This window comes from Lissotriton vulgaris, chromosome 7, assembly GCF_964263255.1.
Source record: "Lissotriton vulgaris chromosome 7, aLisVul1.2, whole genome shotgun sequence".
Classification (NCBI taxonomy): domain Eukaryota; kingdom Metazoa; phylum Chordata; class Amphibia; order Caudata; family Salamandridae; genus Lissotriton; species Lissotriton vulgaris.
In genome coordinates this window covers 550,183,911-550,255,999 of record NC_141695.1, presented here as the reverse complement: position 1 = coordinate 550,255,999, position 72,089 = coordinate 550,183,911, and positions in this window count along the sequence as shown.

The window sequence follows — 72,089 nt, the reverse complement described above, 5'->3', positions numbered from 1 at the left end:
ACAACAAGAATCTATTGATATTTTACGCAATTTTTTACGAGAATATAGTAAAAAAAGTGTTAAACAAAAAATTACGATATTGCAAGGACTAGTCCCTTGCAGAGTGAGAAAAAATGCTGGTTTGCAAGGTCATTCTCTGGTTTGTCTTTCTAGAAAAGTATGTCAAAGTGTTTTTCACCATTTCAGGATGTTAGCAGTACATCATTCTCAAATGCGGAAGTTAGTCAGAAGATTGTATTATGCAAATAGTCCAGCACTAATGTTAAATGAGTTGAATAGTGTTCCTTTGCGTGGATCAGTATCAGATGTGAAGAAGGTTTGTGATGAAATTGAGTTTTGTTACTTTGGTCTTGAACAAGAGTGCAGAAACTGACACATTAATAGAAGAAAATGTTGAAGAGAATGTGCAACATAGTACTTCAAAAATTTGATTTCAGGTGAAAGACCAAATTATTCTTGTATTTGTTGTCGGCGAACTCACTATAAAAATCAGACTAGGACTGTTGATCTGTATTTAAAAAGTGAAAGAGAAAAGAATGATAAGTGGAAGGAATTTGCAAGTTATTTGTTGGTAGAGAAATATATATATAATAAATTAGATGAGAATAAAATGCCCGCTAGAGCTGTGTATAATAATGTAGAGTTGGTAACTATTCCTCCAGAATTGATAGATTTAAATACCTATGAGTCTATTCCCATTCAATGTGTGCATCCATTTCAGGCTATTGTTTGCATGGAGCCTAAAACGGGTAAATTGCCTCCTTCAGATTTACAGAGAGGATTAAAAGGAAAAGTTGTATATATACCTCTAGATTTAAAGAAAAATATTGAAACTATTGGTGTAGAGAATGTAGAAAATGAAGCACTAGGTATTCTAGTTAATGGCGTTCCTACTAAGAGTAAGACAATCTGGCAAGAATTAGTGGATGTTAGGAAAGTGAAAAAGACAACATTAAGGGGCCGATTATGATCGCGGACGGACTTGCGTCCGTCCGCGATTATTGAGGAGGAGGGGACGTCCGCATGGGCTGCGGAGTTCCCTCCTGTGCGATTAGGATGTGACCGCCAGGGTGGCGGTCACATCCTCTATTTTTAACATTGCGGCGGGTGCAGCTTCAAGCTGCACCCGCAGCAATGTTAAAAATGCACGCATTGCATTTGCATTCAGAAAGAGGCAGGCACCATGCGGTGCCTGCCGCTTTTTGCATACAAATGCAGGGGGGTACCATAGGTACCCCCCATGTGCACCCCCCACCCCCCCTTCACCTAGGGGGCCCGCAACGGGCCCCCGCAGTGAAGTTACACATGCTTTTCCACGGCGGAAAAGCCGCCGCGGAAAAGCATGTTTGCAGGCACATACTAATCTGGCGGACGGTGTCTGAGAGACACCGTCACCAGATTAGTGCTTTTCCTCCGCGGTTGTAAGCCAACCGCGGAGGAAAAGCTGCGGACGGAAACCAGGACCCACCAGCCATCCTAATGTGGCGGTGGGTCTTTGGTGGGTCCGCTGCGGATTTTCCGCATCCTCCGGGCCGGCGGTGGCTTCCGCCGGCCCGGAGGATGCGGAAAATCCACAATCATAATGAGCCCCTATATCTGATAAAAAACAATGAGTACTATAAAAATGTGTATGTGGGAGAAGAAGAAATACTTTTAGCAGAAGATACTGAAATGTCAAGTGGACAAATTGAAAAAGTGCACATGTCCAGAAGTGGAGAAATCTATGAACATTACAGTGTACATCCACTTCATTCAAAAGAAGCGATTGGGAATACTATTGAGTTATTCCAAATGAAAAAAGCTAAGGGAAGTCCCATGAGTGCATGGGAAAAAAGCTTGGAAGCTCGATTTTTTCCGCAGTTGTTCCCAACAGGAAAAGATGGATGATATGATGAACGACCTGTGCAGATTCCTGCATCTGAATATTGTACAACAAGATTGTATGCAGAAGATCCAAGATTTCGACAATGTATCCCATATATATTTAATCTTTTGTTTGAGAGTATCTTGCCTGGACTTTCATATGCAGTCAATCACATATTGAAAATAGGAGTACATCTTCAAAATGTTTCTGCAAAGGAATTTATGGATGAAGTACATCAGAGAGATCATCATTTAGAATCTCAGCTGATTAATCTGATGGCATGTCAGCGTGGCACTAATGAGTATTGGTACCGTCGTCATGGAGAACTTAAATGTATGCTAAGGAACTTAGGAACTCCTACGTGGTTCCTTGCCCTAAGCTGAGCTGAATATGCTTGGGATGATTTACTTGAATTTCTTCGCGAGGCAAATTCGAATATAAAAAATATTGAATACAAGACACCTGGAGAATGGTGCTCTTTGGATCCTGTTAATGTATGCAGGTATTTCAATCATAGATTTGAAGCTAGGATGTCTTTTATCTGCAATAAAAAGAATCCTCCTCTTGGAGAAGTTGTGGATTTCTTTTGGAGAAAGGAGTATCAAGCTTGAGGTGCTCCTCATTTACATATGCTGTTATGGATAAAGGATGCCCCCAAATTCGGAACTGATTCCGATGACACTGTTTTGTCTTTCATTGAAGAATATGCCAAATGTGCCATACCCAAAAGCACAGAAGAAAACAACTTGAGACAACGAGTCTTACGATTCCAAAGCCATCGATGTGGAAAATACGGTCGACGAAAGTACAAGTCTAAGGAAAAGTTTTATACCAAATCTCGTTTTGTATTTCCATGTCCTGTAATATCCAAAGGAAGAGTAAACAGTTTTATGTCAGCTATGAGACATACCATCACTAGAAAGTCTCCAAAAAATACCTGCAATTTGAGAATATGTGAAGAATCAAAATACATAAATGATTACATTCCCGTTATTCTCTCTATGTGGAATGCTAACATGGATATTCAGTACGTAGCGGATTATTCCATTGCTGTAGCTCGGTATGTAACATCCTACATTACAAAATCAGTAAAGACGTAATTGAAAGAAATGTGGGAAGTGATTTTTCATGAGAAGAGTCTAAGTAAGAAATTATACAGTTTCAGTTTGAAGATGTTATCCCATCGAGAAATTGGAGCGAATGAATGCTCAGATCGGTTATCATCTGCAAGTTTATACTCCAAATCTAGAAGAATCATTTGGGTGAGTCTAGATCTTGCTGCAACGCAAAATCGAGTACTTAAATCTGTACAAGAAATCGAAAATGTAGCAGAAAAAGATCTGGAAAGTACAGATATTGTGAAAACAAATATGTTGGACACATATTATCCAAATAGAAGTCATCATCTTGAGAACATATGTCTCTATGAAGTGCTGCAAAACTACATTTAAATGGAATACTACAGAAAACATCAATGATGGTAAATATGCAGGAATTGGTTCCGAAGGATGTTTGGTGAAACAAAGGAAAGGAAATTTAATTAATCACAGGAAACTGAATTGCGACACTCCTGATAAAAGGGAATTTTACTATTTAGCACTTTTGCAACTGTTCAAACCGTGACGTTCAAAATTGGAATTACTTGGCGATTTTCAGAGCTATGAAGATTCCTTCAATGCTTATACAGATACCATAGAATGTACTGTTTTTGCAAATTAAGTGGAAATGTTGCACGATGAAAGTGATCAAGAAGCTACTATTGCAGCTGAGACTGCTAGAGACAGTTCTCAAGACAGTCAAAGTTCTGCTCCACTGAGTAAAGATCCACTAGGACAATCAATTGTTGAAAATGAAGCAGCAATCGCCATGAATGAGGTGGAAACAGCAATGCATCAAGCTCAAGGAGATATTATGGACTTAGCCAACTTGGAAGAACAACTAAATGTTGAACAGAAAGAAATATATCAGCAAGTGAGACAACAGATTGACCATGGATTTCTTCATGAAAGGAAAGAATGCACATGCACATAGTTTCAAACTATCCGAATGTATGTGAGTGGACAAGCTGGAACATGAAAAAGTTTCCTAATTAAAGTAATCACCAGTTATCTGCAGAAAACAACTGACTCACATTTGTCTTGTGTTGTAACTGCTCCAACTGGGTTGGCAGCACACAACATTAAAGGAATTACATTGCATTGTTTACTTATGCTACCTGTGGAGCATGAAAACAAATTGGAATATCACAAGCTATCTGGAGAAGCTTGTTATGAAGTTTCAAGAGTGCTAAAGAAAATGAAACTTCTGATTATTGATGAAGCATGGTCGCAAACTTAATGCTTGCTTTTGTGCTTTTAAGAATGCAGCAAATTCTTAAAACAGAGTACGGTGTCTTATTTGGAGGAAAACATGTCATAGTTTTTGGAGGTCTACTGCAACTCACTTCCGTAAAAGGACAACCAGTATTTAAAACACTTGCGCATGAAGACACCAGAAAGTATTTGGGTAGTGTTGAAAAGGTAATATTTGGTCATATTTTGAATACAAAGAACTCATTACAAATATGCGACAGGCAAATGATGTTGATTATGGAACTATTCTTCAAGATATAAGAATTGGAGTAATGACAGAACATGAAGGAATCACTATTATTTTGACAGAAAAATTGAAAACAAAATTGGATTCTTTAGAAAAATCGATATCTAAAACTGCTGGTTTAGAAAAGAATCTATATGCATGTATAAACTGTTGGGTAATTTTAAGGCGTAATTTGGATGTAGAAAAAGGTTTAGTTAATGGAGCAATGGGTAAAGTTGTGAATTTTGTTAATTATCAGAATAAGGATGGAATTGAATTTTTATAAATTCAATTTGATCAGATTGAAGAAGTAAACCAAATTGGTCGATGTTCAGTTAGTTTTTTGCTTGTTAAAGATTTATATGTCCGTAGAAAACAGTTTCCACTTTCTCTGGCATATGCAGTGACTATTCATAAATCTCAAGGTTTAAGTGTAGACAGTGCTTTGGTGAACATTGGAAGTACCGTGTTTAAAGAGGGTATGGCATATGTTGCTTTGTCCCGAGTCAGAACTTTATCTGGTGTGTTTTTGATTGATTTTGATGACACAAAGGTTACTGCAGATGCAAACTGTGTAAAAGAGTATAATAAGTTAAGAAGAGCGTATGCTCCCAATTTAATATCCTGTATTTGAAAAGCGTGTTGTAAGTCGAAAAAGAAGGTATGAGAACATTTGTAGTGAAGGTATAGAGAAAGAAAAACAACAAGATAATGTTGTGATTGCAAGCAAAAAGAAAAAGGACACTGTTATCAGTTTGAAAATAGTTCAGGTATCAACTGCTATGCTAATGTAGTGGTCAATGTTTTTTTCTTGAAAGTTTGCAACAGCAAATTATGGAGAATCGGGAAAAAAGATTTTGTTCCTTGTTGCATTCTGTTTATGAAAAATTGAGAACTGATAACAGTAAAATGCAAAGCGTTTCTGATATTCATAATCTTCTGGATATATGTTCTGGTTCTACACAATTTACGCAAAATATCCAACAAGATGCTCAGGAATTTCTAATGTATATGCTTACCGTGTTGGAAAATTAAGACATAGAAATTTAAAATCTTTTTGGCCTTTGTTATAAATGGGAACATCAATGTGAAAATTGTATGTTTACATGTAGCACTAACATAGACAATGAAAGATTTATATATTTGACATTACCAGTCTGTAAATCAGTGTCTTTCAGCAAACTAGTTAAAGCAGCAAATCAAAACATGGAGTGTAGCCAATGCAAATCAGAAATGTTATCAACATTATTTATAGAAAGATATGGACAATATATCATTTTAATGATGCAACGTTGTACAGCTGATGAAAGAAAATTGGAAACTTAAATAAAACATTTTGTAGCAAGTCAACTATAAATATCAGGAAGAACTTTTGTAGCAGTAGCAATAATTTTCCATGATGGTCCTTCTACAACATCTGGACATTATACTGCCTATTTAAAATGCGATAAAGGATGGACATATTGTAATGATGCTCAGTTGGTTTTTAAACAATGTTTGCCTAGCGAATTACCAAATTCCTACCTAACATTTTTAAAGCCAAAGTTTTAGGAACATAATTCGGCCTCTGAGGAATTTATTATTATGTATTAATATGATTACTATTGGACAATTTCAATATAAAGGATTTCAAGAATACTATTTGGCCTAGAGGAAAAGTATATATTTGAATTAATGACTCTTTCTTGCACATTCTGTCAGCATATACTTTTAAAGAACATTATTTACAGTGTATGAAAATTAAAAATAATTGTTCATCATATTATTATTTGAGTTTTTTCATATTCAAGTAAGACATTTCTCTTGGAAGAAAGCATTTTACATTTTGTGATTTGTATTATATGGTTTGTTATTGAGGATGTAGTTTTTGTGGAATGTTCAGAAATAGTTGGGTGTATGATAAATATGTTAGATGTAGTTTTGATTTTTTTAATAAAATCCTATTGATTGTTTTTTTTTGCCCGCTGTGATGTGATGAGTATGGTTTAAATCACTGTTTCTAGTGAAATTCAATATATTCTGAGAACAGCAAAAAAGGCAAAAAATTTTTTTTATAAAATGTTAAAATGAAGCTGTTTTGTAAAAAAAATATAATATTATATATTATAACTGTATTTTTTCTTCTTTTTCACTGATCTTAATTCTAAAAAATTAAACATTTAGAAATTTAAATTATAAAAAACAACTGAAAAAATGTGTAGCGTTTTTTATTTCTATTACTGTGAAGGTAAGATGAACTAAGTATTAATATGCACAATGGGCAGTGTATGCACAATGGTGCAGAAAGGGGGGATTGACGGAGTAGATATGTGTAGAAAGATGCTCTGTGGGCGTTTTAACCCCTTGCATGCTCATGACGAGCTCAGCTCATCATGAGCTACAGTGCTCCGGTGCTCATGACGAGCTGAGCTCGTCAGGGCCATTAGAATGCTCGCACACTGGGATAATTCCCCTGCTGTGCTGAACGTTCTATTGAAACGGGTGTGGCCGTGACGAGCTCAGCTCGTCATGAGCACAGGAGCATTATAGCTCATGACGAGCTGAGCTTGTCATGAGCACCGGCGTGCTGTGCGCGCCCCCCTGTCCCCCAGCACAGCAAGAAAATTACCCCAGCAGCCAAGGGGTTAAGTTATGGGATAAAGTTACCTTGAATACTGAGTGTCCCTGGGGGCCAACTAACCCACTAGATATGTGCAGAAGGTGCCAGAAAGTTGCATTGCACAGAGGTATAAAATGGGATATGGCTTCGGACCACCTCTCTGGAACGCAGCTGTATGGTGTTCAATAGAGAGACATGGTGGGCTAGTAGGACCCAGGGACTTTTAGGATTAAAAGAGACTAAGGGGTTCATTACGATGTTGGGTGGATCACCACCGCCATGGTGGCGGTGCTGATCCACCCGACATTCATGCCCTCCCACCACCCATTTCCCCCCGCAATATTATTATGGCGGGGGGACCGCGGCGGACGTAAACACCGTCCGCCGCTTTTCCGCCCCGGTCACCTTGCGGCCGGGGCAGAAAATGTTTAATATGGTGGCGATGTCCTACTACTTTTGGTATTCACAGAAGGCAGTCAGTAGTAGTAAAGTTAGGATTTTGTCTTAAGTTTGACTTAAGACAGACTTATATTAATCCACATTTGTAAAGCGCACAATCACCCGTAAGGGTCTCTAGGCGCTGGGGGCCGTGGGAAGATTAAGCAAGCTATTTCCCAGAGTCACATGGTGCTGGGCTAAACTGCAGCCGGTGCCAGGGATCGAACCGTGATCCCCAGATTCCGGAGTCAGTCGTCCTAGCCGTGGCACCACACCTCTTCCCCCACTTAAGACAGTCTTAAGACAAACTTAAGACAGACTTAAGACAGACTTAAGACAAACTTAAGACAAACTTAAGACAAAATCCTAACTTTACTACTACTAAATGCCTCTGTGAATATCAAAAGTAGTAAGTTTAGGATTTTGTCTTAAGTTAGTTCTGTGAATCGGGCCCATAGTATACATTCAGTTATTATGGGGTATTAAAGTATAATACAGCATTCTAGGTGTCTGAACGTAAGTCTCTCCCTTGAGTACACCTTGCATTGCTCTGCCTTGATATACTCAGACAGCTAAGTTGTCAAGTTTGGGTCTAATAGTATGGTGACCCCAAAACACCAGTGTAAGTGACTCCAGTTGTTAAAGTTGGTGCCCAGTATCTTCTAACTTCCATGAGACTCCGCGAACCAGGTTTCACAGATGCGGAGCAGTGGAAAACTATAATTGTGTAAATACTAAACAGCTTTCCATAAATATTGTGTCTATATTACACATTTACACATGTTTATACTTTGAGGCTCAATGTACCCCCAGCCTATGAATAGACTAACAACAGCAATGTCTCCTATGGGAAATGCACATCCATCAATGCTAGCACCCACAGGGCCAAACAACTCGGGGACATATTATCAAGAAACGGAGTTAAGATTATCGCCGCTTTAGCGGCAGAAAACTGCCGCTAAAGCGGCGATAAGGGGCTTGATAATATGCCCCTGTGAATTCCCATAGAAGCCCATGTTCTGGTGTGAACATGGGCTTCTATTGGAATTCTCTACGGCATATTATGAAGCCCATTATCGCCGCTTTAGCGGCAGTTTCCTGCCGCTAAAGCAGCGATAATCTTAACTCCGTTCTTGATAATATGCTCCAAGGTTCCTTATCATTGTAAATGTCACTGAACTTCTAGAGCTCATTGAGACTAGTCTAGCATCCAAGACGTGGTTAGCACATCCTCATTTTCCTCTCACTGACCCTGGGCCAGTTTCACCAGCATCCCAGCCATACGACTGGTTACAATACTGAACACTATCTTCGAAAACATCTTATCTCATACCTTATTTCTAAAACAGTTTTGGATGCCAAGATCCAGAAAAGAAGCAAGCATTATTTCGAACACTCCACAATACAAGGTGCTTGACAAGCAGAAGGGTTTCAAAAGTCTACAAACCATTGGCACAATACAGTTTCTCCAGTCGTGGTTGCACCAAAAGCAAAGCTTCTGCAGGAAAGTTGTTGCATTGCCATGAGTCTCTTTCTTACAAGGGCATTTAGGTGGCCCACCATCTCTGCATGACAATAGACAACATCATGTACCACTTCAGTGGATCGTGTCAAGTCTACAAAATGGGTCTGACTTCTATCACCAAGTAGACCTCCATCCCTAGTGCACAACACCTTCATCAAGCATGTCAGTGGATGTTGCTACAAGCGTCAGAGTTTTGGAGGATCGTCCACTGTAGAGATATACTGCAGATCAGGCTGAACCTCAGACGATCCACACTGGGTCAGTATTTATCCCTCTCTGATTCACTCCCTTCCCCTTCCTACCCTGTCAGCCTGACCTCAGGCCAGGGTCAATTTCTGATTTGAATCAATGTTATGGGGAGGATTGAGACTTGCTCCAGATTCCTCCACTTCCAGAGGTTTGGACTATGAACGCAAATCTGCCACTGTTTTTCCAGATCTATCGAGCTACCCTGCACTCTATCATGGGACAGCACTTTCCACTATCCTCTTCTGTCTCATGGTCAACACAAAGATTTCTCATGTCAGAAACCTTACAATCTGCAATCAACTCAACTTGCTGGTCACACACATGTTCACCTCTTCGCCGTCTCTTCTTCAGCCTGATAGTTTTCAATTTGGATAGATCAGGCACACTTACAGATTAATCTCAGTAGCTCTAGCATCTTGGTTTCCTCTTCAGCTACCCCTCAGTATAAGCACTAACTAAAGACACATCCAGTGGTCTTGGAGCTGCATTGGGCATCCCCACTACATTCTCAGCAGATTTCTAGGCTACTGCCTTCTCTCAACGAATGGCTCTTGACAGTCACTGATCAAGACGCATCACTCAAAAAAAACATTACCAGTGTCCTGATATGCCTTGGTGTACAATGAATCTCTAAAATCCCTCAAAACCACTAGAGAAAAAGTGGAACAAACTAGGTTCGACACTTCCTCTGATGCTGCAAAAAGGGTTTAAACCAAAGTACACCCACTTTTGTTTCAGAAGAGGATTAACAGCTACTCCATTTCTCTTCAGTACATTTTTAAAAGCATTACCGGGCTCACCAATCCTGCAGCTAGTAAAACTATCTTACTCTGAGTCCTTTTGTGAAGAATTTTTCTTTTTTGTTTCATCAAACTCAAAGAAATGTTCTTATGTCTCACTTTTAGCAGTGATGCGCTACCTCCTTTTCCATCTTACTGTGTTTCAACCTCTTACTCCTGAGCTCACTTGCGCTTCGGTTTGTACTGCAAAATCGTATTCCCCTTTGTACCCACGCCTTATAAAAATGGTTCAGGTGCCAGTGATTTGGTAATCCCTCCTCTAATGAAAGTGTGCAGTCACTGTCTTGCCAAAACCCCTCCCTAACTGAATCTGCAATAAATCAAACAATTTCATAATCTCTCAGATCTCATCTGGACCATTCTCAGGCAGATTTGGGTTATCCAGTGATCAGTGTATGGCTTGACATCTACATCATTTCTGACACCAGCTGTCAATCTAATATCAGTAGTCTTTGGTATTGTCTCTCACTGCATTGTACTCTCCATGTTGAGGGACATTAGGTTGGGTCACCAGGCTCTAGGCTCTTTTTATAGTTGGGTGAAAATAAAAAGGTTGCTCTCACCCTTAACCCCTCTATTTCCTGTGAGCTGCCATGTGGAGGAACTCTGAGCTCTTCTTTGAGCCCCACCCTTTATAATTTACACATGGCTCTCTCCCCAACTTCAGATCTTTTGACTTCTAGAATTAAAAAATGGACCATTGCATGTAAATTTAATTGCATTGTATTGTATAGCGGATTGATGTACTTAGAACAAAGAAATATGATTCTCATTGTTGCAAAGAAAATGTAAAATTGTTTTTGAATTACTGTAACCTGAAAACATAATTTAAACACACAACTGTGACTAAAAATGAAAATATTATGAAAAATTAAGATAAAAAAGCATTGTCAAAGCAATGTATTGGTAGCCAGCCTTGACACCGAAGTGCACTTCTTTTTAGGTGGATGTGAACATGTGATCAAGCCAAATGCTGTCACTCATGGTTCAAGATAGCCAATGGCCAAAGTGAACTGAATCATTGTCCCAAGCTGTATGTGTGGTGCGTTGAAGGAAAATATGAATGACAGTTGATTGCACCAATAGATTAAAAAATCTGAACCAAGGCACCTCAATATATGTATATATGTGTATTATGTATGTATGTATTGTTATATTCATGAATTGTATTGATCTAACGAGGCTGGCAAGCTAATATATGTCCTCAGGCTGATCTTAAGAAAGTGTTTATTCAGCGGCTGCTATATTGAGTACCCTAAAGTGGATATTTTACTTAAAAGTGCTCAGAGATACCTACGAAACATTATATAAAAACATGTTCTAATTATTATACACAGCTTCTCACATGCCCAGACAAAACAAAGCAAACACAGCAAGATGAGAGACAGAGTGCTGACATTTTCAACCACTCACCCCGAGTCAAGAGATTTGGGTTTTGCTCACCACCCCACCCCAGTTTGGACCTAGCCCTATGCAAATCAGTTTTCACCCTGCTCCTCATGGAAACAGTCCAGTCCGAACTGCCTGGTCCGGTCCTCTCTGCACCGGAAACAAGCATCCTGGGACAGGTTTCGTGGTATCACTCCTCATCAGCCTGGCTAGCTTGAATCCAGTGGCGCAGTGAGCACGGGACCCGCGTCTGGGCATACCCATCCCAATTAGGGTGAGAAATGAAAAAGAACAGATGATAGACGGAATGGTGGGAACACTGCTGCTGTGCTTTTGTTACAAGGGGGCGATTTTGCTGTTGTAAAACCGGCCCGCAGCAAATAAAACGGGCCCTATTGGTACAAACGGGCCGCTTCCCATCAGGCCCACAGAGGAAATGCCCAGAGCCTTCTACGGCCAGTCCGGCCCTGCCTACACACATGGTCCGGCACAGGTAGTAGCAGTATTTGCTCCCTCTACAAACACAGATACAGCTAAGACAATGAATGCATACGTTTCTCTTACAGGAAAGTGCACACTATGCATAGATAACAGGAGTGAAACCTTCCACCTGTCTCAGACGGCAACGGAACCCTGCAGGTGGCAACTAGCCCATGGCAGAAGTGGAGCTTGGGCGGTATGATGTCTTGGAGCACAGATGCAGTGAATGTGAATGTCCTTATAAATTACTAAGAGGCCTCAATATGTTAAAAGTCTACTTCAGAGTCCTATGCATTAACTGCTGGTCAAAAGCCCTGATCTCACATGTTAATTCAAGGGCTCAATATGCCTGCTCCACAGACCTCTGTGCAACCTGAAAGCGACCGAAAGCCATGCATTTGTGTTTCAGTCCCACTCAGATGATCTGGTGGTTTAATAACCCATTGCAGAGGGTGTTATGTGCATAAACCTACTTTTCAAGTGTTCTAATCCTCACGGGGCCAAAGCAGTCTTTCATGGTTGTGTGTGTAATGTGTCACACAGTCGCAAGAGGCAACCATGCAATGAATGTGGTATTTCATGCAAGCTCTAAAACCTAATGTTTTACTGGTATTAGTCTGGGTCGATCTAGCCAGCTTGTTTTCTGCCTGCCTTCTATGCATAGAGTACGCATAGTATCTTACTCTACCCCAGCCAAGCCAATTCTTTTGTTCTGTGTATCATTCCTCTCGATTCCAGGTCCTGTTATGGGAAGGTTACACCGATGCAGACCTGACAAGTCTACAAATGGCGGACAACACAACAGTTGGTACTTCCTACACGGAGCACCATAAGCATCATGCCCCTTCTGAGACTCACCATCCACTGATAACCAAAAAACCCTATAAACCACACACAGGGTTGACCGGGAGGTCACAAGACTCCCTCCCCACTGCGAACACAACTGTAGAAAAGTCCATCTCTCCCTTCTTCTCTACACTCACTCAACTGAGTCAGGGCTGGTGGCTGGACCCAAACGAACAGCTCCTTGTGTTGCCGCCATCGCTATACTTTCCTCTTATCGTGCTGATATATAACAGACATAGCAGGCAAAGCTATCTGGATTTGTTGTGTTGCCATGAAGTGTTGTACAGACTTTTTTTGCGGGTGGGGGACAATTTTTCCTTGAAAGACAGTGGGGGAGGGGGGGGGGGCGCCAAATGTAGTTTTGACTTGGGGTTACTAACTTGGTAAAGGCCGGCCCTACATCAATTTTAAAGTGGAATCAACGTAATGATGCAGAATTCGCATGTGGTCCATCTAGGTTGGAGATGAGATACTCCTTGAACACTCCCCAGTATCATTCCCTACAAGCTTCCACAGAGTGAGGGCTGGCAGCGCACTCCACCACCACAACCAGTGTATCCTGCAACTCCAAGCACTGCTCCCCGAGCTTCAGCAGGGGGAAGCAAAGGCTGGCGGGGACCTGCAAGGCAACCCCAGACCTGAGATGAAACAAGCATCCCCCTTGAGGCCAGTCCGAAGAGGATGCAGCGGGCAGAGCCTGCCAAACTAGGGTGGTCCTTGCAAACCCAGTGGCTGAATTTATGAGGCCTGGAACAGAGGCAGGGGAGGAGCTGCAGTGTCTGAGCAACACCGAGCTGGAGAGTGAAGAGGGGTTAAAGTGTTGCAGCAGCCTATGAGTTACTGAGGGGACAGACCCGTAGGTTGTGACCTGCCCTCAGAACAGTAGTTGTAAGAGGAAGCCGAGAGACTTCAGAGAGTAACTAGGAATGTGCAGGGTCGTCCTACATTCCTGTCTCGGAAGAAAGCACAACGGATTTTTTTAAGTGAATAAATAATTCTCATTTCCTAACGGCTGAAAAATAGTTTTGAGGACAGGGGATTGGTTTGTACAAGTCTTTGTTTTGGGAACGCGCCATGTCCGTTACACCAACAGCACTCAGGACATCCAGTTACTAAACTAAATATTTCTGTAAAGTATGCAAATCAGGAATGCGCCCCGAGGCCGCTGCAGGAGTTGGTTACCAGTCGGACATTGGTGGGGGTGGCAGGGGCCAGGGACTTCATCTATAAACGGACACATTTATTTAAGTGATGTGTGCTCTGAGAACAAATTGTTCTGCTGCAACATGCCACTATGGAATCCTAGTACTGTAGGGTAAAATGGACTTGCTGTGTCATCCCATCCAACCCCCCCCCACCCCGATGTGGGGCCATGACCAGGTGTTGGAAACCTGCTGAGTCATTGCTGCACCAATGCACCGGGGACACCTGGATCACCCTGCACAGGAACCGGATGTGCTTCAGGAATCCTAAAAGTGGCAACTCATAAAAAACCTCCTCTATCTCTGATCTGTGGGGAAGGGGTGATTTCCATTCTAGTGCACTAGGCCTCTCTCGGTCCTCGTTCATAAATCCACTTGGCCGTAAAGAAGCCTTGCAATGCCAGAACACATGTTATGTTATGTTATAGAAAGCTTGTATCGCGCACTAATACTCTAGAGTGTCCCGGCGCGGAAGTGAACTGGGGCGAAGCAGATGGAAACCAAGTAAGGGAGCTGACTGAAAAGGTGTGTCTTTAAGCGTTTTTTGAAAAGTTGAAAATCTTGAGTAAGCTGAAGATCCGCAGGATGCGAATTCCAAGCTACTGCTATTTTAACAGAAAGAGACTGGCCTCCCAAGCGAGCTCTGCAGAAACGTGGCATTACCAGCCGGCATGAAGAGGCAGACTGCAGAGATCGATTGGGAACATACAGGGCGAAGCATCTCCTGAGATACACAGGACCAGAACCATGAAGGACCCTGTGCGCCAGGGTGAGAGCTTTGAATTGTACTCGCTGGGCCACAGGCAGCCAGTGCAAATCCCGCAGATGCTGTCGGACGCTGGATCTCCTAGAGATGTTAAAAAGGAGTCTAGCAACGGCATTCTGTATGGTTTTCAGTTTTTTCAGCAAATACCATGCCAATGAACAGAGCAATGGCATAATCAAGACTGGAGAGAATCAGAGCATGGGCTACCGTCTCTTTGGCCTCTCTAGGGAGCAGAGGAAAAAACTTTCTAAGTGCCTTGAGGGTCCCAAAGCAGACACAAGTCCGTTTCTTAAAATGGTCAGCGTACCGAAGATCCTCGCTAAACCATACCCCTAGGTTCTTTGCCGGGGCTCCCACAGAGTTAGAGCACGGGAAATCAGGGGGCCACAGAGATTGTCTATAGGTCAAAGGGAACTGGCCGTACAAGAGGACCTCCGATTTGTGCTCATTGCACTTCAGGGAGGCATGTGCAAGCCAGCGAAATACGGACGCAAGGCACATCTGGCCGATGTTGGTGTCCCGATCCCAGCCCCTCCAGGTGAATAACAGCTGGGTGTTGTCCGCATACGCTATAATTTTTGCCCCAAGCTCCTCTGCCAGATAAATCAAAGAGGTCAAATAAACATTGAAAAGCAGAGAGCTCAGAGTAGAGCCCTGAGGCACCCCCATAGCAAGTTTCCGGACAGAGGAAAGACAGGGAGCCATGCAGACCTGCTGCGTGCGAGTATCTAAAAAAGATTGAATCCACTCCCAAGCCAGGCCCGTAATGCCAATGGAGGAGAGCCGGGCCAGAAGCATCTGGTGAGGTACTGTATCGAAGGCGGCAGAGAGGTCAAGTAAAATCAGGGCCGCCCTGCCACCCCCGTCCAGGCACTCCCTAATCACCTCCGACATCTCCACCAAAGCGGTCTCCATGCTGTAGGCAGTTCTGAACCCGGACTGGGCTGGATGCAAAGCTCCAGAGGATTCGACAAAAGTCTCAAGCTGACGAAACACAACCTTCTCGCAGACTTTGGCTAAGGCAGGTAGGAGAGAGATGGGTCGATAATTAGCTGGCACCAAAGGGTCCAGTGAAGGTTTCTTGAGCAGGGGTAACAGTTTGGCCTGTTTCCATCTCACGGGAACCGTGGCAGTCTGGAGGGAAAGATTGACAATCGCCATTATTTCGGACAGACCTCCTCAGCCACCCCCGCAAGTACACGAGCCGGACATGGATCAATGGGTGAGCCAGACTTCAGAGATCTCAGAAAGGCCAAGATGTCGGACTCAGTCACAAGCGAGAATGAAGTTAGCCGAGGGATAGGAGTACTAGGTATAGGGGGAGACACGACAAGGGGGGAATCCAATACCCTGGCATGAGAACCCACACTATCCTGAATCCCTGATATCTTATCGTTAAAAAAAGGTGGACAACTCCTCACACCATTGTTGAGAGGCAGGGAGAGTCTTATGCTCCACACTCTGTGATAAAAAGCTCCTGACGATGGCAAAGATCTCCTTGCTGTTATTGCTAGCCATCGCAATCCTCCCCACAAAGTAGTCACTTTTGGCTTTCCTAATAGCCATATAATACTCCTTTTGAGCTATTCGCAGGGTTGCTTTGGCGGAAGAGCAATACTGCTAACGCCAACAACGCTCCAGCTTTTTGCACCCCAATTTCAATTCCTCAAGAGCATTAGAAAACCAAGGTTGTGAGGGAGGAAACCGCTGTTTACCTCAACGAACTGGTTTAGTACAAACGCTAACCCCCTGACTGATCCACCGATCAAAACTGTTGATCGCCCCTTTGAGATCGAAGGCAGGGACCGGACGTAGCTGATGTAACGCTTTCGAAAAAATGGGAAGATTAATCTTCCCAGGAAGCAGGGCGGGAGGCGAGATATGACTTTGAGAGGACCTACCCAAGACCCCAGAGAACCTGATCAAATAGTGGTTAGACCAGGTAATGGGTTCAGGATCTCCTACAATCATGGTAAACCTAGTTCATCTTGTACAAGAACTTGGGATGGACCAAGAATTGTCTCTGTACTAAAATACACAAACCTCCTTTATCTCTGGGCTGTGTGGAATTCATGACTTCCAAACTAGTGGAACAAAAAGGCTAAATTTGCGGCTAACCAGGGTTTAGCACATCAAGCCGCAGTTCGAATTACCGAACGAGAACACACTGCTGTCAACGTTACGCTATATTTGATTAAGGATAACGATCGTCACTGTGGTTTTGAATGGAATTGTAAAACGTACATTTACATTGAATTTGTTACTGAGATCTCAAGATGTCTTCTATCTATACTTTTTAAGACATCCTTGTTTTGAACTGGCAGGCAGAACTTACCTTGAATTCAAACGTTAAAGCCCTGATGAAGTTCCAGCTGTGGAACGAAACGGGTTGGCTGATGTGCAATTCTCACTTGCTTCGAAAATAAAGAAATTTTCTGGATACACTTAGAGTAAATTGACTTTGTCTTGGTGCACCTTCCCTACTGTACAAACTTCCAAACTAGTGCACTAGAACTGCCTAGAATAGATCATTGTGTCTAAAATCAGAGCCAGTGCTCTAACCATGTACTAGAAACACAAGCTCTTTGAGTCTAAGGGCCTGATTACAGATCTTGGCGGATGGGATACTTACGTATATCCCATCTGCCAAATTACCAGCTCCATAGGACATAATGGAATTGTATTTTGGCGGAGGGGATATTCGTCACATTTGTGATGGAGTAACTCTGTCTGCAAAGATCGTAATCAAGCCCTAGTCCCTGCTGTTATTGAAGTACAATCGCTGTACAAAGAGGCACCAGGATCACCTAGATCCTCATGTACAAGAACCTCTTGTGATGGTTCCTGACTTACAGTTCTAATGCAACTGGAAGTACTGCTTTGCCAAATTCGTTGTATTACAGTGTCCAACCGTGATCTGTGGCTAAGGAATGATTGCAATACTAATGTTGTAGGACCGCTTAGATCAGAGGTCTTTAAACCTGGGGCTAGCCCTTTCCTTCCCAGCACTCCCTCTAACACTTTTCCTGTATGGATCGAATTTGGGGGTGGGGTGTTGTGGGATGATGAGAGTAGACGCTTTCCAGAAGGCATATTAACATTGCAAGTCGTGTGAAAAAATAAAAGTAAAAATGTGGCAAATGTAATTTGAGCACAGATATGTATGTATTGTGTGCAAAGAGTTCTCGCAAAAGGGCAAGTCAACTCCCTCAGGGTAGAATTTTTAGTCTGGATTTTGGTTGAACTAAGATGGTAAACTTAGGAGCAGCAAGACTAGTGAAGTAGGTGGCCGAGTGCGATTGGATAGTAGAAGCCAGGAAGGCAGTGAGTCACATGAGATCCGATGACATCAAAAGAAGCACTGGTTCTAGTGAAGGAGTCAAAGGGGTTCTGGTGTGCAGAGGAGAGACTGAGAGCCTGGGAGCTGAACGCAATGGTAAGACAAGGTGTGTGGACGATGTTCAGGCCAGAGAGATGGTCCATGAGCCCGATGCAGTGAGGGGTTCTAACAGCTGCTAGTGGTGTTCTTCAGAACTGGTTATGAACTCTAACAGCTACAAGATGATGTCTCAGAGGCTCTGGGTGCTGGCAGGCTGGCTATGAGGGTCTGTGAAGGCTGGCTGTGGCAATGTAAGGTCCAGCTCTGAGCTGTACAATATTAGGCAAGGGTTTCTTGGCCAGCACCATTTCTTTTCAGTCTCTTTGAGTGGCAGATGCAGGTAACTTGTGGTGGACTCACCGCAGTTTAAGGCTGTAAGAAAATACCTCTTTTTGTATGGTCACCCCCAAGAGGTTTGGACTGTTGCTGCTGGTTTTTCAACTCTAAGAGTGCACTAAAGCCTGCGAACCAGATCCTTCTAATTTGACTTTGTCATTTAAAGCAATGGCAAAGCCCATGATTCCCTTTCTAATATATGAGTCACCCCTCACGCAGGCCAAATGAGCCCTAAGGCAGAGTGCTGTATATTAGGCAGTGGAACATGTATGTCTAGGTGTTCCAACAGTAAAAATCTGCAATGGTCGCTTTTACTGTGGAAAAGGCTAGTAGCCCCATTGGCGAGTGCAGAGTTACAGGCTGATACTTCAGCCTTGCTAACTTCTGACTGGAACTACTAAAGTTGCTGCTGTAAGGTATCACACAGCTCATTCATTGCATTAAGGCCGACTTGATGCCCAAGTCGAAATTAATGTAACTTATTGCAGTGTGCAACTTTGATAAAGTTGTCAGTTTGTTGCCACAAATCCCCTGTGTCCGTCCACGGTTGCTCATGGGACCGTAACTGAGACAGCTTTCTGCCCTCCTATAGAGAAGAGCAAAAGCCTCCCAGGCAAGGACACAGTAGAAGACTGTGTGGGTGAGAAGTGCTACCTCTCTCTGGCAGAAAGCCATTGGGGTGTTGACCTCAAAGTCAAGCTACAAAGGAGAAGCCACCATTGAAGAGCAAATGGTGAACACTTGGGAAAGGGGCTGCTCTATTGTTGAGGTAGACAGGCTGGCACTCAGTAAGGAGAGGGGAAACCATTTGCCAAACTGTTTTTTCAGGGGTGCCTAGCCCCGTTGGTTGCCACACTTCTGGGTTGGGCTAGGGGGCCCTACAAACCGAGAGAGGGATTCTGCCATTTTGAATATGGTCATAATGGAGAATTTTGGTGTAGCCAGATGCCACACTTTGCAGGAAGTGGTTATCAGGAGGGTGGGAACTTATCAGCCCATTGTTTCTGATGACTAAAATACCTGGTTTAAGAGAGGCTGCACTAATGTGGACTGAAAAGGCTGAACCTGGTGGCTAGCGAAGGAGAAGGGACTGTGCTTGCTGTGTTCTGCTCATAGAGATGTTAACTCCTGAACCCAGATGAATTAAGAGACTCCAAAGGTCAGCTGACTAACTTACTGTTTGCAGCACAAGGCCATAACAGCTGAGGAAGCCTGCTGGGGCGAGTTGGTGTCTCAGATCTTTGAATCGCCACTTCTTGCTGCAGTACAGCATGAGGGATCAGGACCCGATGCTTAAAAATTGTCCCCAGTCTGCTGGACCGGAGAGAGTCATAGGAGTGCAGTTTAGTCACCCAGAAGGAAAGCTACTATCAAAAGAAGGGAACCGCTGAAACCGCTGTTCATGGGCAACTGGTAGACCAGTGGCGACTGGACTTCTGCCAAGCTCAAGAGGACTTCGAGGGATGTCGACCCTTGTGACCAGGATCATCTCACCAAACCCAAAGGCCAAGGAGTAGCCAGAGGAAGACCCTCGTTGACCAGAGCATCTTCAGCACCCTTGAGCATCTTCAGCATCTTCTATTCCCTTGCATCAGGACCACTCCCTAGGAGTCAATGGTAAGGAGCCACTGACACTGGAACTGGGCTGAAGACTACTTTTCTTCTTGAGGTAAGAGTTTCTGTGGGACTTGCTTGTTCAAAAGGTAACAATGGGGGGGGAGGTAGAGTATAGAGATAGGATTCTCACTCCACGGGCACTGATAATTAAACAAGAAGAATCCTACTCAGAGTGCACACCTCAGGGATGGGGGACACTCAGTGTTGTGAAAAATACCCCTCACACACCAACAGGCCCCTTGGTGTCATGCTTCATCATCGGGGTCTTCGCATCCCGCTAGAGGGATGCGGCGTGCTGCGACCAGCGACTACGCGGGAGCACTGTCGAAGTTGACTATGTGTGGTGTGTGTTAAGTGCAAGTGATGGGATATTGGGAAATGTGAGTGAAGGGTGTGGTGAGAAATTAAAAAGTACCTGGCTAGTGGGTTCTATGAAAAAACTTTATTCGAGACCCCTAGCTGGTGCTATTAAAAAAGAAGTGCAAAGTGAGGTCAGTTGTCTTTATTATGGACACTACCTCTGGTGTGCGTCGACATGTTTCGGATGTTTCGCTTATTTGTCTGTATATGAAGCTGATTTTTCTTAATGAATTATTTGATAAAAACACTTTTTTCGTATACACCCTGTGTCTTTGTTTATATGTTTCATGTTGACAACACAATTTGATCAGTTTTGATTCACTCATTGTAAGGACGATAAATTGGTTCTTCTCATATTAATTTTAAATAACAAAACTTAGATTGAACAAAGTCCCTTGAAGGCATCTTTACCTTTCTATATTTACTTACCCAAGCCCTCAAGGGTATTCCGGGTTGCTCACTTCCTTAATAATTAGGAGAGATATAGGTCTGTAGTTAGACGGGCTCTCCCTATCCCCCTTTTTGTATATGGGAATTATCACTGATTCCGACCAGGACTTAATAAAACCTTTAGCACAGCAAGCGCCTAAAACCCATGTACAGAGTGGGGCCCATAGGTCAATATTCATCTTATAGAGGTCACTAGGGATCCCATCTGGTCCCGGGGCTTTATTATTCTGAGTAGCATTTATAGCTATCTGTACTTCTTTAAGGGTGAACTCAATTGGGATTGGGAGAAAATCACTCTCTATTAGCAGTTACCCTTGTGCATTACTGTAAACATCAGAAAAAAAGTCTATCCAAGACTTTTCGTCTATAGCTATTTCTATCCTAGCTAACTCTTTGTTATTAAGAAAAGGTGTGTTGACTACCTGCCAGAATAATTTCGGATCTTTACACTGTGCGGCCTTCAGTAGATTCTGCCATGCTTGATCTTTAATTTGTCTCTTCCGTTGGCGCCTTGCTAAATTATAGGCCTTTCTATATACCCTTACTGCATCATGATCCCTTGGTTTGTTATTTAAGGCTAACTTAAGGGCTGTATGCGCTTTGGTACAATGGGAGTCAAACCAGCCCTTACTTTTATTGCTTTTACTAGAACAGGTCCTGGTTAACATGCCCTGGATTATGGTAGTAATATGGCTAAAGGCTTTCAGAATTTCACTATTTGAAGACTTCTCCTCTAAACATACCATAATGTGTGATAAGGCGTTTTCCACTATTATCTTAGACTTTTTTATTGGATCCACCGTACTCCATTTTAATGCGAGACCTTTTTGACGTGCTACTACAAGGTCTTGCCTCTAAGCTAGGGACTCAATAATGGAAATGTTATTACTTCCAAGGGTACTAATAGACATTTTTAGTGGTAAGTGGTCACTCAACCCGATGATAGGAATCTCATAGTTAACCACCCGGTTGGTAAACCTATTAGGTATAATGATAAAATCAATGACAGAATGGAGCCCCCTGGCTACGAAAGTAGAGGTAAACTCAACCTTTGGGGAGCATAACCTGTTAGCAAAACCGAAATCGAAATTTGCCATGATGCTATTTATTATTTCCCCTTTCTCGTTATGTAGAAAATGACTCCTTCCCGCAGTTTCCCCCTCCCCGTATTCATGAAACCCACATGTTAGATGATCACATAGAGTTAAATTAAAATCACCTACCCAGATCAGTATTGAATCTTTCCCTTTCACATCTTTTATGCCCCTTATCTCTCCCTTCAACTTTGCTAAAACTTCCACAAAATCGGAGTTCTTAATATTGTTGTAGAAGTTAACCACTACCAACTCAACCGAAGGATTTAAGGAGATAGTAACCAGTTGGAAATAGTGAGAACTTGTTCTACCAGAGATGTTACTAGCATTCAAAAGATTAGAAACATATACACATAGCCCCCCTTTATGCCTGCCATGGCAGGATCGCACCGCTGGGATATGGAAGGTCTTAAATCCATCTAGATGTTTTTCAGTTAATACCCAGGTTTCCTGTACACATAGGATATCAATATTCTTGACAAACTCCCCCCACGCAGTTTCATGTACTTTATTTGCCAACCCACAAACATTCCAGGACACAACCCTTACTTGTCGGCCGTGTGTAGTAGTGAATTTTCGTTTAGGTGGAGTTTTAACTTTACTTATTTTACACGGCCCTATATCTAAAGGGATATCGATCCTCCTTACAGTAATATTCTTAGGCTTATTCTCTATAGTTTCGGTTTCCATCGATACAGTGTCATTATCTATCCTTTTGTTAGTCATGGTCCTAGATATATTATCTCTGGTTATATTTGTTTTAGTTTTGGGGAACTGCTGCCTACAACCATACAGTGGACTTAGCTCCTCCTTGGGGGCATTATCGTTCAGCGTAGCTTGTATGTTTTTATATTGGTTTAGGTTCTTACTAAAAGTGAGATCTGATTTCTGATACCCCTCATACTCAGCAGGTTTAGGTGGATCGTTGTTATTTACTTCAATTATACCATCTCCCAGTCAGCCACAGTCATTAAGACCGGACAATGCTGCAAACCTATTTATGCCCTCAAAGGCTGGAAATAAGCCTACAGTCCTCTGATTCGCTAAATATGTTTGCCTCATCCTGGGGTATCCCCATCCTTGTCTTTCTATGGGATGTGGTGGCCTATTGTGCATCCAATCATTTCCTCTTGTAAGTCTCATAGGTCTTAATCTATTAAGTCCCTGTAAAAATATTCTAGTGGAAGGATCTCAATACCTTGAGATTGTGTCCCTCCCTTAAACATGACCTCACTCAGTATCCTCCTAACTGGTTCCGGTGTGTTAAAATTAATCACAATGCAACCCCCTGTTTTATTTTTTCGTGTCCTGCCTAGCCATGCTACCCTCTGGGCCATTATGATGTCATGCCATATCTTGTGACCCCCATGTGTATTGGACGCTATCCAATGTGCCACCTTATTTTTAAGCTGGATGTAGTTTTCGCTAGATCCCTTATTTAATTCGGGGACATTTCCCAGTACTAATACAAGTGGTGACGCTTCAGGTGGCAGGTTAATGGTAGGTAGAGGGACCCTATTTTCCACATGTTCTGGTCTAAGACCAACACCCTTTTTTACACTCAATATCAATGGTTGTATGTTCTGGGTACATAACTCCGAGATATTACCTCCTACTTGGGCACAGTTCTTAGCAGCTGTGCTCTTGGAGTGTTGCTTCCCGTTATTAGATGCAGGTTTTGGCGTTTGGGATGTAGTTTGTTTTTGGAATTTTTACTACAATTTTCTCCTGCTGTTTCGGTAATTAACTATTACTCACTGGGAGTGTAAGAATAGCCAGTTTATGTGCATTATCCAGGGTTGTTTCACTTAAGGCGTCCAATTTTGCATTAATAGCCCTTAATCTTTCAGTTAGGGGAAGTATAAAGGACCTCAATAGTTTGGTCATATTACATATGGGCATTTCAAACTCATTACTTGATCTCTGATCCCTGGATTGAGACTGGTAATCCTAATTATCGGGTATTAACAAGCTAGTTAGTTGTTTGTTGGGTTTAATGGGAGTGATGGTAGTCCCAGTGACAGGTGATGAGGTCGCTGTACCTGAAAATTTCGACATTTTTGTTTCCTACCCCCCTTTCCACCCCCACCCCTCTTTCTTTTATCCGCCTGTATATCACACATAGATATCCCAGTTTGCAAATCACCTGCCTGAACAGTTTTTCTAGCTGCAATAGGGTGGAAGTCCTCAAAAGATATACTATTGCATGAGGATATACTTGAAGAAGATATGTCCTCACCCCATTCTGGTGAATTATCCCTATTTTCCAGGCCTTCCTGCATGCTTATGCTGGCCCGAACTAATATTTTTGTCTGGGCATGATCAGGGGTAACGGCATTTTTCAATGCTCCGAGTGAAGAACGTTTAGCTTCCATTAATTCAAGGGATAAACGTGTTTCGGTCGCGATCTCTCTCTCAACAACCCCAGCTGCTCTTATAAAAAAGTCATCCAAAGTCCCGGTTAAGCCTCCCCCCGTTTTGGTTGACCCGCATTTCCCCTTCCCTCCAGTTTTTCGTACCATTGTCCCTCACAGTCTTGCGTCCACAACCTTGACGGGCCAAAAAGTCTCACACGGATTGAAGAATGACAGAGGGGTGGCCCATTCCAGTCTTGTCCGGCCTTGGACGGCCGTAGACGACCCACCCTTTGCCCAGGCTTAGCCCGCGGCATGTCCCGTGGCGCGTAGGGAGTACAGGTGTTTTGTTCGCCTCCGGGCGCTCAGGTGGGCGTGTTGTGGTGCGCTGGTGGTTCTGGGGAATATAGTCCCCCCCGCTCGTCAGCCGCTGATGTTCCGGTAAGCGGCGGCGGGGGGGGACAGCAGAGCAGAGCAGGCAAGGAATAGAAGCGCCTCACTGGCACAGAGCGACCCCCTGGAGGTACTGACAGGAAGCCACAGGTGAAAACGGTGCCCCTTATCATGCAAACACTATACTAACATTGTAACCACTGTGTCACCATGACAGCTGATGTGATAGGTTGGTAGCATGTATCACTTCTGTCTTTGAGAGCCTACACCACAGAAGTAACCCGACACGTTCACACACACTCACACATACACAGCACTAGGAGCAGAAACGTGTGATTTTCACACACTGCACACGCTCAGCACATTTTCTATATATGTGAATGTTTGGAATAAGAACATAACAGGCAGCTCTGCTATAAATCTCCCCACCCCTTGCCCTACACATGCACAGTACAAAAACATTACAGTTAGCAGTAGTGCAAGCTTCTCTCATACACACAACACGAGCCAGTCGGGCAACTTGCCATTGCCCACAATAAAGGTCCGCAGTAGGTGCATCTGCAGTGTATACTTCCTTCAAATACGCTATGGGGGGAAATGAGCGGGTAATGAGGGGAAAGCAGTGGATGAGCTGTCAGAAAGGTAAGTAATCCGGTTCCGAAGAGGCTACAGCAGGTTTCAATGAGGCTCTTGGAATTAGCCCAGTAATATGCGGTTTCTCTCAAAGCCAATAGGTGTAAACTATTTAAGCAGCACCCATAACACCAATAATCCTATCCAATTTAGTAACAAGGAACAATTATTGAGTAAAACAACATCGGAATGATACAAATTAGCAAAAGATATCAATAGTTACTAATTTTTCAAGAAAACGTCAAAATGGTGAACAATGGAATATCTAAAACCAATGTGTGGTTGGGGCCTAATTACCATTACAGGCTAACTGTAAGAGCACCTCTCAGATAAAGCCCAGTCAATAAGTTTAGCTACCGAAGTCCTCTTTTTTTCACCGCGATTATTTTGCCCACTCTCCCTCTATGTTGCAGTTTCATCACTTTTGTTGGAGCCCTGTATCCTCCAAGAGGTCAAGGCTGGGAACTGTGGCCCATCAGCACCCCACAAAGGAGGATACCTTCAGTGCAGGGGCCAGCAGAATCCTAGTTATATTTTGAGAGTGGACTTTTGGTAGTCCAATCTCGGTGGCTTGTGGCAAAGCTCTCTCAGTGGAACATCTCCGGATATTTTGCCCACCGAGATTGGACTATCAAAAGTCCACTCTCAAAAGGTTAGCTCGTCCTTCTGCATCGATGCCCGTCTTTGTCTTCTGCCCTTCTGTGACTCCAGCTGACCTGGCCTCCCAAGTCTGGATGAAAGGAGGGGGGGGAAGAAGGGCTCAGCCATCCCCTAAAACAGGCAGCATTGTGCTTCTCACCCTTCTATTCTCCAAAGTCCAAGTGTGCTCCAAAGTCTTTGGAGGGGGAGCCTTTCGAATAGTACTTATTTGCCAGTGATTAGTGATGGGTCCTAAGTCTAGCTAAAGAAAGTGCACACACTCAGCTCACCCCTCTTTTCCAGCACTTCAGCAAGCTTTGAAAATCCCACAGAATAGAGCTTTCTGAGATTGATTTTCAGTAAAGTTACATGAAGACCATATTTTAAGAAAATTCACACACTCAGTTCATCCCTCTTTTCCGGCACTTACTGTATGTAACTTACTGTAAAACGAACCCAGAAAGCACTATTGTCAGGGAATTTTAAAGATGGCAAAAGACCATCTCAGCAGTCAGAGGCAACTCATATAATGCCATTAAAATGTCGTATTTCCTTCTCCCCATCGGTGGAAAACACAACCAGACTGTTTCCGGGCCAAAGGCACCTCCTAATGTGACACACCCATCTTGTCTAGAAGAAGGCCAGCATCAAAAGCACCCCACACTTTAATCTTGGTTTATTCTAAACATGCTACTATCAAAAGTAGTGACCTCTGGGGTCAATTATTCTCCTCGTTCCAGTTACACATTCCTGAAAAAAGTGTACGTAGATGCTCGGCTATTTAACATACGCCTGTGTTCCAGCAGGACAGGTCAGGACTCTTAAAGACCGACCCTTTGTTCTCTTGGGTGTTTCTGATGGCCGTCATTCACACTTCCTCTCTGTGCAGTTACTGCCGGGGTGTGGACCTGCCAGAGGCCAACTTTGGAGATTGTGCAGGCTCAGACAGAGCTGCACAGCATTTATAAATATCAACTTTGTACAAATTCATCAAAGATTTTCCCCACCATTTAGGTTCCGAAAATTGGCTTAAAAATCTTTGCCTTTTTGCTTCAGTTTATATACGGTTTCAACAATGCACCACTAACGAAAAGTTATACTTGTGAATACAAAGGAACCCCTCTAGAACAGCTTAATCCAAAAAAGGTTAAAGACATTTCACACAGGACAGAATAACATACACATGGTAGAACTTAATTCACACAGAACACTCGGGGGCTGTGGGGGGAGTGGTGGGGGGGAGCTCCCCCAATGAATCTCCCTCGCAAATATACAAACTGATATAAAGATTCAATATACTGTGATGTGCGGCTTATTGATAAAGGAAACAGTAAGTTAATTTCAGTTAGATATTTACATTTGCAATGCAATGGTCTCGCATTACAAGAGTTTGAGCTATTGTCATTGTAAATGACAGTGGGCCAGATGTAGGTGAAATAGATTTACCGATTTTTAATTACTGAATTTTACCGATTCGGTAATTAAAAATCGGTAAATCTATGGGGTGGACATGTAGGTATTCCAGATGTGCTGGAATACCGATTTGGATGATTTCGGTATTTACCGATTCGGTAAATACCGAATCGGTAATGCCCATTCATTCCTATATGAAATATGCTGAGCCTGTGCAGTGTGTGAAAATCACACGTTTCTGCTCCTAGTGCTGTGTATGTGTGAGGTGTGAGTGTGTGTGAACGTGTCGGTGTATATCTGTGGTGTAGGCTCTCACAGACAGAAGTGATACATGCTACCAACCTATCACATCAGCTGTCATGGTGACACCGTGGTTACAATGTTAGTATAGTGTTTGCATGATAAGGGACACCGTTTTCACCTGTGTCTTCCTGTCAGTACCTCCAGGGGGTCGCTCTGTGCCCGTGAGGCGCTTCTGTTCCTTGCCTGCTCTGCTCTGCTGCCCCCCCCCCCCGCCGCCGCTTACCGGAACATCAGCGGCTGACGAGCGGGGGGGACTATATTCCCCAGAACCACCAGCGCACCACAACACGCCCACCCGGAGGCGCACAAAACACCCGTACTCCCTACGTACCATGGGACACTCCGCGGGCTAAGCCTGGGCAAAGGGTGGGCCATCTACGGCCGTCTAAGGCCAGACAAGACTGGACTGGACTGGGCCACCCCTCTGTCATTCTTCAATCCGGGTGAGACTTTTTGGCCCGTCAAGGTTTCTATTGTGGACGCAAGACTGTGAGGGACAATAGTACGAAAAACTGGAGGGAAGGGGAAATGTGGGTCAACCACAACGGGGGGAGGCTTAACCGGGACTTTGGATGACTTTTTTATAAGAGCAGCTAGGGTTGTTGAGAGAGAGATCGCCCTAACCGAAACACGTTTATCCCTTGAATTAATGGAAGCTAAATGTTCTTCACTCGGAGCATAAGCATGCAGGAAGGCCTGGAAAATAGGGATAATTCACCAGAATGGGGTGAGGACATATCTTCTTCAAGTATATCCTCATGCAATAGTATATCTTTTGAGGACTTCCACCCTATTGCGGCTAGGAAAAGTGTTCAGGCAGGTGATTTGCAAACTGGGATATCTATGTGTGATATACAGGCGGGTAAAAGAAAGAGGGGTGGGGGAGGAAAGGGGGGTAGGAAACCAAAAATGTCGACATTTTCAGGTACGGCGACCTCATCACCTGTCACTGGGACTACCATCACTCCCATTAAACCCAACAAACAACTAACTAGCTTGTTAATTCCCGATAATCAGGATGACCAGTCTCAATCCAGGGATCAGAGATCAAGTAATGAGTTTGAAATGTCCATATGTAATATGACCAAACTGTTGAGGTCCTTTATACTTCCCCTAACTGAAAGATTAAGGGCTATTAATGCAAAATTGGACGCCTTAAGTGAAACAACCCTGGATAATGCACATAAACTGGCTATTCTTACACTCCCAGTGAGTAATAGTGAATTACCGAAACAGCAGGATAAAATTGTTGTAAAAATTCCAACACAAACTACGTCCCAAACGCCAAAACCCGTGTCTAATAACGGGAAGCAACACTCCAAGAGCACAGCTGCTAAGAACTGTGCCCAAGTAGGAGGTAATATCTCGGAGTTATGTACCCAGAACATACAACCATTGATATCGAGTGTAAAAAAGGGTGTTGGTCTTAGACCAGAACATGTGGAGAATAGGGTCCCTGTACCTACCATTAACCTGCCACCTGAAGCGTAACCACTTGTATTAGTACTGGGAAATGCCCCCGAATTAAATAAGGGATCTAGCGAAAACTACATCCAGCTTAAAAATAAGGTGGCACATTGGATAGCGTCCAATACACATAGGGGTCACAAGATATGGCATAACATCATAATGGCCCAGAGGGTAGCATGGCTAGGCAGGACACGAAAAAATAAAACAGGGAATTGCATTGTGATTAATTTTAACACACCGGAACCAGTTAGGAGGATACTGAGTGAGGTCATGTTTAAGTGAGGGACACGATCTCAAGGTATTGAGATCCTTCCACTAGAATATTTTTACAGGGACTTAAATAGATTAAGACCTATGAGACTTACAAGAGGAAATGATTGGATGCACAATAGGCCACCACATCCCATAGAAAGACAAGGATGGGGATACCCCAGGATGAGGCAAACATATTTAGCGAATCAGAGGACTGTAGGCTTATTTCCAGCGTTTGAGGGCATAAATAGGTTCGCAGCATTGTCCGGTCTTAATGACTGTGACTGACTGGGAGATGGTATAATTGAAGTAAATAACAAAGATCCACCTAAACCTGCTGAGTATGAGGGGTATCAGAAATCAGATCTCACTTTTAGTAAGAACCTAAACCAATATAAAAACATACAAGCTACGCTGAACGATAATGCCCCCAAGGAGGAGCTAAGTCCACTGTATGGTTGTAGGCAGCAGTTCCCCAAAACTAAAACAAATATAACCAGAGATAATATATCTAGGACCATGACTAACAAAAGGATAGATAATGACACTGTATCGATGGGAACCGAAACTATAGAGAATAAGCCTAAGAATATTACTGTAAGGAGGATCGATATCCCTTTAGATATAGGGCCGTGTAAAATAAGTAAAGTTAAAACTCCACCCAAACGAAAATTCACTACTACACACGGCCGACAAGTAAGGGTTTTGTCCTGGAATGTTTGTGGGTTGGCAAACAAAGTACATGAAACTGCGTGGGGGGAGTTTGTCAAGAATATTGATATCCTATGTGTACAGGAAACCTGGGTATTAACTGAAAAACATCTGGATGGATTTAAGACCTTCCATATCCCAGCGGTGCGATCCTGCCATGGCAGGCATAAAGGGGGGCTATGTGTATATGTTTCTAATCTTTTGAATGCTAGTAAAATCTCTGGTAGAACAAGTTCTCACTATTTCCAACTTGTTACTATCTCCTTAAATTCTTCGGTTGAGTTGGTAGTGGTTAACTTCTACAACAATATTAAGAAGTCCGATTTTGTGGAAGTTTTAGCAAAGTTGAAGGGAGAGATAAGGGGCATAAAAGATGTGAAAGGGAAAGATTCAATACTGATCTGGGTAGGTGATTTTAATTTAAATCTATGTGATCATCTAACATGTGGGTTTCATGAATACGGGGAGGGGGAAACTGCGGGACGGAGTCATTTTCTACATAACGAGAAAGGGGAAATAATAAATAGCATCATGGCAAATTTCGATCTCGGTTTTGCTAACAGGTTATGCTCCCCAAAGGTTGAGTTTACCTCTACTTTCGTAGCCAGGGGGCTCCATTCTGTCATTGATTTTATCATTATACCTAATAGGTTCACCAACCGGGTGGTTAACTATGAGATTCCTATCATCGGGTTGAGTGACCACTTACCACTAAAAATGTCTATTAGTACCCTTGGAAGTAATAACATTTCCATTATTGAGTCCCAAGCTTGGAGGCAAGACCTTGTAGTAGCACGTCAAAATGGTCTCGCATTAAAATGGAGTACGGTGGATCCAATAAAAAAGTCTAAGATAATAGTGGAAAACGCCTTATCACACATTATGGTATGTTTAGAGGAGAAGTCTTCAAATGGTGAAATTCTGGAGGCCTTTAGCCATATTACTACCATAATCCAGGGCGTGTTAACCAGGACCTGTTCTAGTAAAAGCAATAAAAGTAAGGGCTGGTTTGACTCCCATTGTACCAAAGCACATACGGCCCTTAAGTTAGCCTTAAATAAAAAACCAAGGGATCATGATGCTGTAAGGTTATATAGAAAGGCCTATAATTTAGCAAGGCGCCAACAGAAGAGACAAATTAAAGATCAAGCATGGCAGAATCTACTGAAGGCCGCACAGTGTAAAGATCCGAAATTATTCTGGCAGGTAGTCAACACACCTTTTCTTAATAACAAAGAGTTAGCTAGGATAGAAATAGCTATAGACGAAAAGTCTTGGATAGACTTCTTTTCTGATGTTTACAGTAATGCACAAGGGGAACTGCTAATAGAGAGTGATTTTCTCCCAATCCCAATTGAGTTCACCCTTAAAGAAGTACAGATAGCTATAAATCCAACTCAGAATAATAAAGCCCCGGGACAGATGGGATCCATAGTGACCTCGCAGGTTTTAGGCGCTTGCTGTGCTAAAGGTTTTATTAAGACCTGGTCGGAATCAGTGATAATTCCCATATACAAAAAGGGGGATAGGGAGAGCCCGTCTAATTACAGACCTATATCTCTCCTAGATTCATTAATGAAAATCGCCGGGAGAGTGGTCTTGAATAAAATACAAATGTGGGCTGAGGAACATAATATTTTAAGTCCAGTAAAATACGGGTTTTCGGGAAGGGATGGGTACGGTGGAGCAGGTGTTGAATTTTGTAATGATACAAGGGAAGTACACCAGGGCCAAAGAAGGTTGCCTGTATGCAATATTTGTCGACCTCTCCTCTGCTTTTGTTTGCTTTGTGCACTCAAAGCTATGGGAAACATTAGAGGAGATGAATGTCGACCCTGCTATAGTGATCTTCCTGAGACAACTATACTCAGGTGCAACAGCTAAAGTAAGGTACGGGTTGGGTGGGAGTGCACTGGGTCTTTCCTCATAGAGAAGTGGGTGAGACAAGGCTGCGTGCAGGCCCCATTCCTTTTCTCATTATACATGAACAGCTTGGAGAAGGAATTGGGGGCCAGTAACATCGATTCGCCAAGGTACGGTAATAGGCAGATCGCTTCCCTTCTCTATGCGGACGACGCGGTATTGATGGCCAGAACGAAGGTGGGTGCACAAAGGGCCCTATTGAAGTACGTAGACTTTATGGAGGCTAGGGGTCTTAGAATTAACGCCAAGAAGTCTTTTGTGATGTGTTGTGGTAAAGGTCGTGCCAGTTGTAAACATCTCAAAGTGGCAGGTCTCCAAGTAGAACACACTAAAACATTCCCATATTTGGGGGTTTTAATTGACGGATCAGGTACCTGGGGTCCTAAGGTAAAGAATAGGAATCTATCCATCAAACGTTCAATAGCGGCGCTGATACATTTTTCAACCAAATTAGGTAAAAAAAAATTGCAATCATGCTTAGTATTTATGTGGCAAAGTGCAGAAGCATTGCTCTGTACGGTGCAGGGATTTGGGGGTACTAGGATGTAACATCACTGCAAATTGTAGAAAATAATTTTTTTAGACACCTCCTAGCCCTCCCTAAGAGCACATCTGTCTATGATTGTCACGCCGAACTAGCTATGGACCACATACCTCATTTGATTAGAATCCAACCTATTCTGTTGTGGCAGAGAGTATGGGCCTCAGAAGAACTTGGCCGAAACCAGGGTATAATTAGAGATGTTATGGGTATGGACAATGTAAAGTATATTAACTGGCTTGAGTATGTCAGGAAGGTCCTAACTGACCTTCAAAGGCCAGAGTGGTATAGTAATCCAGAGTTAATTGGGGAAATCCCCAAAAAAGTCTTGAAAAAATTATGCATAGAGCACTTTAGCCTGATAAGGTGTGTTGGGGAGGTCTCTAAGAAAACAGTGAGTGAACAACAACTGTCACTGACTACCCATAAAATACAACCATATTTAAATCTTGTGACCTTGGGTTTTGAACGATTTATCTTGACCAGATTTAGGTTCAACCTTTTCCACCGATTAGTGACGTTCCCAGCTAAAAACGATTGGAACAGAATCCTTGCCCCATGTTCATGTGATAACATGTCATCTCAAACCACTTTCCACCTGGTTTTGTTCTGTAAATTGTATAAAAAGGAACGCTGCAGATGGATTAAGCAATATTTGAGAGGTGGTGCATGGCGGCAATGTAGGCCAGCGTACCTCAGTTTACAGCAGTTGGGGAACACTGTATGTATAATGACTATGATAGCATTTTTTAAAAGTGTTTTAAGGCTTCGGAATTCACTTGGGTAGCTATACATTTTTTATATTCGATAGATTCACCGCTATGATTTAATAATTTTTTTATCTAAATGTTATTTATTATTGTTGTATTGTAAAGATGTCTTTTTTGAATGCACCTGCTTTTATGATTTTTAACATTGTGAAAATCGAATAAAGTTAATTGAACCTGAATCTGATAAGGTTTGTTCTTGGTGAGCATAACAACAACCCAGTTTGATCATATGTGTATAATGATGGACAGGATAGTGTGGTTTATTTGATGGCCACCAGTGATCTATTACCTGAAGCTGCTGCCTCACCTCGCAAGCCCTAGTCCCAAGGCATTAGTCCAGTCATGGATGCTGCCCTACTGCAGTGTGTTGTGTATGATCATCTAGGCGGTATTTATTCAAAGGTATGGTAATGTTTCTTGCGCCGACAGCAGGTTGGACATGATGATCTAGGTAGCCCTCATTATTATTCCAAGTGTCCCTGTCCCACTCCACTGGGCTTGATATAGTGTTATATGGATTCCTAGTCCATTAGTACAGTTCTTGAACTGCAGTCGATTGTGGCAGTGATTCGGACTGTCCTACTACATTGATATATTAATGGTTCTGGCCCCATAGCAGGGTCTTGGGCATGATGATGTAGGCCAGTGCCTTTAAGCATTTTTATTCTGAGCCCCCCTTAAGTAAAGGAAATGTGCCCAGGTATCCCGAGTGACACAGTCTGCTAAAATGTTTAATGGTGACTGCTGACTAAGCCAACATACGTGTCGAAAGTTATAAGACTACCAGGTCTGGTGGTGCAGTGAACTAAAGTATATTCTAAATTAGGGGTGGGCGGAATTTGCGTAATCGCGTTACGCAAATCTCTGCGAAACGGTAAAAAATCTCTGCGAACACTCAGAAATTCCACGAACAAGCAACTCCGGGTTTTTACTGTTCGCAATCGCTGTTTGCGTGCTCAGGGGGAAATATCTTGCAAACACGCATTTGGGAACACGAACAAGCAATACACTTTGTAAAGTCGCGGAACGCAGAATTTTGGGCAATTTTGCGTTCTCCGCGGAACGTGAAATTACCCAAATCCCGCAAATTCCGCAAACGGAACGTAATTTACCACCCAGGTCTACTCTAAATGAATGTGTTCGGTCTCATTGTCACTGATTCGAATCCAAGTGGGTCAACTAAGCCTTTTATCTTTCCAAGGTTGATAAAATAAGTCCCATTGAGTTGGGTATCAATAAACATCTACTTTTTCAACACCAAGATACCTTTCAGATTAAACGTGTGTTTTACAAATACACATTATATTGTGACGTTTTTTTGGGAGTGGGGCTAACCCTAAGACTTAAGAATAAATATGATATTCATTGCTTTCCCTACACCAAACAACGTACAGAATTTCCAACAGCACAGATAGCAGCAGCAGTGCAATCGATGACACCGTCAGCCTTCCTCAGAGACCCTTTGTCTTTCCTAAATCACCATTAGACAGCCTTCTCACAGTGCTTCAGACCCACCCTGTCTGTGACCAGAGTCTGTCAACCTCCCTGTTCCTGGCCTTTGCTTTACCAAGCCAGCCTTTATGGGGAAACAGGGTACATTATATGGTGAGGTTAGGCGGACTCACCGTGTAATACACTTACATACATGCCAACCTTATAGATGAGGGAGATTCTAAAAACAATAATCGGGAGAATGTATTTCCTTCATTGACTTCTGTTGAAGGAGAAGCAATTTCAGGCAGGAGATAGCCGAAATAAAGCCATTTGTGCCTTGAAAAGTCGGGAGTAAATATGCGCGTTTTACTTAGCCACGACCAAGTATTGACAAATTGTTTTTTGAGGAAAACTATGGTAGGTATCAATGCAGTTGCTTTGCGTAACTTTAGTTGACCAACTCCAGTAGTGAATCAGTTAGGGGAACAAGCAAGTCCCACAGAAACCCTTACCTCAAGAAAAAAAGTAGTCTTCAGTCCAGTTCCAGTGTCAGTGGCTCCTTGCCATTGACTCCTAGGGAGTGGTCCTGATGCAAGGGATACAAGATGCTGAAGATGCTCAAGGGTGCTGAAGATGCTCTGGTCAACGAGGGTCTTCCTCTGGCTACTCCTTGGCCTTTGGGTTTGGTGAGATGATCCTGGTCACAAGGGTAGACATCCCTCGAAGTCCTCTTGAGCTTGGCAGAAGTCCAGTCGCCACTGGTCTACCAGTTGCCCATGAACAGCGGTTTCAGCGGTTCCCTTCTTTTGATAGTAGCTTGCCTTCTGGGTGACTAAACTGCACTCCTATGACTCTCTCCGGTCCAGCAGACTGGGGGACAACTTTTGAGCATCGGGTCCTGATCCCTCATGCTGTACTGCAGCAAGAAGTGGCGATTCAAAGATCTGAGCCACCAACTCGCCCCAGCAGGCTTCCTCAGCTGTTATGGCCTTGTGCTGCAAACAGTAAGTTAGTCAGCTGACCTTTGGAGTCTCTTAATTCATCTGGGTTCAGGAGTTAACATTTCTATGAGCAGAACACAGCAAGCACAGTCCCTTCTCCTTGGCTAGCCACCAGGTTCAGCCTTTTCAGTCCACATCAGTGCAGCCTCTCTTAAACCAGGTATTTTAGTCATCAGAAACAATGGGCTGATAAGTTCCCACCCTCCTGATAACCGCTTCCTGCAAAGTGTGGCATCTGGCTACACCAAGATTCTCCATTATGACCATAATCAAAATGGCAGAATCCCTCTCTTGGTTTGTAGGGCCCCCTAGCCCAACCTAGAAGTGTGGCTACCAACGGGGCTAGGCACCCCTGAAAAAACAGTTTGGCAAATGGTTTCCCCTCTCCTTACTGAGTGCCAGCCTGTCTACCTCAACAATAGAGCAGCCCATTTCCCTAATGTTCACCATTTGCCCTTCAATGGTGGCTTCTCCTTTGCAGCTTGACTTTGAGGTCAACACCCCAATGGCTTTCTGCCAGAGAGAGGTAGCACTTCTCACCCACACAGAGGTATTTCCTTACACCCTTAAACTGTGGTGAGTCCACCACAAGTTACCTGCATCTGCCACTCAAAGAGACTGAAAAGAAATGTTGCTGGCCAAGAAACCCTTGCAGCTCAGACCTGGAACTTACATTGCCACAGCCAGCCTTCACAGACTCTCATAGCCAGCCTGCCAGCACCCAGAGCCTCTGAGACATCATCTTGTAGCTGTTAGAGTCCATAACCAGTTCTGAAGAACACCACTAGCAGCTGTTAGAACCCATCACTGCATCGGGCTCATGGACCATCTCTCTGGCCTGAACATCGTCCACACACCTTGTCTTACCATTGCGTTCAGCTCCCAGGCTCTCAGACCCTCCTCGGCACACCAGAACCCCTTTGACTCCTTCATAAGAACCAGTGCTTCTTTTGATGTCATCGGATCTCATGTGACTCACTGCCTTCCTGGCTTCTACTATCCAATCGCACTCGGCCACCTACTTCACTAGTCTTGCTGCTCCTAAGTTTACCATCTTTAGTTCAACCAAAATCCAGACTAAAAATTCTACCCTGAGGGAGATGACTTGCCATTTTGCAAGAACTCTTTGCACACAATACATACATATCTTTGCTCAAATTACATTTGCCACATTTGTACTTTTATTTTTTCACACGACTTGCAAAATATGCCTTCTGGAAAGCGTCTACCCTCATCATCCCACAACACCCCACCCCCAATTTCGATCCATACAGGGAAAAGTGTTAGAGGGAGTGCTGGGAAGGAAAGGGCTAGCCCCAGGTTTAAAGACCTCTGATCTAAGCGGTCCTACAACATTAGTATTGCAATCATTCCTTAGCCACAGATCACGGTTGGACACTGTAATACAACGAATTTGGCAAAGCAGTACTTCCAGTTGCCTTAGAACTGTGAGTCAGGAACCACCACAAGAGGTTCTTGTACATGAGGATCTAGGTGATCCCGGTGCCTCTTTGTACAGCGATTGTACTTCAATAACAGCAGAGACTAGGGCTTGATTACGATCTTTGCAGACAGAGTTACTCCATCACAAATGTGAGGAATATCCCCTCCGCCAAAATACAATTCCATTATGTCCTATGGAGCTGGTAATTTGGCAGATGTGATATACGTAAGTATCCCATCCGCCAAGATCTGTAATCAGGCCCTTAGGCTCAAAGAGCTTGTGTTTCTAGTACATGGTTAGAGCACTGGCTCTGATTTTAGACACAATGATCTATTCTAGGCAGTTCTAGTGCACTAGTTTGGAAGTTTGTACAGAAGGGAAGGTGCACCAAGACAAAGTCAATTTACTCTAAGTGTATCCAGAAAATTTCTTTATTTTCGAAGCAAGTGAGAATTGGACATCAGCCAACGCGTTTCGTTCCACAGCTGGAACTTCATCAGGGCTTTAACGTTTGAATTTAAGGTAAGTTCTGCCTGCCAGTTCAAAACAAGGATGTCTTACATCCCATAGGAATGAATGGGCACTTATTGGGAATAATGGCTTGTGATCTGAAGTTGTAGGCTTCTGCCAGATAGGATCACTGTGGGAGTAATGCGGAGAGATTACAAGCAGGTATTGCGGGATAGTAGGCGGAGGTACATTAGAACAAGGGCTGTGTTACCGTAAGGATTCCCGTTACAGCCGTGGTGCACGCCCCTTGGGGGTCGCGGGCTGCGGGGAGAGCGATCTCCGATTAGAGTTCTTTTGAAATATGATGCAGGCGTGCGGTGTGGTTGATGGCGCCGAATTAGCGGGACTGCCAGATTGAGGACTGGTCCGCTGGGATTGAGTAGATACTCTTCATACGCCGGTCTGTATCTGGCAGGATCGCAGACCGGCGTATGAAGAGTATCTACTCAATCCCCGCGGACCAGTCATCAATCTGGCCATTATTCCCAATAAGTGCTTCCCTTCTGAGGACGCTTATTCACCTGCAACGCAATTAATGCGTGTAGAAAATCGCAGCAATGGCATATTCTATGCATAACTCCGGCGCACCTTTTGAGTTATTTTAAAGTAATCAGCAGTGACGCTAAGACTGAATGAGGAACCCTGGTACCTTCACTGAGCCCGCAAGCATCGCCTCAAATATTGCCCCTTACTAAAGGGATAACCTAGAAACGGGCAACACTCGGCGGTCCCAACATGCAGGTCACTCCAATTGTAGAGTTCTTTCGCAGACAATAACTTGGCGTTTTTCCAAAAAGCTCTATTCAGGCAAAATTATTTTCATGTCCTGAAGATGATCCCTCTATAACTGAGCTTGGGATCGAAACGTCGACTCCTTGTAGAGTAATTCATACATATGACCCTATTGTATTATTGTTTGTATGAATAACTCCAGGATACACTGTCAATGTAAATTTATATCAGTGACCTGTAAGCTCACCATGTTTGCCTGATATTTCTTTCACCTACGTTCCCTTCTTCCCTACGTACGGCACAGGACTGTGCCCTACTATAACCCTATTGTTTTGGGTTATGTGTTGTATTTCTAAATCCAACAAAATTATCAAATCAATAAAGATTCCTTGCCCGGCTGGACAAGGAATCTAAAATGATATAGTAGCCCATTGTGGTCTATACAATATTTTGTCTTTTCTTATTCTTATATGCTAAGGACCACTTGTTTTCTTAGATAAATACTAGATACCCATGGTCCCGAGCCATTTACTGGGTTCCCCTTGTTTCCCTCTAACTGGCAGCACTGATTGAGCCACCGTAAGTGTGACAAAGTAAAACGTATCTCTCAGCCTTCCTTTGCAGACTGGTAGAGGAGTTTTAAACTGCTAACTCGACTAATTTAATGCAACTTTTGAGTAAAAGGCAACTTTAGAAAATCGCCTCTCAGTTGCCCAAGCTTTTCAGTGGACATTTGCAGATGCTGGTCACAGACAGCTTTCAACCCTCCTCTAGATAAGTGTGAATGACTCCCAGGATAGGAAACAATAGAGGCCTGCCGTTGGAAGTGGTGCTACCTCCTCCAGACAGGAAACTACACAGGGTGTGAGCCCAAAGACAAGCTTCTAAGGAGAAACCGCACGGCTGCTCTTTTGTTCTAGTAAACTGGATCACCCAGGGACAGAGAGGGGGAAACAGTTGTCCAACCAGTTTTCCTAGGGGCGTGTAGCCCTCAGGTAGCCACACCTTTATGGCAGGCTATCAAACTCCACAGAGAGAGAGAGGGGTTTGACCATTTTGGCAGTGTGCAGTATATTGCACCCTGAGATAACTATATGCCACACATTGCAGGAAGTCGTCATCAGGCGAAGGTGGTCCTGATAGCCCATTGGTTAGTAGTCACATCTTTCCCCAAGGGCAAGTTGTGGGAATAAAAGTGGCACCCCTGAACCCAGACCTCAGGTCACATCTGCACTGGAGAGGATCGAAAAGGACTGATCTGCTATTTCCTGGACCTGGCAAAGATCGACCGCACCAAAGACTGGACTGCATCTGCTGCTCCTGGGCTATCAAAGAGAGGACTGTGCCAGTGATGCTCTGCTCATGAAACAGTTGTCGCCAAGTGCCTCAAAGAAGAGGTGAACTCCAAAAGTCAGTTGGCTGACTTAACTGTACCAGCTCAGTGTTACAAAAGCTGAAGAAGCTGCCTTGGCAGAGTGGGTAGCCACAACTGCCTATTTCCCACTGCGGAAGCATAGTCTGGGAGACCAAACGCCAATGCTCATGAGTTGCATTCGAGTTTGCTGGACCTGGGAGAGTTATCGATGTACAGTCTGGTCACCCATGATGGACACTAGCCACACTTAAAGGGAACCACTGGTTTTGCTGTGACCTGAGATCAGCAGACCAGTGGCATCTGGTTTTTGGCTGGACCTTAACTGGACTTCAAATGACACCAACCTCTGTGGTCAAACTCACCCCATCCAGTTTGTGGACTATGGGGTGGCCCCAGGAATCCCCCTTTCGACAGGATCAGCACCCACAGCATCCTTCAGAATCTTTCAGCATTTTCAGCAATCTGTATCCCTTGTGTAGGAATTGATTGACTGGTCAGGAGAGGGGAACCCAACTCAAGCAGCAACCACAAGCCTTGTCAGGGTGAAGTCACAAGTAAGCCCCAAATTAACTTGTGCTCAACCCTCTGATAGCTTGGGAAAGAGCATTCAGGCTTAACTTAGAGGCAATACTTATCTTTTGGGAAAGCAGAGACATGGTTACTCAGACTGTTACTCTTTTATGAAAGATTCTCCATAACGGTGCCTTGAAAAAGCCTTTGTCCAACTGGCCACCGGGGAAAACACGTGTCGGCTGTTGCTGTTGTTTTTTCATATACATTATAACTGACTTAATAAACAACAAAGAAATGGCAACCTCTATCTAATAAGTCAAGACTCTTGGAAATTATTATTCTGGAAATGCAAACAATATCTAAGGGGTACAAACCTCCAACCTCAATTGGATTACCTTTTTTCCAATGGCTTTTGGGTGTAGCCATTTGTGAGGTGCGTATCATTGCTATATTGGGTCTTTACAACGGTAGCGTGGATACCAGATTCACTCACCCTGCTTAGTCCCCTGAAACCCCTCGAAGGCTTGTACGAAACCAGGCATGTCAAGCCAACTTAAGGCTAATGATGGAAGACATGGGTTGCAGGAACATTTGAAGAGACTTGCATCCACATACTAAAGAGTTCTCCTACCACTCTGGGATATTGGGCATTTTGAACCCCTTGGATCTGTGCCTGCTCTCCTAGGCATTGACACCAAATGTACAGGGATTGCAAAACCTGGGCAGAGTCATCCGTGATCACTCACCAATCCTCCTCCCTTACACTTGTGACCTGCAATGATCTTGGATTCTCACGTGGCAAATTAATTCCGAGGCACTCAGCGACCCCATTTTTTTAGACTAGGTGTGGTGGAAGCCATACACACCTACATGGAAGATAACTAGGAGTCAATATAATTAAGAGGGATGGGAGGCCCTCAATGTGGTGGTGGGGGTGGGAGGGGGAGTGCATGGCAACTGTTTATGGGTTACGCCGGCAGCTACAAACCAACCTGCGGTGAGCAGAAGACCGTTTGTCCCCCATACAGTGGGAGGGCGCCACAGCCATAACACGGCTGGATGCCCAGCTCACAGTGGGTGAGACCTGGGATGCACTAGACAGGCTGTGACACACAGATTACTGGCAGCGACAACATGCACAGGGTGACAAACAGGGCCGCATGTTGGCCTGGCTGTTAAAACATAAAAGACCAACTCCCACTATCCTTACCCTAGAGGATCTGGATAGCGCTAGACTGATAACTCAGAAGGCTATCAACTTGGCCCTGGGAACGTACCTCGGAGAAGTGTGCAAGAGGTCACAGGTTCTGCAGTCGAGGCATTATGCAATTTTCTGAAGGGCATCAAGCTACTGAGGCTCTTCCGGGCTCAGGTTCCAAAACTAGATAAGGATTTGCAGTCAGAGGAGCTGTTGAAGGCCATTTAGTGTATTTCTCAGGGAAAGACAGCAGGGACAGAAAGTGATTCCAGGAGAGTTATATGCCATGTTACGAATGAAACAGATGCTCGGCTCCTCGAGGTACTTGAAGCCAAACAGGAGGTCTGGTTACCTGCCTCGATGATAAAATCCACAATCAAAATTATCCCTAAACCGGGCAGAGACCCTGAGTATTTTAGATCCTTTCGACCCCTCCCCTTTATTAATGACAACAGACTAAATTGAGTGGTGGCAACACTGGTACATGAAGAGCAGTGCAGCTTCATAACAGGATGTAGCACTCATATGAACCTGAGACAACTCAGTCATGTGTCCATGAGATCGAGGGCATGGATATGGAGGGGGTACTGGTCACCTTGGACATAGAAAAGACATTCAAAACCCTAAACTGGGAGTTTATTTTCGCAGTGTTTGAGAGGATGGATTTTGGACCTCAGTTTCGGTCTTTGGTGCGCTTGTTGTACACCAACCCAACCGCTAGGGTGCAATCTGGAGTTGTGGTCTCCCATAGTTGGTGAGCGCAGAGGGGCTTGAGGCTGGGTTGCCCACTTTCACCATTACTATTTGCCCTGGTGGTTGAGCCCTTGGCGGCAAGACTGCAGGAAGCACTGAGACTCTTCGGAATCTAGCCGGGAGCAACGAATCGTATGTTATTGATGTATGCTGATGAGGCCCTGGTGTACCTGACCAGCTCTGAGACATCGGTTCCTGCTTATTTGCCTAGCTACAGAGGTTTGGAGAGGTGTTGAGGCTTTGGAGGAACTTGGCTTTGCCAGAGGAGCTACCAGACCTGGATTTGAGGTGGGAAACGGCCAGCTTCTGATACCTGGGCATTGGGGTGGTGCACTCGGAGCAGTGACAACATGATTGCAATATGGGGAGCCTAGTGCAAAGTCTGTGCAACTCGGTTCGTTTCTGGAATACCTTGCCACTTTCGGTAGCTACAAAACTCACTGAGTCCTATCCCTTTGGCCACTTTGCGGTACTTAGATGGTTTGTTGAAATCATTAGTGTGGGTAAGAAAACGAAGTAGAGTGCAAATGGCAATATTGATAAGAGACCGGGAGGAGAGGCCCGGGCCTGCTGCATATGGAGCTATATTACCTAGCTGCTCAGCTCCAATATGAATCAGTGTGGCGTGGGCATGCAGGGAATGGAGAGAAAAGACTACTTACTAGAAGGGCTCGTAGAAATTGAAACCTTATTGGTGCATCTAATGCGGGGAGTGAGGCAGCCTGCCAGACTCCCGTACATACCATGGAGAGTGACAGAGGCGTGAGAAACAATAGTAAAACGATTACTCAACCGGGCCCTGTACTCTGATGCTCTTTCTTTGCAATAGGTACAGCCCTTCCGACAGATTCAACATCCTGTGACTCTGGGCAAATCACTTCATCTCCCCGTGCCGGAATATGTAATGTAAATACGGTGCTCATGTAAAGCGCTCCAATACCTTGGGGCAGGGCCGGACTGGGAACCACAACTGGCCCTGGCAAAGTGCTGGACCGGTCCCACATTCCCTCTCGCAGGGGAACGGGGGGGGGGGTATGGGGGTTGGAGGTGCCGCCGTGCTCTTTGCCAGGGCCGGTTTTCTGCCGATTTTGGTACAGGGCCGATTTTGCAGCTAGGCTGCAAAAACAGCCCTATAACAAAAACGGCCCCCAGGGGCCCAAACCGGCAACCACCTGTGCGGCGCACCGGGGGATTGCCCGGTGCCCCCTATGGCCAGTCCGGGCCTGCCTTCGGGTCGAGTTCGCTCTATATAAAATATGCACACAAAAAAAAATTCATTACCTTTGCAGAAGTTAGAGGGACATTCAGCACAGATGGAGGAGAATTCCTACAGTTTGATAAACAGGCAGGAACGGCAAGAGAACTACGGCCATGCTTCCCGGATACGCCCCAAACCTGCAACACTCTAGATTCGCTGATGGGGGCCACCCAGAGACGACATTGATATCTCAACTCCATTAGGACCTAAAGGCACACAGACCAAAAACATCATTGACAGCCAAGCAGCTATGGAATGAGGAGTTGCCCGTACTCTAGGAATGGGGTAGAACGTGTCCACTGGTGCAACACATAGTGAGTAATAAGAGATTTAAATTGATTCACTTTAACTTTCTGCATCACATATATCTCACACCAGAGAGGGTGCACAAAATAGACCAGCGCAGGTCATCGGCCTGTGCTCGATGCGACGCCATTAGAGCCACGTGTCCACACATAAGCCGGGGTGCAGTCCAATACTAGCATTCTAGCTTTTACAAGGGGTTACCAACATAGCTATAGAAAGTGTGGCAGGGCTCATACCATGCCCAAAGAGAGTTAAGATCAGATATAAATTCACCTCTCTGGGACAGGTGCTAGACAAATGCTGACTAACAATAAACTGGCTCTCCCCTAGGCAAAACGACATGAGGGAATCGGCACTAGCAGGGGAAAGACGAATGAGGGACATGCGTACCGGTGATAGCTGGAGTAAGACTTACAATTGTGGGGAGACATGCTGAACAGGTTTATGGAGTCCAGGGAGGAGATGGACACTGAACAGCGGGAGTCACCAGAATACCCGAGTCGCGAGTATAATATGTGCAGTGGTGGGGTGCTCAATGTTGACCACAGAGAGAAAAGAACAACACGGGCAGACGCCACACCCCTCAATTTGAGGAAGGAGAAAAAAAGGTCAAACTGCAGAATACTGATTCCTTTGAGCCACATCTGAGCTTTTTTTGTCGGGGTAGGGGAGGTCATACCTTAGAAACCACTACATGCAGAGCCAGATGTATGACCGTTTTTTGCGGTCGAAAATGGAAAATTGGCCCGTTTGCGACCACAAAATTGGTCTGCCTCATATCCAAACCCTATGTTGCGAGTCGGTAACCTATTACCGACTGGCAAAATAAGGTTGGAGACTCGCTATTAGGATCCCTTCCTAATAGCGACTCGCACTTTAATGTACATTTGTTTTGCAACCGCAATTGCGGTCGCAATACACTCGCAGTTTACCACCTACTTTAAGTAGGTGGTAAGCCACTCGCAAACAGGAAGGAATCTCCAGGAGACCCGTTGCCATTTGTGCATGGATGAGAAAATACGTTTTAATAGCAGGCAGTGGTCCCACAGACTACTGCCTACTCTTAAAAAATGAAACAGATACGTTTAATTTTTCTTTTTTAAATGCATCTCTTTAAGGAAAACGGAATGCATTGTTTAAAAAAACCTGCTTTATTTAAAAGCAGTCACAGACATGGTGGTCTGCTGGCCCCAGCAGGCCACCATCCCTGGGAGTGCTAACCATTCCCACTGGGGTCGCAAATTGGCCCTGCCTCATGAATATTAATGAGGCAGGCATTTTTTTAAACACTGTGTATATGCAGCTGCTTCTTATGGTGCAACCCTGCTGCTATCCACTAACTGCTCCCCCACACCCAAAATCAGTACGACTGGAATTAAGTTAACGCCCGGGTACAGTAAACAGACCGTTGAAAACATCCAAAGAGTATGTTGACAACGTTTGAAAATGTAAATGCAGTTTTTTACTTTACATATTGTATTTGCTTTGCTTTTTTTTACTTTATCTGAAAATCCCAAACTCTATTTTTGTATTTCTTAATAATTTTGCACTGACACAGTCATCTTCATCCACGCAGTTCCTAAAAAACCTCAACTACAAAGAGGGATAAAAAAAACACAATTTCATGCTCGACACTCTAAAGCTTTTCCCCACAAAGACAAGTAGAGGCCTATTGGCTAATCAGCGCTGGTCCGAAGGCCAAGAATACATCAGGCACTTACATCCTTTCTGCACGTCAGACTCCGCAGCCCTGTAATTGCTTTTCTCTCCTTTATCGGTATGGTCTTGGGTATGCCTTTGTACCCTGCTGTGGAAGATATAGTGCAAAGAGCTGATACCAGAGCCTGGGAAATTTCTCCAATCAGGCTGAGGCTCTCACTGGCTGGCATTCTTTGGATGTTGCCCGTCACGGTCAGGGGGTCTGTGACTATTTCATTTACATTTCAATCTATTGGCTTTCGAGGTCACCAGAATCCATCGATGGCATTATGGCCCACATGCATCAAGCATTTTTGGAGTCGCAAACGGTGCGATTCCTTAAAATCGGCCGTTTGCGATTCCAAAAATGCTTTTTGGAATGCATCAAGCATTTTTTGAAATCGCAACATTTTTGCGATTTCCAAAAATGCGATTGCTTTTAGGAAATCGCAAATTTGCGATTTCCTAAAAGCAATGCATGAATACTTTTGAAATTGCGAATTCGCAATTAGAGGGACAAATTTACCGAGTAGTTGAACTACTCGGTAAATTTGCAAAAAGTGTAATTAACACTTTTAACACATTTTAAAAGCATTCATGTTACGGACACACATGTCCTTAGGACATGTGTGTTTGCAACATGATGCGAAAAATAAATTTCAGGGGTGCAGGGGGGGTTCATTTGAACCCCCCTCACCACCCTTGAAATGCAATCAGGATTTGCGATTTTGAAATTGCGAATTCGCAATTCCCATTCATTCCTATGGGCCTTTTGGCCCATAGGAATGAATGGGAATTGCGATTTCGCAATTTCAAAATCGCATTTTTTATGCGATTCGGTAGAAATTGCGATTTCTACCGAATTGCATAAATATTTAAAAAATAATCATGCATAGACATTTGCGAATTCTAAATTGCGATTAGCTTCTTATCGCAATTTAGAAGTCGCAAAAGCCGAGATTGATGCATGTGGGCCTATATGCTCATAACACGGCGATGCTGTGATGCAGCGTGAATGTGCAGGACCTGCCCTCAGGAATAAAAGGGTGCTGTAAAATAGACAAGCTGCCCCTGCTACAGAATGCTGAATGGAGAGGTGAGATACGGATAATTTGAGGTTGGCACAAGAGCAAGTAAAAGATGTGTAGGGGATGTGGCCTAACACTGGAGCGATGGAAGTCGAATCGTGGAGCCTCGTTCGAGTCTCGGCATGGACGCGCAACATCCTGTGATTCTGGGCAATTCATTTAATCTCCCCGTGCCTAACAAAAAAAAAATGAATGCCACCGTCTGTAATGCAACTAGTGCTCATGCAAAGCGCTCTGATACCTTCGGTCGAGTTTTCCCTATATAACTCCCTCCCCCAAAAAAGATGTTGCTGCTGGGCCAGTGGCAACGTATCTACACGGCAGAGGGTCTCGAATTTGATATCGTTCTGTGCAAAAATATCGACAACCACAATAATGTGAAGAGAAGCATATTTAGGTACGGATAGATTTTCTATTTTTAATCTATATTTAACTATACATACTTACCCTCACAGTATTGTGCAGGTTGAAATTTTGGCCATGAACATTTTAACATTCTTAATTCCATATATAAGTAGTAGACATTTCGTCCTTGTAGTCAACATTTTAGTCCTTAACACTCTGACACAACCTGGCAGAGAAGCTGTCGATCTGGTTCCTGTTCTAGAGTACTGTTTAAATCAAATTTTGATGACGGGGGATTCGGTTTGTAGATTGAAGGCACAAGAGGACCTGCAGGGGGCTGGCAGGAGAGAAAGAACAGCTTTCTTGTCGTAAGTATGTCTGTGCCCTCTTCTATATCAGAATGTGCATAGACTTCCCAGTCATCCACTACCCTGCCTTATATTCTGTTGCACTTGATTGCATTGACCAACTGCATTTCTCCCTATGATCCAGCAACCTCCCGCCACCCTCATAGTTTTATTTAAACTTTCAAACCAGCGTTCCAGGTCCAAAGATAATTGAAAGTCTTTAAAGTTATCCAGAGACTATCAAAGCTATGCTTCAACTTACATAGCTTGCCTGTAACCTACATATTTATTCTTCAAACTCCAAACTAACTTTCAACACCGCCTACGTTTTACCATGAGCTCAGGTATTCCCACAACCGCCAAGGTTATCATACAGCTTCAAAGCTTCTAATTGAACGTTTATACTTATCTTTCAAACTCCAAAGCTGATGTGTCACTGCCAAAGGTATCCCACAAGCTCTAATATTATATATCAACTATCAGAGTTATCTCTCAACCTCTGATGTGATCAGCATTAAAGTTGGCCCACAACCTCCAATGTTATACAGCAACTATCAAAATTGTCTCTCAACCCCCAAAATGATCTTGCAACTCCTAAACCTCTTCTTCCCCAAGTTGTCTCAGAAGATCAGGTTATCACACAAACTCCAAGGTTGTCACACGACTTCCGAAGTTATCATGTAACCTTAATAGTCATCTTTCAAACATCAACACTGATGTGACACCTTCAAACATACCAACAATCTTCTGAGTTATCCAGCATCTGTCAAAGTTATGTCAACCTCCAATGTCATCCAACAACTATTAAAGTTATCTCTTAACCTCCAGTGTTATTCATCAACTACTAAAGTTACCTACTGTCAAAGCTATCCCTCAACTTCTTACATCAGTCTGCAGTCCCCAATGTTATTTGCAACTTTCAAGTTATCCTGCAACCTAGAAAATTATCAGTCAGTCAGTCAAATTAACTTTATTTGATTAGATAAAATCATACAAAGTACATAAAAACAGTATTATTTACAATTTAAAAAATAATTAAACAATTTCATTTGTAAACAAGTTAATTTGGCAAAATGGATGCATTAAAATATTTAAAAAACGCGTTATGTACATCAGTTTTCCAAATTCATGCTCCTTCTGGCTCTGGTTGCTGCCACAAGGAAATTGGCCATGGCGAAAGTGATACAGATGTTACCCATTGATTTTAAATATAACATGGCTGGTCTCACCTGGGAGAAGCCCGCTTCTCTTAGGACTGGTAGCAGGTATTTTTTCCTTTGGGCGGAGAAGAAATCACAAAACATAACAAAATGTAAACTGTCTTGAACAGAAAAATTGTCACAGGTGCAAGGGGGTGCTAACTCAGGTTTCGTCCAGGTATTAAAATTGCCCAAATAAAAATGAATAATGTTAAATCTGAACCTTGTTAACAAAAATCCGTGGAAGGGATTTGTGACAAAACATAAATAAGGCTCAATTGCAAGTGACTGGAGTGACAAGTAATGCATTTGGACAGATGGTTTTGATAATTCAATTTCTTCTCGCAACATGTATGCCCTAGACATAAACTGTTTTTTTATAAAACTCACATCCTGCTTTGTAATACACGAGGGGGAGGTGAATAAATCTGGGCGTCCTAGTTCATTAAAAGATTTGTGCAAATACGCCAGCCATGGTATCGTGTGACTGTATTCCAAACTCATCACATCCCTCATGATCATGTGGTTTAACGATAATTCAGGTTTTAACCAGGTCTTAAGCCAATATGTTAATGGAGCCAGTCCAAGTTTGTCCTGAATATGATCCATGCCAAGTTCTGTATGAATGGAAAAAACCGGGGCGGATTGGGGGAGGGACAGGACTGAACGTAAAAAACTGTTCTCGGCTACCTGGATTTTGTCTAGGCGTACATAACCCCATAGGGAGGCACCATACAAAGCCACGGGAAGGGATTTGCTATTATAAACCTGGATGATGGCCTTCATAGGTCTATGGCCCAGCCTTTTAGCGAAACCTAAGATGGCCATAGATGTTCTTGTGACCGCTAGGCTTTTTGCACGTATCTGTGGGCCCCAGGAGCCCCTGCTGTCAAAAAGGACTCCCAGGTAGGGGAACACGGGAACTCCCGAAACTATCTCCCCTTTACAAAAAAAGGCTTTTATTCCTCTCTTGACCCTTTTCCCTTGTGTACCTACGACCATAGTGTGCGATTTAGAGGCATTAACCCTCAGGTCCAGCCGGTCCATAAAGGTCTCAAAAGCATCTAGCAGTTTTTGGAGGCATACCCCTGTGCGTGCGAAGAGTACAGCATCGTCCGCGTATAGGAGAGCAGGGATCTTAACTTCTCCTACACGCGGTACGTCACTTGCTGCCCCAAGTAAATGCTTGCCTAGGACATTTATATAAATGGTAAACAACGAGGGGGCCAGTATGCATCCTTGCCTAACGCCACGTAGGGATCTAAAACGTGACGTGCATCTTCCCTCTTTGGTTACTCTTACAGCAGCAAATAAGTCCTGATGCATAGATGCTATGAACGCAACCAGGTCTGCGTCAATTCCCATGTTGATTAGGATTTCCCATAGCTTCGATCTGTTGACCAGGTCGAAGGCCGAGGAGAGGTCCATGAATGCTAAATACAAGGACCCCTCCTTGGCCACCGTGTACTTGGCAATCAGAAGGTGCAGGTTTGAGCACTGTTCTATCGTGCCTCTTTTTTCCCTAAAGCCATACTGTATGTCAGACAAGTCCCCACACTCTTCCAAGCTATCTCTTAACCTGGCTAAAGGACTCTGCCCAGGATCTTAATAGCAGAGTCCAGGAGGGAGATAGGCCGGTAGCACCCTGGGTCGTCCCTTCGGCCCTTTTTAAATATAGGCACTATGGTGGAGGTAGCCCATGTGTTTGGAGGGGGCGAGGTATTTGCGGCTGTGAACACGTTGGCCAGGATACCAGCCCAGAGTTTGGGGGAATGTAAATAAAAGTCAGCTGGAACCCCGTCTGGGCCGGGGGCTTTATTCTTTGTTGTGGCGCAGATTGCTTTTTCCACTTCCCCGCTGTTAAACTGTAGAGGTGTAGCCACCAAACTTGCACAGTTTTGTAAATGCGGACGGTCTCCCGACTCACCATAAACAGAACTGAAATGGGCCAGCCACTTCTCATTGGGTATTACGCAGTCAGTGTCTGCATTGGGAGAGTCTGAGAAATAAGGGTGGTTTACTACAGCCCAGAATTGCCTGCTGTCCCGCAAGATGTTAGTATCAGATAATTGATCCCATGCCTCCTGCTTGATTCTATCCCTTCTATACTTAGTGGCAATCCTGTACTCTTTTCTCAACATTGAGACCAGAGCCCTGTCCCTAGGTTGTGCTTTAAGGGCAGTTTTTAGAGCTCTAAGAGCCCTGGTACATGCAGAATCAAACCATTTATGCGGCTTTGGTTCTCCCCTACCCCTTGGTGCCGTAAGATTCTAAGCCACTATGCGGCATATTGATTGAAATGCGGCCATGGTGTCATTGCCTGGCAAGGTCGAATCTTGGCAGATCTTAATCTGCTCTTCAATCTCTTGGCCGATGTTGCTGTAAAAATCGTCTGCCACCACATTCCCCCACTTCAAACGCCTGCCTTGATCTGTTGGGCGAAGGGTAAGTCCCTGTTTGAACTGCCCTGGCATGGGTCCCAAAGCGCCCCCCCCAGCGGGTGAACAGAAGGACAGGGTTATGGTCGCTAAAAGGGGAAAACACAGTGCGATAAGAAATAATACAATCAAGAATGGCAGAGGTCACAAAAATATAGTCAATAACAGATTCCATGGGAGAGCCCTTGAACGTCGGTGCTCTAAGTGCCCCCTCTCCTGCTGTAAATTCAAGGAGGTTAAAATAGAAAATTATCTTTCAACCCTTCAATGCCCCATGATAACCACTGACATCCTGGCACCGACAGCGCCTAAAGCTACCCAGCAATATCCAGATACCTACCACTTCGAAAGGTATTCTGAAATCTGCACAGCAAGTCCTCAGTACCCCAAACTATCGGTAAGACCTACAGAAATCGAACAATATGCAAAGTAATCCGAAAACCTCCTAAGGTATTACAGCAGACTCAAAGGTTAACCTGCAAACTCCATAGTGTGGCACGAGGATGGCTTAGTGACTTAAAAGCCTGCTGCTAAGATCTGTTTGTAACCCACAGGCCACAGTCGAAGACCGAGCTGGCTAGATTCATCCTTTCATTCTTTGACAACTGAATAAATTAGTATAATTAAGTTGGGTACTTTTCAAAACTGGTATTTAAAGCACTAGACTGTTAATAGCAAGCCCTCCATAAATACAATTCCTTATAATTGTTGTGCAGCCCCCAATATTATTCCACAAAGCTTCAACGTTATTATGCAACCTCACACAAAGAATAATGTCCCTATCTTCAGGCCAAAAGTCTTGTGAAAGCCAATGCTTAAGGCCTGATAAACAGCTCAGAACTGAATAACGATACATGTTAAGGGGTTTTTGGATGTGATGATTTCAGGTGGTCTGAATTTATCAGATGCAATAAGTATTGTCCGGAACCAGGTGCATTTACATCGAGAAAGCAAAAGGCACACAAATGATGGACGGAATGCATAACAAATCAAACATTCATCCCTCAGTCAAAAGATCTGGGTTAAATCCATCGTTCTTTTACTCACAATGCCACCCAGTTTAGACCCACCCATATGCAAATCAGTCTTGGCCCTGCTCCTCATGGGAACAGTGCAGCCCACACTACCAAGCCAGGTCCTCCCTGACCAGAAACAAGCATCTCAAGACGCTTTTTGCATTTCACACTAGGGCAAAGATACAATGATGTCCTGATTACCAAGTCTAACTCAAAGTAAAAAGCACACAGTAATGTCCCAAACAGTAGGTCATTTCTTAGAAGATGGAAGTTCTGGCCTTCTGCAACACCTCCACATGGGACTCCACCTCGTGGTTGTTGGAGCTAGGACACCTATGCTCTGCCACACTCTAACTCGCAGACTCGCACTGCTTCTGCAAAAGCAAAACCAGAGGTTTCTCATTCTCCTGCATTGCACCAATGACAAAGAATGACCTTTGTCAGCACATCAGAGGCTTGAGTTCCACAAGAAGTTGAAGACCTTCCTCTTCATATAAGCACCTTGGGGACCACACACCTACACACCTGCCCAAACGCATGGATATCGTCTTGGGTGATTAGTGCGCTATACAAATCAACATAAGATAACATGAGATGACATGACATAGCAATCTCCACCATGTGTCATGGAAAGGGTTTCACCTCTTGTGAATCATTGCCCTCTCCACTGCGGTAATAAATACAATATACACTACTAATACTAACAATAATGTTAAACGATTACATCTAGCAGACAGCACAAACCGAATCTTCTTATGCTACTTTAATAAAGGATGATTGACTGAGCAGGCGCTTTTAACATACATTAATTGAGCTCTCTTGTAAGTATACTTCATCTAGTTGCTTGTTATCCAAAGAAGTTGAATGCCAGACCCTGCTGTTAGCACCTGTGCTGTGTGGAAGAAGACATGGTCTTGTAATGGCCCTTTACATGCATTCCAACGTTCCCTGATAGGGTCACGCTGAGTTCAAGGGGTGCCTAGAAGTTTGCAAATGCCATTCCAGGCAAATGTAAGATAAAAGCAGGTTAACCCTATCCCTTCTGTGGCATCTTTTATCATCCATTTATGTTGTGTTACGTTATTTAACCTTTGTGCAGCGTCCAACTGGCAATAGTGTGGCATTCTAGCACTCTAAGAATCTCATAATGATCAGCCAGTAATAGTAATAATTATGGGGATACCTGCAGACTATGGGCGCTCAACCCTATTACTATCTGGGCTAAAGTGTAGGACTTTATTAAGATTGGTGCTTCTAGAGGTAAAATCCTACATCTACAACTTTCAAAGAAAGCGACAAATTCTGTAGTGACTCCTGAGCACACTTAAAGTCAATTTCTATACGTCACTTTAACCAGTATTTAGGCAAGAGTCATTCAAATCCAAAATTCAAAGTTCGTAAATTAAATGTCCAAAATCCAAAGGGTTGGTGTTCCTTGTTGTTTATTTTCTTGCTTCAGTATTCACAAAGATGGTACAACAGCCAACACGTGTTTCGTCGTGTACAATATAACACACTAGTGTGTAGTATTCCCCGAATACTACACACTCAGCGGGCTATTACACTACTAAGTAAGTGCTTAGTACTTACTTCTCTACACTAGCCATACGTAGTGCGTGTAGTAATTGTGGGTAATGTTTATTTAGTTTCAGACCTGAAAAAGTCAGTGTGTTATATTGTCCACGACGAAACACGTGTTGGCTGTTGTACCATCTTTGTGAATACTGAAGCAAGAAAATAAACAACAAGGAACACCAACCCTTTGGATTTTGGACATTTAATTTACGAACTTTGAATTTTGGAGTTGAATGACTCTTGCCTAAATACTGGTTAAAGTGACGTATAGAAAGTGTGCTCAGGGGTCACTACAGAATTAGCCAGTAATAGTAGTTATTGCCCCCATGGACACTATAAGATGTGTGCGAATACTGCATCTCCAGGGGGTTTCACCTGGTGATTTCTCCTGCTGCAAGCAATGGCTCTGTAAACTACTGGGGAAGGACCTTGTCAGATCTTCACGGTAAATCTGGTGTCTGCATAGTATCCCCCAAACCATATTTGCTCTCCTGGAATTATTCGGACCCCCTTCCCCGGGAACAGTAATACCAGGGGAGAGAAATAACAGGGATTATTCAGGGCCTCTTGTAATGAGGGCCTGGTTATATGAACCAATTATAGGCAGGTCTGTATGATTGTTTGGAGAGGTGTGTGGTTGTAATATGGCCAATGCCTCGTGAAAGTTCTGGGTGAGGTGCACGAGGCCCTCTTGACAAAGAGTCTGCTCGTGCACCAACAATCCTATGGGATATAAAGGTCTAGATCAGAACTAAGCCTTGTGAAGCCTCATATAATCAAAAGATGTATGAAGAAAACATACATACAGAGTGGCTTTAGGTCAGCCCCCTTCATCCATTGTTCTCAACAAATGCCATTCACATGGCACAGTCTGCGCAACACAACATACAATGAGTCAGCCCACTTCAGCCATTGGATTTCTTGCACTGAGTGATGGCATTTTCCTAATCACATGTGCATACTCAACTGAAAGAAGTGCACTTCAGTGCTATGTTTGGTGGACTAGTAATTACCATTACCAATACTTTTTGCTTTCCATTCTTTATTCTGTTTGTATTTTGTAGACATTCTTATGTGTTTGAACTGTCTTCAGGTTACAGTAAAGTAAAGCCAATAGCACCTTATCTTTGCACCAATAACATTCATATTTTCCTGTAATGTCCATTAAAACTGGAAAGGATTGCTATACCCGCTCTATGCACACCCATCTGTATGGAACTGCTATGTACACACACATCTGATATGAAGTATCTATAATGTTTTAGTAAACTTGTTTGCAATAATGTATTTCTTTATAAAAAATCAAATGTTTATTGCACACATAAATCTGCCATGTATAACCAGCAGTATTTTTTCATTTTCTTTTATTATTTAAATTGTGTAGCCTATTTTAGAGAAAAAGTAACAAAAAAGGATTCATCACATTTCAAGGCAGGACCTATTGGCTTTGCCAGTGTGTGTTTATAATTGAGCGCAGAGCAGCTGGTTTCAAACGCTGAAGCCCTTTTCATTAGTTATGTCTACAACAACAGTTGCTTACTATTCTCTTGCATTTGTGTGCATTTATTTTCTTTATTAACAGATGTACATAGCATGAGCAAGTCACAGTAGACGTCAGAACAGTGCTTAATTTGTAAAATTGCAGGGGCTCAGATTTATTTTTAGTAGGCCACCCCCACCTTTTCGGTCTCCGCCCACTTCTTCCAATGGCTCCACCCACCTCCTTTATTGGCCCCACCCAGATACACAAGACTCAAAACATCAGAGCCTCCTCCTCACTTCTTGAGTTTCACAAGATGCTGAATACCTAGCTCTTCACATATGCACCACGGGGACCTCACACTTATACACCTGGCCAAGCGCCTGGATACCCCTCTCAGGTGATTAGTGCACTATATAAATCAATATAACAGGACATGGAAAGCCTATGAAAACAACACAAAAGTGAAATCAAATTAGATAATGTGTGTACATCTCAAAATGCAGCTTCAGGAAAGGTCATTTGAGGACTTGAGGCAACTTGGCAAATTGAAGAGAATACGTTTGTACAGTGCTGTTTAAAAGAAAGGAAAAGATGAAGGAAGGAATACATTAAAGAAGGCAGCAACACATGCAGGCAGGAAGGGGAGTAAAGGAGTGAGGAAATAAATAAGTAATGGATGAAAGATAGAGGAAATAAGAACAGAATGTGAAATCAAGAAATGAAGTAATAGAGGGAGAAAGAAAGTGAACAATGTGTGGTGGAATAATAGAAAGAAGAAAGGATTGTAGGAAGACAAGTACAAGGAAACTTTGAGTATAAGAGAGAAAGAAGTTAAAGAAGGGATGAAGGAAGGATCAAGAAAAAATGGAGGAAGAAAGAAGATATGCACCAAAGGAGGAAGGGTGGGGAATGAATGATGATGTAAGGAAGCAAGAGTAAAAAGAAACAAGCATTTACAATGCAATGGTCTCTGCATTCTTAAAGTTAGAGCTATTGGCATTGCTCATGACATTATTTTTATTTATGTTTTTGTTTTTAAAACATAAATAAATGGCATTGTCATTTACAATGCCAATAGCAGGGCAGGAGAGCAAGCACAACGAACGAGGGGGCAGGACAGCAAGCACAACCAACTAAGGGGCAAGAGAGCAAGCACAAGCAACGAGGGGGCAGGACAGCAAGCACAAGCAACGAGGGGGCAGGACAGCAAGCACAAGCAATGAGGGGGCAGGAGAGCAAGCACAAGCAACGAGGGGGCAGGAGAGCAAGCACAAGAAACGAGGGGGCAGGAGAACAAGCACAAGCAACAAAGGGGCAGGAGAGCAAGCCCAACCAACAAGGGGGCAGGAGAGCAAGCACAAGCAACGGGGGGCAGGAGAGCAAGCACAAGCAACGGGGGGGCAGGAGAGCAAGCACAAGCAATGGGGGCAGGAGAGCAAGCACAAGCAACGAGGGGGCAGGAGAGCAGGCACAAGCAACTAGGGGGCAGGAGAGCAAGCACAAGCAACGAGGGGGCAGGACAGCAAGCACAAGCAATGAGGGGGCAGGACAGCAAGCACAAGCAACGAGGGGGCAGGAGAGCAAGCACAAGCAACGAAGGGGCAGGAGAGCAAGACCAAGCAACGAGGGGGCAGGGGAGAAAGCCCAAGCAACGGGGGAAGGAGAGCAAGCACAAGCAATGGGGGGCAGGAGAGCAAGCACAAGCAACGAGGGGACAGGAGAGCAAGCACAAGCAATGAGGGGGCAGGACAGCAAGCACAAGCAACGAGGGGGCAGGAGAGCAAGCACAAGCAACGAGGGGGGCAGGACAGCAAGCACAAGCAACGAGGGGGCAGGAGAGCAAGCACAACAAGGGGGCAGGAAATGCTTTCTAGAGTCAGCCACCAAACAAACCTGGCAGCCACAGCTCGATAGGGCTTCCAACCGGCCCAGGGCATTAGAGAAGCAGCGCTTCTGCACACACACCCCCACCACCCCTCAGATGAGGGTGGGCCCGGAGGACAGAGGAGGGGCTCCCTTACAACACGCAGTAACAGCAGGGAGGGAACCTCTCCCAGGCTGGCCTTATCCGTTCCCTTCTCGAAGTCACTGAAGTCCTGAAGGGAATGAGCTCACACTTGGCAGACACCGGAGCTCACGCTCGGAGGCCTGGGGGGGTCGCACTCCGCCAAAAACAAAGTGATGGGAAATGAAGACGGAACAGCCCGTCTGACAGGGGGGACTGGAGAGATGCTGCAGGGGCGCACAGCCAGCCGGGCGAATTATGGACGAATTATGTGGCAAAATCTGTAGCAGTATTCATTTGTTATTTTGTCATTCTCATAACTGGCAATCATGCCACTTCAAAGTTGCACCTAATTAGTGCCAATTTAACACCTGAATAGAGAAAATAGCAACTGAAAGGTGGCTGGTTATGCTTTGTTAGGGAGCAGCCACAACCCGGAAATGTGTGTAGCACGTTTTGTTTAGTAACGTTTGCTCCATTTGCACCAGAAATATTTTTTTTTTTGCGAAATCTGCAATTAATGCAGCAGATTCTGGATTGAGTGGCAAGTAATGCACATCCATGATTATGCAGAAAACACAGGGGCCGAGAATTGCATAATCCCAGTGGCTCTGCCTATTGGCAGCAACTGCAACCTGCCAGTAACCTTCCCCAACAGAACCTAACACGCAGGTAGCCCACCCTTTTGTGAGCCACATTATTTGTAAGTATCTGCCCCCAGTTCTCTGAATGATGACCACGCCCCTCCTGAAACATGCTTCAATTCCTTGGGAGACAGCACAATTCACTCCTTTTCCCCCCTCACTTCAGTAGTCCCATGGCCCAATAATGTCCTGACTGTCTACGAAGGGCCCTCCTCGGCACACAAGAAGTTGTCTGAGGGGCCTGCCTGGGGTGAGCGGGATGGAGGGGATCCAGTGTCGCCAACCCATCACGAGCCACCACATCCCAACTAGAACCTTCTTTAGCACATCGCTGGCGTACCCCAGCACCAAAACAAGCCCACACCGACTGGCCACTGGTAATTTTGGAGCCCATTCACTGCATATCAAGGCACCTCAGCAGTTACAAGATATCACCGAGCAGCAGCCCTCCATACTGCGTACTATACAGTATACGGATATATGCTATAAATGAGAAACATGGGGCCCAATATTTTTTTTTATATAGAACAAGTGTACTAAGGCCATATAGTCCACCATTCACTGCTACAGTACCAAGGTCACATTCTTTGTTACTGCCAGAGTACCACCAGGGTAATGTGAAACACACTACTTAATAGACTGCACATTACAACTATTGTTTTACTATGTGGAGCCAACTCTTTGTGCTCCGGTGGCAGTTAGATATTACAAGGTACATGAAAAAAACTGTAGCATATAACCTTTATGCACATCGGGAGGCAGTGATGCGCTATTTATTTCGGTTGGTGAGGGAAGGGAGTGCTATTATGACAACGCACTTAAGGCACTACCTTTCGTGAGGCACGGCGCCTCCACTCACTATACAATGGCAAGAAATTGCTTATTGCAGTTAGCATTCCAAAAATACACACACACAATCACATACTGCACATTAAGGTTTGTGTATACAACATATGTACTTGAAACCTTGCACATAGAACAATATGTAACAAGAGCGGTACATAAGAACTTGTTACAATTAACAATACTCTGAACATTAGCCACGGGTTATAAACAGGCATGACATAGCACAGACGATGGCAGATAAAAACAACTGACACACATTTAAACGGATCTGTTAACCACTATGACATGTAAGGTATAGTATCCGCTCCCCACTCACCTGTCCCAGAAATACGCAACTCACACTACTCCAGAAAAGTATGCGTTCAAGCCTCAGCTGCAGTGCTGTGCCCCTACGCACTCCTCCAAAAACAAAGTGATGGGAAATGAAGACGGAACAGCCCGTCTGACAGGGGGGACTGGAGAGATGCTGCAGGGGCGCAAAGCCAGCCGGGTGGCTGGTTAAGAACAGGCTGATTGACGACAAGGGGGTCGCAAAGCAGGCACAACGAGGGCGCCGGAAAGCAGGCACAATGAGGAGGGGGGCAGGAAAGCGAGCACAACGAGGGGGGGCAGGAAAGCGAGCACAACGAGGGGGGGCAGGAAAGCGAACACAACGAGGGGCCAGGAAAGCAAGCACTACGCACAATGAGGGAACAGACGCCACAAAAACAATCACAAGGAGGGAACAGAGACAAGAAAACGGGCACAATCAGGGAACAGAGGCAAGAAAGCAAGCACTTACTGGAAGACTAGGCAGCTTCTCTACTTCTTCCGGCGGCGGTCGGACAGAAATGGCTTCAGCAAAGAGCCGACATTTTCGGATTCGTGGGCGTGGTTTTCGTTCTCTCCTCTTCCCATTGGCTGGAAGGTAAAATTCCAGCCAATGGGAAGAGGAGAGAAAGAAAACAGAAAGAAAGTAAAAAATGCACTCCGAATCCCGTCTTCAACGGAGTGATGCACCTCTCCTCCAGTGGCTGGCCTCCGTTTAGGAAGCCAGCCAATGGAGAAGAGGGGCGGGTTCAAGCCCCCATACTGTGGACATAAAATCTCGGAGCGAGACTGCGCAAGCGCAGCCTTCGCTAGTCCGAGACCTAAAAATGAGCCAAGGCTTGAGGTGCTGAGGAAGAGAAAAAGGAAAGAAAGGAGGTCAGGGGAATGGATACAAGCATGAAATGTACTGGGTCAAGGAGGGACAGAGGAAATAATGAGTAATATTGCAAATAAAGTGAAAGTAAAGAAAAGATTAAAATCCATATCTGTGTCCTTATCACACCATGTATGTTTGTAAATCACACATTTGCCAGAGGAGGCCTTGCAACCAAGTTCAAAATGCTATTATCCACCTCTCAGGCACTAATTTTATGCACCCCAGAAAGATGAAAGGCTGAGTGGCTACACATTAGATTTAAATGTATGACCCCGAGATCAAACATTTAACCAAGAATTATTACACACACCCAGACAAAAACGCACACAACTTCTCTCCCTCTCTCTGTTTTGAAACTCTTCAAAAATATTGAGTATTTTTCAAATTATTTAATTTATCTCACTTGGGGCCCGATGTAGGTAGGCATTTACCGGTCGGTAACGGCCGAATTCGGCCGTTACCGACCGGTAAATGCCTTTTCCAATGTAGGGGGCATGTATTTACAGATTCTGTATTTTTACAGAATCTGTATTTACCGAATCGATAAAATTACCGAATTGGTGAATACAGACTCGGTAAAAATACCGAATCTGTAAATGCAGATGTAGGTGGCGCTTTAAACAGTGCCACAGGCCCCTAAGAATTCGTTATTTACCATGTAATACTATTGCATGGTAAATAACGATTTCAGGTGTACATGCACATCTGTGCATGTACACCTGTGCCATGTGACACACAGACATGCCCTTAGGGCATGTATGTGTGCCACATAGCACGCAAGCCTGACATTGGGGTGCTACAGGGTGTCAAAGTGACACCCCGTTCCCCCTAGCAGGATTCGGTATTTACCGATTCGGTAATTATCGAATCGGTATTTGCCATTGATTCCTATGGGCTTCAAAGCCCATAGGAATCAATGGCAAATACTGATTCGGTATTTACCGAATCGGTAAATACCGAATCTTACAGATTCGGTAATTGAAAAAGAAAAATTACCTACATCTGCCTACTTCCAATTTACCTACTCTTAAATACCGAATCGGTATGATTCGGTATTTAAGAGTAGGTAAATTGAGATTACCTACATCGGGCCCTTAGTACCCATACCAGTCTGTATTCCTTTTCTTCTCCACTGCCCCTTAGACCCTCTCATGCACCCTGCTTTCCGTATATTGTGTCTTAACATTATAGGCCAGTGTGATTGTTGGGAAACCTGAAACTCACCCTGCCAATCTTACTGACCAACTACTCCCCTGGTTCATGTGTACCATGTGCTGCACGTCCAACAGGTTATGGCGTTCAAGCCACTGGACAAATTAATGTATACAGAGTAGAAGAATGAGAAGGGAAATAAGGGAGTAAAACAGGAGAAAAGGGGGTCCAGTATTGCAAACGTGAAAAAAGCAATTTTAACAATTGGTAGATATTTTGATGGTTGCTAACGTTTGATGGGATCTTTCAGCTTTGGTGTAATCTAAAACTCTTGGGCCTAAGCCTTTTGTGTCAATAGAGCAGCACGCCTTATTCACCTGTGACTTTCAGCACTCTGTTGTTTTAAGGCCTGGTCATCTTTTGAGACATACTCTTTTGGGACCCCAGTGGCGTGGGCTGTTATTTGTGCAGCAAATGCAGCGGCTGAGAGGGCCCCTCTGAATTCCAATTATTGATGTTTTGACTGCCCAACAAGAACTTTCAGGCCGCATTTTCTTGGCTATCATTAGGGACCGTATGTCACTGCCCACACCCTCTTCGTTTCTGTACCCTTTCCTCTGTACTGTAAATTTGAGCCTGTGTGATGTACTCCTTGTGTGTACACCGGTCTCTGTACAGTGTCTTGTTAATTTCTGTTCACTTAGCGCTAGATAAATACCCCACAGACATGCATGTGCGTAGAATATAAATCTGAAATGTATAAGTGCACTGTGTTTTAATGTATGAGATTGGAGAGTGTCAAAGTCAAAGAGCAGCCTCTGCCTCCACAATCAGAGGAAAGAAGAAAATGTGAGACCGGATCAAAAGCACTCAACACTTGCACATTCTAGAAGCCAAGACCATGGCCCAACAATATAGTGGGAAGTGAGAAATATAAAACAGACCATAAAAGCACAGTTGAATTTTGGCGCAGTGGTGGTGTTAAATAATTTTCCCAAATTGAGAGAGCGAAGCAAGGTAAATATCTGAGAATAGAGCAGAATTATGTTTTTATAGAATATTTTGAGAAAGCAACAGGTTGGTGATATGTTTTAAAAGCGTTTTCGATTCTACTTCTTGAGTGTGTCTTTATATTTTTCCTTTGGTGAAAATTATCTCATGCAGCAAATCATTTGTCAAATTTGTACAGTGACCAAAGTAGTACCTTTTTCTTTCTGCACACATGGTTGCCTGCCTCCCTGACTTAGCATGTAAATAATGAGAGGTAATATAGTTGAGTTGCAACCAGACACATAAAATATATAATAAAACTAAATAAGGTTTCGCTTTAATATGCATTCATGTAAAATGGCAAGTTGTAATCATTTGTCAGGTGTTGGTTTCGAGGCCGGCATAGACATACAAAATTAAATGTAAAGATGTGTGACAACCTGCAAGAAAAGCCATGTGGCACTTCTATGTAGGGAAATGGAAACACATTGTGCCGCCATCCAGTTAAACGGTGCATGGGCCTTTCCATCCTGGTTAAAATTGAAATAAGTAAGTCTACTTTCATAATGAGCCGGTACATACTTCCCTCCACAGCCCGTCCTCTATTTTTACACTTGACTACTTCATGCACCACTCTATTTCCCCAGCACCTTTAAACATCCATTAGTTAAGCACTCCACAGAATGATGCTTCAATATTTTTAGATGTCAAATGCCTCAGTAAAGAAAGTAATCAGTATGGTTAAAAAAATAATAGTGCATGTCTAGGCCAAAAAATAACATACGTGATCAGCGTGCATGTCTTCCATACAATATATTTACCTGTTGCTGCAAGTTTACTTTTCCCTCGGTATGGTGACTTTATTTCAGGGCAAGGAAAGGTGAGCCTTCGCCTGTGTTCACAAGTGAGAGACAACACCAATGACGACAGCTTTGCACCACCTTTGGCTATAAAGCGAACAGCTGTCCGGGCGCACACACATTTGCAAACAATTTCGAATGGAGGAAAACGCATTAAAGCTAAGTGTGAACCAAAAAAACATATCCATTCACTATGTGCATACAAAATGAAGCTGCGCTGTGATTTGTGAGACTGTGGGTGTTTCGGCCTTCTCACTGCCTGCCATTTCCTGATTGTGAACGTGTCACAGAGTTTGATTTGCACTGAGACAAGCTTGCCTCCCATACAATCCTGAAGCCACGCTCCTATTTACTATACAGAAAAACTTGAAAGGGGCATCTAGATTGGCTGGGACACGTAATCAAGCGCTCAGTTTAAGAACATGGAGCTGCATTCTCTCGGCTCTCAGACAGTGCAGCTGGGAGTGTGCATAACGGGATGAACGAGCCAGAGAAAGGTCAATCCGTCATGCGCTGCTGCGCAGTTTAATCCAGGGCAGGAACAGCCTTGTCACTCATGACAGCAGTAGAACAGGGAACGTGCACCACAGGCAATCAATAATTACTGGGCCCACTACGGAGGGGAGAAAAATTCTATAGACCTGGCCCTGGGAAATAAGTGCCGGTGCTAAGCACCAGAAAGCACCAGCACAGATTAAGCACAGCGTCAGAAGACAACGTTGTTACCAGGAAAACATAACAACATAAGCCCCCAGATTCATCATGCTCCTCTTTTGCGAGTCCTTAATAGCGATTATTAAGGAATCGCTATTAAAGACTCGCAAAACGGGATGCATGTAGAAATTGCAAAATTTATAGCGATTCCTACATCCTCCTTATTTGCGATTAGCTAATTGCTAATCGCAAATAAGGAATAACTCCCCATTCATTCCTATGGGCCTAAACCCAGGGATTGTAAGTGAAGGGTAGCTGACCTACAACCAAGGAGGCCTAGCCCCCGTAATAAGGGTCTCAGAAAGTGCTTTCGTGCTAGGCTGTGTAATTTGCAGAAGAACGTAAAGTGCAGTAGTGATTGAGCGTAATGCTTATCAGAGGGGCAAGAGGAGACTATGTTCCCCTCTGGGTCTAGAAAGTGTTTGAAAAATAGAGACCAATAAATCGTCCCTGCTCTAAAGTGAAAAAGAAGTGACCTCTCCCATCTTGACAAGTCCGGCGACAAATACAAAAGGGAATCATCTATGTATAAAAGACTTTAATAGTGCAACATCAAGGGTTTGGATAACTCATGTTTTAGCCTAGTATTTGCATGGTGGTCCTTAAATAATGTTTTCACCTCCATCTTGGCATTTTTGGGGATGCAACTAGGTTTGGTAAACCACCTGGATATACAGAGGAAACCAAGAGTATCCCGGATACAATTGAGCATGCCTTATCCAGCCTCAGGAAATCAGATATAATGGATTTGTAGAGTTTAGCGGCCGGGTTCAACCAGATACTACCCATTCTAAAAGTGGTGCCAGCTGAATCTTATCCTCAATAAAACCCTGGTTTAACTCAAAGTGGGTAATGAGATTAGGAGTGGATGACGGTGTACTTAGCAACCCACGCAAAAGGCGTTTTTCCTCTGCCTGAAGAGAACAACATTTACCTGAACCCCATACTCCAGCTCCATAGGTGGCTTCACTGATGCATTGCAAATTGTAAACTTTCAGTGGTGGAAACCCAGTCCCCCTAATATGCGGTCTAATGCGATTGCAGACTGTGCCCTTGGTTTTAATAAATTTAACACTAGCCTGAGCAAGATGATGATTCCATGACCCTGTTGAACTGAAATGTAATCCCAAATAACAAAAGTTCTCAACAGTCGTCAAAGCATGTCCATTGATACTACTTTTATTTAGCCTTAGTTTACCCGGGCCACAGGACATGATGTGCCACTTAGAATAATTTGTGTTTAGATTCAGATTGCGCATAAAGGAAGCAAAACAGTCTATCAGATGTCTCAGTGCTCTTAGAGTGAGTGCTACAATATAGCGTCATCAGAGCACAGTAAAACGGGGATAGAAGAGCCTGCAATTCTGGGTTTATCTGTGTGAGAAGTAGATAAATGGGCTGTTAATCCATTGACATATGAAATAAATAATAAAGGTGCCAAACATCCATGCCTCACTCCACTCTTCAGAAAGCTCCACAAGGGAATTTAAACGAACCTGAGCTGAAAGGTCTGAAAGCAGGCACTATAGAAATTCATCAAAGGAGGAGCCACGCCTTGATCCAGCAACATTAACCAGAGTTTGGTCCTGTTTACTGAATCAAAGGCGGTGGATAGATCCATGAAAGCTAAGTAGATGGGGTAGCGCTAGGCCTTGGTGTATTTCAAAATGGTCAGAGCCAGTTCAGGCACTGTTCGTTGGTTCTGAATTTTGGCCGTAATCCAAATTGAAAAGGGGAGAGTGGTCTTTGTCAGCTGCCCATTGGACCAGACGGTCATAAATGACTCTACCTATGACTTTAATAGTGCTGTCGATGAGTGAGATAGGTCGATAGTACTTGGGCGACATACAGTCCCCTTTTTAAATATGGGTACTGTTATCGCGGTAGACCATGACGGGGGAATAGTGGTAGATAGGGAAGTATTAGAAGTATTCGTGATATGGGGACCCCAAATTTCAGGCATGGTTCTTAACAAGTCCATTGGTACCCCATATGGACCTGGAGCTTTTTCACCCTTATTGTGATGGATGGTCGACTTGACTTCCTGTAAGGTTAATAAAAGTGGGGGAGAGTTCTGCAATCTATTGAGGAGAGTAGCAGATATAGTTGGTGCGTCCTCTGTGTGGTAAATAGAGGTCAATCAATCAATCATCGTATTTATATAGCGCACTACTTACCCAGAGGGTCTCAAGGCGCTGGGGGGGGGGGGTCCGCTACTGCTCGAACAGCCAGGTCTTGAGTTGCTTCCTGAAGGCGAGGTGGTCCTGGGTCAGGCGGAGGTGGGTGGGGAGGGAGTTCCATCTCTTGGCGGCGAGGTAGGAGAAGGACCGTCCCCCTGTGGTGGCTCTGCGGATGCGGGGGACGGCGGCGAGGGCGTGGCTGGTCGAACGGAGCTGGCGTTTGGGAGAGTAGAAGTTGAGGCGGCTGTTGAGGTATCCTGGGCCTTGGCTGTGTCGGGCTTTGTGTGCGTGGGTGAGGAGACGGAAGGTGATTCTCTTGTTGACCGGAGCCAATGCAGATCTCTCAGGTGTCCGGAGATGTGGCTGCGACGGGGGATGTCCAGGATGAGTCGTGCTGAGGCGTTCCGGATCTGCTGGAGTCTCTTCTGGAGTTTGGCGGTGGTTCTGGCGTAGAGGGTGTTGCCGTAGTCCAGATGGCTGGTGACGAGGGCCTGGGTGACCGTCTTCCTGGTCTCGGTGGGGATCCACCGGAAGATCTTACGTAGCATGCGCAGGATATTGAAGCATGACGAGGAGACAGCGTTGACTTGTCTGGTCATGGAGAGGGAGGAGTCCAGGATGAAGCCCAGGTTGCGTGCGTGGTCTGTTGGTTTGGGTGCGCTGCCTAGGGCGGGGGGCCACCAGGAGTCATCCCAGGCGGAGGGTGAGGATCCCAGGATGAGGACTTCCGTCTTGTCCGAGTTCAGTTTCAGGCGGCTGTTCTTCATCCATTCGGCTACCTCTTTCATCCCTTCGTGAAGGTTGGCTCTGGCGGTGGCGGGGTCGTTGGTAAGGGAGAGGATCAGCTGGGTGTAGGAGATGATGTTGAGGTTGTGCTGGCGTGCGATGTCTGCGAGGGGGCTCATGTAGATGTTGAAGAGGGTTGGACTGAGTGAGGAACTTGAGGGACGCCGCAGATGACTTCGGTGGCTTCGGATCTGAACGGGGGAGGCAGACTCTCTGTGTTCTTCCGGCGAGGAAGGAGATGATCCACTCCAGTGCCTTCTCCTGGACTCCGACGTTGCTGAGGCGTTGTGCTAGGGTGCGATGGCAAACAGTGTCGAAGGCCACAGAGAGGTCGAGGAGGATGAGGGCCGCTGTTTCTCCGTTGTCGAGCAGCGCTCAAATGTCATCTGTGACTGCGATCAGGGCGGTCTCGGTGCTGTGGTTGGCCCGGAAGCCAGACTGTGAGGGGTCGAGGAATCCGTTCGTCTCGAGGAAGGCGGCCAGCTGCTTGTTAACGGTCTTCTCGATGACTTTTGCAGGAAATGGGAGCAGCGAGATGAGGCGGTAGTTCTTGAGGTCGGTGGGGTCAGCCGATGGCTTCTTGAGTAGAGCGCTGAGTTCGGCGTGCTTCCAGCTCTCCGGGAAGGTAGCGGTGTCGAAGGAGGTGTTGATGATGTCCCGCAGGTGGGGTGCGATGATAGCGTCGGCCTTGTTGAAGACGTGGTGGGGGCAGGGGTCGGTCGGAGATCCGGAGTGGATGGAGTTCATTGTGCAGATGGTGTCTTCTGTGTTGATCGGAGTCCAGGCGCGGAGGGTGGTGGTGGGGGGCGGTGGTTCGGTCGTGGTGCTCGTCGGTTGAGTGCTGAAGCTGTTGTGTATGTCCGCGATCTTGTTGTGGAAGTAGGAGGCGATGGAGTTGCAGAGGTCTTGCGAAGGGGTGATGTCATTGTTTCCGGCGTTGGGGTTAGAGAGCTCTTTGACGATGTTGAAGAGTTCTTTGCTGTTGTGTGCGTTGTTGTCCAGTCGTTCCTGGAATGCAGTTTTCTTGGTGGCGCGGATGAGTTGGTGGTGTTTCCGGGTGGCGAGCTTAAGGGCAGTCATGTTGTCCGGTGTTGGGTCTCTGCGCCAGGTTCTCTCGAGGGCTCGGCAGTTCTTCTTGGAGCTCTTGAGATCGTCGGTGAACCATGGGGCTTTCTTGCTGCCGGGTCTGCTGGGCGGGGTCCTCAGAGGGGCGAGCTCATCTGCGCAGTCGTTGATCCACTTCGTGAGGTTGGTGGCCGCCTGGCTGGGGTTCGTTGTGCTGGTGGGAGGGTTCGTGCTCAGGGAGGACGCGAGCTCGTCGGCTGTGATCTTGTTCCAGTTCCTCGCTGCTGCCTGTTGCTGGTGGTGGTGGATCGTGGTCCTTACGAAGCTGAAGTGGACGCAGCTGTGGTCCGTCCAGTGGAGTCCGGTGGCGTGGCTGAAGGCGATGTCCTTGCTGGATGAGAAGACGGGGTCGAGTGTGTGTCCGGCGTAGTGGGTGGTGGTGGTCACCAGTTGCTTGAGTCCCAGGTTGGCGAGGTTGTCCAGCAGGGTGGTGGTGTTGCGGTCGTTGTTGTTCTCCAGGTGGAAGTTGAGGTCCCCTAGGAGGATGTAGTCCGCGGAGCAGAGGGCGTGCGGGCTGATGAAGTCGGCGATGTCTTCGCTGAATTGTGTGCGTTGTCCAGGGGGTCTGTAGATGAGGGTGCCTCTGAGGGTGGTCTTGGGGTTGATGTGGACTTGGAAGTGCAGGTGCTCGGCGGTAGAGAGGGTGTCATCGGTGTTGGTCGTGATGCGGATGGTGTTCCTGTGGATGATGGCGATGCCTCCTCCGGTGTGATTGATGCGGTCCCTACGGATGATCTTGTAGCCGTCTGGGATGGCGATGGCGATGGTGAAGTGTTTAACCCAGTCAGCGCCTAAGATGTTGTTTTGGAGGGGGGTATTGATCAAGGAATTCCGAGATCTAATTAACTTTACTAAGTCCCAGAAGGATTTACTTTCCTTGCTTTCTCTGTACAGCAGTATATAGATTATTTATATCTCTAAAAAATATTTAGAGAACTGCAATATTGGTTTTATTGGACATAGTAATCTTACCACTATATCTATGTGTGTTAACACCATTGTTTTAGAGAGCTGTGTCTATCTCATATTAATTGAATTTGATTGGAAACCTTTTGGATTACTCCTTGTGTGAAATATTTATCCTCATATGGCACATGTGAAGATTGTCTCTTTTACAATTAGTGTGGTGGGCATCTTTGTCTGAATAAATATTATTTTGGTTAATCGAAGTACGTCTAGATGGACTGATGTAACAAAACTTTGTTTGTTTCCGAAGAATAATAATGCCCTAAAATGCAATTTGTTATGAATACTTTTTATTCATAGTTTTTTTTAAAATAATGTATCATCTTTGTGAAACCTTTGTTATAAGAGCCCTAGTTACGATTAGGCAGAAGTTGCATAAATCCCACTGACCCGAGGACATTTTTCTCAAAGAAGGTGTTTAAAGAGACACCATCTTGGAAATTCCCAAAATTCTGTACAGGAGTGTTGGGGATAGGATGGGGTGATGGTGTGTTACCCTAGATTAAGAAATGGTGCTTAGCTTCTGGAACTTTAGACCCCCACTTAAAAACCCATGCACAAGGGAGAGAGTTGGGGAGAGGATGTAGTCTAATGGCTAGGGTGCTTGAACTCAAATCTGGGGAACTGGGTTGGAGTCTTGGTAATGACACTCTCCATCCTGTAATTGAGGGCAAATCACTTAATCTCCCTGTGCCTAACAAAAATGAACGTATCCATATGTAACGCAACAGGTGCTCATGTAAAGTACTTTGATAACTGATACCTTTGGGTCAAGTTCGCAATATATAAAACCCCAACAGAAAAAAATTAGTTGTGAGAGCAATATGGATGCTAGTGAACCAGCACCAGACGATTGCCCAGCTAGAACAAAAAAGATCCCTATCTGACACAGAGATGAACTTCAGGACCTGAATTTGTTTCTCCCTGGCCATTATATGTGGGCTGGTCCTGCAGGAGTGGAGCCTCCAAAATGACCTACTGACACAGGTGCCTGCGAGTGGTAAACAAATGCTGTGGGGGGCGTAAGGGTGCCGGCAGAGAGGGCGTTCTTGTCTTTGGGCCAGACCCGGACTGGGAACCACAACCGGCCCTGGCAAAGTGCTCGGCCACACCCCCCTCCCCACTCGGGGGGTGGGGGGGGGAGGGGCAGTTGGAGTTGGAGGTGCCGCTGAGCTCTTTGCCGGGTCCGGTTTTCGGCCGATTTTGGTACAGGGCCAATTTGCAAAAACGGCCCTGTAACAAAAACAGCCCACAGGGGCCCAAAACCGGCCCCCATCCGTGCGGCACTCCGGGGGGGGTGCCCGCTAAGGCCAGTCCGGCCCTGCTTTAGACCCTAGGGGTGCTGCTGGGGAAGGCCTGGGGCCCAGGAGCGTTGGAGGCACACAGACAGGAGACAGTTCCTGTGTAAGTAATGAGAGCAGTAAAAATAAGGCTTCCAAAGAATTGCTAAATTTAGAGGCTATGAGACCTGAAGAAACCACTCCTTGTGGGTCGAGTGCTCAACCAGGAGGAAATTGCAACTTCCCCCGTGTAATGAATCATTACAGCTATTAAATGTTAATGTGAGAGGGTATTATAATGGTTTTAATAGTTTTGCATTAGTTTATCATGATACATTTTTGTTTTTCTTACTATGGTGTCACCATGAAAAAGCAAGTAGTCCTGACTTTTGATGATTACAACCTATTGTATTGTGCCTAGGATATGTGGGGATAGTGTGGCTATAGATCTCAGGGCTCTCTCAAATGTGTGAACTCTTAGGAGGGTGTCACCATCGGTATTTTACCTGCTACCATGTATATATTTGCAAATGCATGCGTAGTATTGGGTATTGTGTGTACTGAATTAACTCTGTATTCACAGAATATTCTCAGACTTTGACCTACAAATTCCGCTAAAATTAGCAACATGAGAACAATTTTATTATTGGCGTTCTAAAGACTCCTTTCGCAATGCTAACCACAATACATTATGCCCACACCTTCTCTTCCAAACTCTTAAAAAACGGTATATAAGAAGGATCTGAACCTGCAAGCATTCACATAGCTGTTACCTTCACATTGCAGCAGGAATATTTTTCAACCATTCTGTGCTTGCAAAAACATTCTATATATTTTATTCTCTTCTTGCCATAATCATCAGAATCAGTTTTCACACATATGGGTGTCGATTTATTATACATTTTGCACACTAAGCCATGGTGCCTTCCTTTCCTGTTATCAGTAATCAGTTTTGAGAGTTGGGCATTCATTGGCATTGGTATAATGACCTTGTACCATAAATGAAACTAGGACATTGGGTTCAGTTGACCTTTCCTCCCTCTATATTCTCAAATGCTCCCACAGTTTTTTTTAAAATGTGCACTCCTTTTTGTTAGGTCTTGCCTACGCAGCACGCATGCGCTACATAGGAGGAGACCTTTAGGAATTGATTCCCCTTTTCGGCCAAAAACGTACACGCTTTGCATTGCTTTCAATGGCAACACATGTACGTTTGACAATCTCCTTTGAAACGATCTGTGTATAATTAACTTGCAAACAGATGGTGCCCCTGCTCGCTCATGCAAGGAAAACGCTTTGTGTGCTCTCGGCCGTACTTCCACCACACCTCCCCCCTCAGCATCTACAGACCAGCAGGGGCACAGCTATAAGCCCTGCGGCGGCACCAGACTTTCAGATTCCCGCAGCAACCCAAAAGCTGTTTTCACAGAGGTCACACTTGTATTAATTTCCTCAAAAACCTGCCCAGATCTATGAGTGCTGCAGAGCCAGTCCGTTCTCAAGTTGTTTACTAGCTTGTACCAACGGAAAGACACTCCTCTACTGCCAAATCTTTAGCGTGCCCATCTTAAGACCAGTACAGTGATGCTTGTATCACACATCTCGCAAATTGGTATGCAATTTTTCTTTTAGACTGCGGTATCGTGAGATGATCGATGGTTGCAGTTGTCATTGGTCAGAACCCAGCCTCTGGCTCCCCGCCCCCTACTCAGAGGTCAGAGACCAGCGGCACATGAAACAGCTGTCACTTGTAAGCCTTACGGACCAGCAGCCCGCCGCCAATGCTATCATTATCTCAGAATTATGACCAAGATCACTGTCAGCAAGAGAAAAGGCGAGGCGAGCGAGTGAGAACGAAGAGAGGTGGTGAGGGCAGCACCAAGAGATCAGGTGAGGTACAGAGACGCGGGCTCCCCGCAGGGTGCAGAAGCGACCAGTATTAGACCGGTGCGGCTTGCCCCTGGGGGGGGGGCCTGCTCACCATATCTCTAGTGCTCCCTCCCCCCCCCATCTGACTGCCCATCTGACATTTCTTTTTGTATAGTTCTCCCACGTGATTATAGTAGCTGTACTGTAGGTAATTATCTCAGAGTGCTAGTTTCTGAGCTTGTCTGCATGGAGGCTGTGAAGGAGAAAGGGGGTGAGCTCTGAGCTCCGCCATGAGAAGGATTGTCTAGTAAAACATGGCATCGGTGAAGACAAAGCAAGTCATACAAGTAGCCACAGGGACGGGGAGGGTTGTTTGTAAAATGGAGGCAGTTTGTTGCAA